This window comes from Rhagoletis zephyria, unplaced genomic scaffold, assembly GCF_001687245.7.
Source record: "Rhagoletis zephyria isolate East Lansing unplaced genomic scaffold, Rhagoletis_zephyria_1.1 Rzeph_scaffold_00422, whole genome shotgun sequence".
Classification (NCBI taxonomy): Eukaryota; Metazoa; Arthropoda; class Insecta; order Diptera; family Tephritidae; genus Rhagoletis; species Rhagoletis zephyria.
The window spans coordinates 40,041-98,589 of NW_016157506.1; the positions used below are offsets into that span (position 1 = coordinate 40,041).

Genomic DNA, 58,549 nt, shown 5'->3' on the forward strand with positions numbered 1-58,549 from the left:
GAAATCTCGGCCAGCCAAGTGAAAAGTGGCAACTATTTCTCTATATCCAGTAAAATAAGTTATCTCGAATTTTGGAAATTTTTGGTAATTTTTGGCAAAACACTCTATTTCTATGTTCCATATCAATATTTCAATCATTAACTAGTTTTTGAGATGTAATTTTAATAAACATTAAATAAAAGTGTACGTTTTCTGCAGGAAAATACATTGATTTTTTTTTAATAAAATCAAAACTTCTAAAATCGCAAAAATATGTGGTTTTATCGGAAGTTCACAGATGTAACGTGGCAACTTAGCTCGTTTTCATATTTTTCGGTCCGAAATTGTAAAATTTTTGTCCATGCCGCGCCACAATTTTTATACAGGTGGGTCAATGTGCCTTGAACAAAATTTATATATATACAAAAAAATTATTTTATTTATTTTTTAATATTAAAAATTTCTATACTTCCAAGCGTTTATAAAAATATATTTACATATATGCACGAACGATTTTTAATATTTTTCATCCCTAAGCAAATCTTCAGTACCGTAAAAAATTCAAACACATCAAAGTACAAGCAATGAAATGTCCAAGCTAGTGGTACTCCACTGTACATGTGTATATGAAAGTATGCATGTATGCGTGTAAAAAATGCCAATTCCAATTCGCAGAAATTGAATAATTTGTGAGGATGGAAGCTGCGAGGGGAAGACGAAAGCAGAACAATCGTGTATATGTATGTACATATGTACATTTATAAATGCATACATACTTACATATTAATTTGGTTGTTTTTTTTGGATGCATGAAAAATTTGGTAGCAGAAATAGGTAATGAAATGAAGTTTACAAATATGTGCTTTATAAATTTAGGTTTAGTTATTAATAAATTAGATATGTAAATGACAATGTGGGGGACAAATATGCACATGAGTAGCGAAGGTGCCACCCATCGAATGGCAACTTCTTACACGATTTTATTAGAAAAGATTTGAAAACTGCATTATTTCCATAAATATAGAAAATATTGAAAAATTTCTCAAATAGTTTCGTCTTAGATTAGCGAGATTTTTACAAATTGCTGGGAAAATCCGACGTTTACAGATTTTTAGTATTTTTTAAAAAAAAGTTCCCAAGTCGAAAATAATTAAAAACTTAATTATTTCCATAAATATCGGAAATAAAAAATAAAATCGTACAGACTTTCGACTTAGCTTAGGGAGATCTCTACAAAAAAATGGAAAATAATTCTTTTCACAGTTTTGTTTTTTTATTCAAAAAATTTCTAAGTCCAAAAGGTTCAAAAACTTCGTTATTTCCATAAATATCGAAAATTTGGAAAAAATTCTCAAATAGTTTCGGCCTAGTTTAGCGAGAGACCTTAAAAAAATCTAAAATGATTTTTTTTTTTAATCCAATACCAATACAGTTTTTTACTTGAAAATATCACAAAAATTGGAAAATGTTATATAATATTCTCGATTTATTTTAACGTTATTTGTACAAATCACTGAAAAGAAATTTTTTTCCCTACAAATTTATTTACAAAAAAGGCTTACACCAAAAAAGTTTTAAAGTTGAAAATCTAACAAAATATCACAAAAATCGTAAAAATTCTATATAACATTTTCGATTTATTTTCACGATATTTGTAGAAATAACCGGAAAAGAGGATTTTTTTGTCAAAAAATGTTTTCACAAAAAACGCAAACACTTATGAGAGTTTTCTATTTGCAATCATTAAAAAAATATCACAAAAATCGGAAAATGTTATATAATATTTTCGATTTAATTGCATGTTACTTGTACAAATTAACGAAAAATTTAATTTTCTTACTAAGACAACTATTTTCACAAAAAATCTAACACTCCAAAATATCACAAAATCATCAATATTCATATTTAATTAACAGTCCAAACGCTCTCGTGAGATTTAGCTCTGTTAATATTCTTCTTTTCTGCTTTGTATTTTGCTTTCGCTGTTAAGTATTCCAAATATTTGTCGCTCTTAAAATGCGCTTCGCCAGTTTAGTTGGCTCGAAAAATGTGGCATTCACAGTTCTTGGACCTTCTCTATAAATATACGTTCTCTGACTACATGAGCTAGTTTAATACAAACTACAATGAGCAGCATTGGAAAGCTGCAAAGCGAATTCTACGGTATTTAAACGGCACCAGAAACTATGGTCTTCTTTACACACAAAACAACAAAGCACTCTACGGCGTGGTCGATGCAGACTGGGGTGCGAACTTGATCGATAGGCGATCGTACAGCGGATACGCGTTCATACTGGCAGGTGCAGCAGTAAGCTGGGAGGCGCGCAAACAGCGCACCGTCGCACTTTCCAGCACCGAAGCCGAGTACATGGCTATGACAGAAGCGACGAAAGAAGCAATGTATCTCCAAGGTATTTTAAAAGACTTGGGTATATGCTGTCAAAATGTTACAATATTCAATGATAGCCAAAGCGCACAAAAACTCATTCAGTGCTTAGGCTACAGCTCGCGCACGAAGCACATCGACGTGCGCCATCATTTCGTTAAAGAATGCTACAAAAGCGGAAAGATCGCGCTTACGTATATGCCGACTGAAGATATGCCAGCGGATGTCTTCACAAAAAGTTTAAACAGCGTTAAGCATTGTAAATGCTCTGCAGCGTTAGGCATGGCAAGTAGTCTCACTACTTCGAGGGGAGGTGTTGGCGCAGCAAAGTAGTTTCGACTACCAACATACATTTTTCAAGACTATTGTACTCATACTATTTTATGCAACCATGAATTGTTCTTTATTAACATTCCACTTTATCATTGATCTTGATTACATTTCGTTCCTTCAGTTAGTCCTTTGTATGCTGCGAACAAGTGAAGTTATTAAAGCGTTAATACACGAAGCTCTAAAACTCTTGTTTTATTCCTGATAGTTTCTAGCGAGGACTAAACACAACATGTTGCATATCAAATGAGACATTTCCCATTTAATTATAGACTCTTCAATTATAACTAATTAGGCTATTAAAAAATGTGATTCTTTATAATATTTTGTTATGTTTTTTGGGAGCGGTATTAAATTCTGCATTTCAAAATTTATTCGGTTGAAAATTCTGTAAAAAAATTTAAAAAGTTCGTTGCAGTTAAAATTATTTCGGGTCAAAATTCTGTATTTAAAATTCTGGAAGAACCAAATGATGTAGAATTAAAACTCCGGAAAGTAAAATTCTAAAACTCTTGTTTTATTCCTGATAGTTTCTAGCGAGGACTAAACACAACATGTTGCATATCAAATGAGACATTTCCCATTTAATTATAGACTCTTCAATTATAACTAATTAGGCTATTAAAAAATGTGATTCTTTATAATATTTTGTTATGTTTTTTGGGAGCGGTATTAAATTCTGCATTTCAAAATTTATTCGGTTGAAAATTCTGTAAAAAAATTTAAAAAGTTCGTTGCAGTTAAAATTATTTCGGGTCAAAATTCTGTATTTAAAATTCTGGAAGAACCAAATGATGTAGAATTAAAACTCCGGAAAGTAAAATTCTGGATTCAAAGTTATTTTCGGCCGAAATTCAGTATTTTTTACAAGTTTTTATTTAACTTCACTTGTATATATGTTAGTATGTCCTGGAATTTCGCAATCAATGGGGCTGTTCAGGATCTTGTGCATATGCTCTGGCATTTGTATATTCGGTGCATTTGTAAATTTAAAAAAATAAAATGCAAACGGTCGCCATGGTAGCAAGCAAACAATTTGCAAATGCAAATCCAAGACTATTTGCACAAGATCCTGAACATTCCTAATATTTCACCAACCGATAACAATGCAGTGAAATGAAATGTCCGCTAGGTGGCGCAGGAGGGAGATATTTGGAAACCAGTATTCACGATCCAATTTGGTTCTTACTCAGAAAGTTTGTTTAAAAATACATGTTTACTATTAACTTATTTAATACTGAAATTAACCCAATTTTATTGTTCTTAAAAAAAAAATTATGGGCAAAAGAAGTTAATATACAATTAAATTTTTAGCAGTTCCTTTTAAGAAAACAAATATGACTTAAGTCTAGTCTTTTTTCATTAATCTTTTGATTTTGCAATGTGCTTTTACAGCTTTTATCTTTTAGGATATATTTCGGCCATTTTGAATTGCCGTGAGTTGAGCTTCATAAACCAACTCGCCTTTTAAATCATTGATAAGTTTATACAACCCTGAATTTCATTTAACAACGATGCCAAGCCTCAACATTGTTTTGTGTTGTAGGGAAAGGGATACTTGTTGACCCTTCGTTGTCTCCAAATATGTATCACGCATGTACTCGGCTTCGGTGCTGGAAAGTGCGACGGTGCGCTGTTTGCGCGCCTCCCAGCTTACTGCTGCACCTGCCAGTATGAACGCGTATCCGCTGTACGATCGCCTATCGATCAAGTTCGCACCCCAGTCTGCATCGACCACGCCGTAGAGTGCTTTGTTGTTTTGTGTGTAAAGAAGACCATAGTTTCTGGTGCCGTTTAAATACCGTAGAATTCGCTTTGCAGCTTTCCAATGCTGCTCATTGTAGTTTGTATTAAACTGGCTCATGTAGTTTACCGCAAAAGCTATGTCTGGTCGAGTGGTAACTGCTAAGTACATGAGGGCACCTATTAGCCTTTGGTAGGGGTACCTTGCCATGACTTCTTCATCGATTTCAGTTGGTTTTTCAATTTTAAAATTTGTCTCCAGGGGTGTTTTTGCTGGTTTGCATTCGGTCATTTTGAAACGTTCCAGTACAGTTTGAATATAACCCTTCTGCATCATAAAAACTTTGTGAGACCCCAGGTTTTGCTGGACCAATATCTTTCATCTCGAAAGATTCGCTTAACGCTTTTTTCACGCTTTTTGTCCACGTCCTGTCGTTTGACGCTAGTAATAAGTCATCTACATATATTGTGACTAGTAATATCTGTTTACCTTTTTGTTTGGTGAAAAGGCATGGATCTTGCGTCGAAGCCTTCAAACCAAGCTGCTTTAATTTAGTTGTTAAGCGGTTGTACCACATAAGGCCCGACNATCTGTTTACCTTTTTGTTTGGTGAAAAGGCGTGGATCTTGCGTCGAAGCCTTCAAACCAAGCTGCTTTAATTTAGTTGTTAAGCGGTTGTACCACATAAGGTCCGACTTCGAAGTCCATATAACGCTTTCTTCAGCAGGCATACGGGGTTCTGCTTCTGCAACGCCGCTAACCACTCGTTAGTAGTTTTTTCGGCGTTTATATTATGCATTGTTACGCCATAACAGCCCACTGGCTCACCTGTTTTTATTTTGTTTAAAACATCCACTAGCATTTCTGGAGCTTCCATGTATACAGCTTCTTCGAGCTCTCCATTGAGATACGCAGTGACAACGTCCATTTGGTGGATTTCCAAGTCCATTTCAGCTGCCAAAGCTGCAAGCAAACGGATTGTCGTAGAGCGTGCTACCGGTGAATAGGTATCGTGGAAATCCTCCCTTTGTCGCTGAGCGTAGCCCTTGGCCACGAGACGCGCTTTTTTCTTACCATTTTCTTTGGTTCGAAATACCAAGCGGCTTCCGACTACTTTGCGTTGGTGTGGCTTTTCGACGATGTCCCAGGTTAGGTTTGAAATTAATGCCAAATACTCGTCTTCAATAGCCTTCTTCCATTCTTCTGCATCACTGCTAGCACTTGCCTCGGACCAACTTGATGGGGTTTCTTCTATGGTAACACACGCCACTTCATTTGTTTCTAACTCATAGTCTTCATATTCGGTGTCACAATTACTTTCTACAGTCTTAACATTTTTATCTGAATGGTAAATCTTTTTCGGTCTTCCTCGCAAACCCGTCTTTAACTTTTTCGGACGACCTTTACCGCGCTTGGTGTTCGTTTCACCAATTTCATTGTCGCATGTTTCACCTTCGCTCGTTAAATTGTCACTTTCTTGTGGGGATACCGGTATTTTATTCGGGTTTGTTTCGATTTCGATTTTATCACTTTCTAGTTCAAATATCTCTTCGTATTCGTCTTTAAATCCGGGTTCATCTATAAACTTCACGTCACGACTAATTATTATATCTCTTTTGTCTTTAGACCATAAACGATACGCTTTAGATTCGGATGAATATCCGACAAACACACATTGTTCCGATCGAGACTCGAATTTGCCTTTCGATTGTTTGTTCAACACATAGGCTTTTGAGCCAAACACTCTCATGTGAATCACGGTTGGAGTTTTGCCTGTCCACGTTTTGTGGGGGACTTCTCCCGTAGATTTTGTAACACACCGATTTCGGATATAGCACGAAGTATTTATTGCTTCAGCCCAGAACGAAGGAGGAACACCAGCTTGCTTCATTAGGCACCTAGCCATCTCTACAAGTGTCCTATTTTTTCGCTCAGCTATTCCGTTTTGGTGTGGAGTGTACGGTGTCGTTAAACGTCGTTTTATGCCGTGTTCTTGTAGATATAAGTCGAACTCTCGATTGCAATACTCGCGCCCGTTATCTGTTTGCAAAGCTTTTATCTTTTTGCATGTGAATGTCTCTGCCGCGTTTTTAAACCTTTTGAAAGCTTCTAACACATCTGACTTTTGTTTAATAAAGTAAATTTCGCACCAACGTGATTTATCGTCAATAAACGTTACGAAATATCTTTTACCACCGTTTGAGGTGCACCGCATCGGACCACAAACGTCGCTATAGACTATTTCTAGTAAATCTCCGGTACGATTGTCGGTAATTTTAGGAAAAACCGCACGTGTTAGCTTTTCACTTGCACACACTTCACAAGACGATAATTTATCTTTTAAGTTTATTTTCAGTCCATGCACATCACCGTTTTTTGACATTTCCTTTAAATCACGTTCGTTCAGATGGCCCATTCGGCAGTGCCACAGATTTATTTCACTTTTGGCTTGCGACACAAATGCACTGTTTTTATGGTATTTCATAAAGTACAAATTACCACTACGTTCTGCACGAAATGGCATTTTCCACAAAATCCGTTTCCTGCTTATAATGTAATTTAGGGCTGCCATAATCCTGAACCCATCGACCAGGACACTTATTCTCTATAAATACAGTTTCTTTGATTCTGGCGTTGCATTATTTTGAAACATTTTCTGATATTATAAGCAATGTAGTTTTGTGGCAAATCCGTAGAACTGAAGGATTGATGATGATGAAACTCTCAACTTCTGAATTTTTTTAATCATAAAAGAACAAATTTCTCTTGACGGTGACGTAACTTGGAAAAATGGTCTTGAGGGCTTGCCTTACCATCATTAGCAAATTTCCACTTATCCTACAATGCGCTCCATGATCATTTTTGCCATTTTGTATATGCATAACCTAAAGATAATTTAGGTAGGCTGTCTGAAGTGAAGCCATTCTAAAAGACTTACCCAATAAAGACTGCATGCTTCCTAGAAGGGGGTTTCCTATTTACAATTTACGCGAATGTACTTAAGTATATGTTTATATTATTTAGCATTACAAATAGAATTCAATAAGCATTTTAAGACTCAATAACACTTTTTTGATCTGAACCTTAAATATTTAAATAGAAGTATGATTTTTATGAACTAAAAACTGCTTTAAAAGAACTTCTTCAAAAGGCCTTCAGAAGGACGTCCTACAAAAGCCCTTCTGGTAGCTCTTCTTTGAGTAGCGAAAGCAAAAGCCCTNCGAAATGGCATTTTCCACAAAATCCGTTTCCTGCTTATAATGTAATTTAGGGCTGCCATAATCCTGAACCCATCGACCAGGACACTTATTCTCTATAAATACAGTTTCTTTGATTCTGGCGTTGCATTATTTTGAAACATTTTCTGATATTATAAGCAATGTAGTTTTGTGGCAAATCCGTTGAACTGAAGGATTGATGATGATGAAACTCTCAACTTCTGAATTTTTTTAATCATAAAAGAACAAATTTCTCTTGACGGTGACGTAACTTGGAAAAATGGTCTTGAGGGCTTGCCTTACCATCATTAGCAAATTTCCACTTATCCTACAATGCGCTCCATGATCATTTTTGCCATTTTGTATATGCATAACCTAAAGATAATTTAGGTAGGCTGTCTGAAGTGAAGCCATTCTAAAAGACTTACCCAATAAAGACTGCATGCTTCCTAGAAGGGGGTTTCCTATTTACAATTTACGCGAATGTACTTAAGTATATGTTTATATTATTTAGCATTACAAATAGAATTCAATAAGCATTTTAAGACTCAATAACACTTTTTTGATCTGAACCTTAAATATTTAAATAGAAGTATGATTTTTATGAACTAAAAACTGCTTTAAAAGAACTTCTTCAAAAGGCCTTCAGAAGGACGTCCTACAAAAGCCCTTCTGGTAGCTCTTCTTTGAGTAGCGAAAGCAAAAGCCCTTCAATTTGTGCCACTCCGTACCAAAAAGGAAGGAGAAAGGAATGACTTTCAAAAAGGCTTTTTGGAAGAGATTTTAACTCCTGAAATTATCTACTGCGTAGTATGTGGGACCCCTCAGTCGTGTACCTGTTCAGGAACTTGCACTCTTTTGGTTTTTACCTGAAAAATCAAAATTAGTTTTCAACCAAATAAACTAAACAGAAAGATGGTAAACCACCAGATATTGTTCAACATGTTAGAAAAAATGTTTCATTATCGATTTGCGACTACTAATGACAGAAGCTTAACCTCTTTTTTCAAGCAAAAATCTGCTAAAAATTAGATGGGTGTCTTCATTGACCTTCATTAAATAACCAGGACAATTTTAGTGTACACCAGGACATCAGGACAATTTGTTTAAATCTGGACAAATCCTGGAAAACCAGGACGTCTGGCAGCCCTACAGTAGCGGCCCAACTCGTGTCTCTAATGCAGAGCTGGAGTATATGGTCCTGCCCTAGGACATCGCAATGTTAATTGGACCACATTTTCATATGCATTTTGGTTAATTTTGGATACTCCTTGAACCTTAGGGATACCCTTTACGTGAGTGCATGGAGTACCTAGTCGCGTTTTTGCATTGTAGCTTAAGTAGGGATAAATCGATACAAGTAAATCCAAGTACATACTCGATATTTTTCTCAATTTACGAAGTATTTTTGTACTCGATACTTTTTACTGCGATCCAAGTAGGTTTCGAAAAAAAAGTACTCGTATCGGAAGCGCAAAACTTATTATGCTTCAGAACCTTCGTTGAAAAGCAACCCATTAGAGGAATTCGAAGATATGCGCAATAAATTTCCGTAGCTATATAAGCACGCCCGTCTATTCAGTGTTGCCGTTGTGCGACTAAAGGGGCAATTTGACCCTTTTTGAGCGCCAATACCCTTGAACCCGACTTTTTGAAAATTTGGATTTTTTGACCCTTTTCCAAAATTATGTGCGATCTTTGCCCCTTTTCAGATACTTTTTTTTTAGGAAATGTTAACATAACCATGCTATTAAAAAATATTTCCTCCTGTAAGTACGTAAAAATGCATCACTTAAAACTTTTAAGGGAAATGTAACTCTTCTCGATTTATGTGTATGTTTGCAACCTTGTTTTGTGAAAAGCTTGTCCCACTATTCTCTTATTAAATTTAACAATTAATTTACTTTAATTTTACTAGTAAAGAAAAGCACAAATAATACGGTGACCCTTTTTTCGTCAATGAACCCCTTTTTTCGACTTTCTGAAAATTTTCAACGTCAACACTGCGTCTATACATGGTTGTTGGGTCATCTGTCCCTTGCGGGAGGCTTTTCTCAAAAACAGAAACAACTATATTAAAATATCGAAACCAGTGTTGCCACTTTGTGAGTAATTCCTCAAAACGTGAGGAATTTCGGGTGCCCTTGAGTATTTTTTGAGGAATTTTCTCTCGATATATTTGCAGATAACAAATGCAGCCATGTTTTACTCAAGAGAGTTGTTAAATCGCTCTTAAAATTTTTTAACAAAAAGCTTTCCGAAGTTTTATAAAGAGCAAAATACACCACATAAGTGGCTTGTCAAATATTCTTCAAACCTGCTTTTCCCATTTCGCCATACACCATGCAAACATAACTCGTTCAGGCAAAGAATTTTAATTTTCTTCCGGTTCACAATGTAAAAAGGTTTGGTTCTCTTCGATTTTTCTCTCTCACGTCCTCAGTCCGTTGCGAATGAAGCGATTTTATCATACACAGCGGAAGCGTTTTCATCAAATGTCAACATGGCGGCCAGAAAACAAAAAAAAATTTAATTTTTGTTCACATTTTCCTCAAACTTGTCACACCTTCAAACACCCCCATACACAACATAAATAGCTTTAAGGAAAGCGATATTACGCTTGGTTTGTCAAGCCGCTCGTGTGGTGTTTTCCGCTTTAAGCACATCTGCATTTGCTGCTAAATATTCAAAATGTTATCGATAATTTTTTTCATTCCATCGTTATATTTTCAACTTATTTTAAACTTGCAAAATCTTGGTAACGAATGGAGAGAACACGCATTGCTCGATCATAAGTATATTCATATTGATTCCTCGTTAGATCCAGAAAATTATAGGAATAGTTTTTTAATTAAAAGATTCTTCAGGTTCATATAAGTTTCCCAATAAAAAAAAATTATATCTGCATTACTAATATACCCTTTTCTAATGCTTCAGTAGAACGTATATTTAGTAGTGTAAAAATGTGTAGGACTGACTTAAGGACCAGATTGAGCACTGATATAGTTGCAGCAATATTATATACAAACCAAGGTATAAAAAATAACGGTGATATAGTATCTTACTTCGGTGATACTTTTTTTGAACCGCAAGAACAAATATACCAATTGAATTGGAGAATGTAATTAATTTTTGTACTAAGTACCTGTAAATAGTATACAGTACACAATATTCATATCTGTAATAAGAAAATTTTGAGTAATTTGTTCGGATTTTGAGGATTTTTCGTTTGTTTTTGAGGAATTTGGTAATTTTTTTGTGGCAACACTGCTCGAAACCGCCTTTCAGGACAACACTTGGAAAAGTTGATGTTTTTGGGAAATATAACATAAAAGGAGTTATTTTGTTAAACTCATTTTATATGAAAAAACTTTATCTATTAATCTTGTAAAAATGTATTCTATTGTTTTTTGATATCAAATACTAGTAATTGTTGTCTTAAATTTTTTTCTGAAAAATTATTAAAAGATAAATAGTCTTGTAAAAATTAATATTTTTGTGAAAAAACAATACAATTACTTTGAAAAATATGCAAAATCGTAGTCTATGTACAAGTACTCGATACCTTTCCGATACTGAGTAGGTATCGATACCTTGTTTGATACATGTACAAGTACTTATTTGAGTAATACCTTGATGGTATCGATTTATCTCTAAGCTTAAGACACGTACAAACATATACATTTGACCCGTCGCTTGAATTCTATGCGTTGACATATTTACGCATGTGGACTCTACCATGAACGAAAGACACAACATCACGCGGGAAGGAAAGAAAGAAGAAAGATATTTTCTAGCTGCTGGAATCTCGCCGCCANGATAAGGGAAAATTTGCCTAAACAAAGAATAGAGGTCCACATACCTACAACTTTGGCGTTGCGTACGCACGTTAAAAGAATGCTTTCTACAATGAAGCTTGGCAGAGAATGCTTTGGCCACTGAATTAACATATTACCGACAGATAAATTAATAATTCATATCAATAATTGCATGAAAAATGATATTTTTTGCCTTCATTTTATTAAAAGGCAAAAATATTTCACATCATTTTATTTATTTGCAACAGCTGACGACCGACGCACGCGAACTTTCTGCTTTCTGTTGGCGTTAGCGTTGCTAAATTTTGGCTATGTACACGGCTGCATTGAAATTCAACGCCAACGCATCGCCAAAGTTGTAGGTATGTGGACCTGCCTCTATTCTTTGTTTACGCAAATTTTCTTAATCTACAGATACATATATTTACACACATACATATGTATATGGCCCAAATCGCCGAAAACGAAACCAAGGGGAACAATTTTTTTTTTTAAGTTTCGCAGATTTTGGATTATATCTGGGTCATACATATTCTAAGGTATCGGACAACATCAATATTAACGCGAATCTCCTTCTCTAAAACATGAAAATTCACTTATTCTTGAGACACCTTTAAATAAACGAAAATTAAAAAAGCAAAACATGAAACTAAAGGGTAGTTTATATTTAAGGTCCACCACTTTTTTGCATTATACTTGCCTCTCTTCGCTTGCCTTGTATTATTTTGAAGTTAATAAAAAAAGTATTCGAAAAAAAACAGCGATTAGTTTTCTATATGAAAATCAAGTCGGCAGTATTTTTTAATGTAATGTAACAGTCCAAAATATTAAAAAGTTTTTTTGCGCGGAATCCACCAAGCTAAAACAAGGAAAAATATAGTTTTCTTCGAGCATTTTCGGCCTTATTTCACAATAAAATAAAATAGTTCCATATACTCTTCATTACCAATATGTTATCGGTGGAAAGCTATTTGTAACGTAACAGTCTTTCGAACTAATTGAATTTTTAGGTAACCTTTTTTCCTATTTAGTTAAAGATATGGCTCATTTTACAAGCAACATTGGAAGCTATTCAACGTGTTATTGTCCCATAGTTAAAACTGCTATTTTATCTAACTTATATAAACTGAGAAGATAAGAATTACGTAGAAAGATAAAAAACTCGAGAATTATATTATTTCAAAAAGGAACGAACTCAAAAGAAGCGAAATAAGAAGCTGAAAGAAGAAGAAGATTTTCCGATTAAATAATAAAAAATCTATTGGAATTATTTCGGCTATTTTTCTAGTACTACTATTATTCTATAAAATGCCGAGTCCTCGAATCTAACATTTGAAGGGTAAGAATAGTACTAAATGGCATAGAGCAAACAATATAAGCCGTTTTTCGTGAAATTAAACGCGAAAAACCCAACATCTTGGCGCACTTCTAAGATCGAGTTCGAGTTCTACGCAGAAAATTACTTCGGAAACGACCTACAGCTGCACAGCAGCAGAAACTTTTAAATCTGTATTCATAATTATCATGTTCTTAATTTTTTTGAATTACTTGTCATATCGCAAAACTACTGAATTCATGCTACTTATTGCATAAAACACACTAAAAGCGATTTAAATACCTAATTATAATCTTATCGCTACACGTACATATATCGCACAGGTAACGTAACAGTCTTTTTCTGTAACGTACCAGTCCGACTATTTTTTACAAATATTGACCTCAAAATTAATTTTATCAGTTCAATTAATACGTAGTTCTTGAATTCCATCCTGAAGCTAGGAAACTGTGTACCAAATTTTGAAAACATTATATTAGGAGAGCAGACTTTTTCAATAATATAAAGCAACTTTAAAAAGTACTTCCAAAAATTGTAATGCAACAGTCCACTGTTGAAACATTCATAACTCCTAAACCACAGGAGTTACAATATATGTTTGTATGTATTAAATAATGCCACATACTTCTGCTTTCAGATGCAAAAATAAAAATTATCCGAAAATTGTATTCTCGCGAGTTTCAGCGGTATTTAAAAATCAGTGTGAGCCAAAATGTAATGTAACAGTCCGCGTTTTGGGCCATATATGTCCTTGAAAAACAATCCACGAATACACCAAGGATTATATTTCGTTTAGATGTACAGCATAACTGCTACAAGTAGCAAACTACTTTGGGGGTGTTTAAAAGTGCTTAGTTGTTTTTTGTTTCTGCGGCACCAACGATTATACTATCCTCTTTATTTATTTTTCGCTGTAAAGACAAAATAAATGCATATATAATACATAAGTACATATATAAATATGCATGTTATGTATGTACATATTTATGTATACAACTTTAAAAAAGATTGTACTAAATAATCTATGCTTATGTTTATAAATAAATTTTATTTTTTTTTGCACCCGTAGCAGGACCGATATAAATTAATAACTAGCGACTCCTTGCAAGTTTCCGTGTTTTTTTCTTTTAAATAATGTATTATAGAATAAGGATTGATATTCAATGTAAACGATTAAAAAATCTGATCTAGAAGTAATAAATATTTCCATTTGTTTATACAAATTTTTTATAAAAATTAAAAAATGTATACAAAATAATGACTATTTGAAAAATTGAAATAATTAGGCTAAAGCGTGTCTAATTAACTATTATCGTGGAAAAAATCAGCAAGATACATGCTATGAATCAGTGGATAATAAATTATTACTGAATTTATCAAAAAAAAGTTAACAATAACTCTTGTAAAAATTCGAATTTTGCAAAATTGCTCAAATTATATTTTTTATGGTTGTTAACCGAATAAAGTGATTTTTGCGAAAAAATCTTAACCATCCAATTTTGGGTGGCCCACTTGAGAGATTTTCACTCAACAAGGACCTGTTTGAAAGGTCTAATTCAATTAACTAAAACAAAAAGTATCTATATATATAATACGCGAAGGCAGTTTTTGTGCAGCATAAAAGATCTGCACCATTCGTTCGATTTTCAAAAATGGGGTGTCAACTTAAAGTGCTTGGCCTGTAGATGTGCAAACTGGTTTTATTTTTTCGAAAGGAGTTGCCACCTGTTAAATAATTAAACTCAAGTTATTTACTAATCAATGCCATCAGATCGCACCGTCCGTTCGATTTTCAAGTGATTCAAATAATAATTTTCAAATAATAATTTTCAGTTAATTGAAATATGTATAACAATGCCAGGTGACAGATTTTAGTTTGAAAATACTTTTAAAGGGGTTGCCACCTATTTGAAAGTCGGTTTTTGTTTTACTCATACGAAAGATACATAAATGAAATATCGAAATATTAGTGTCAAACCAAAGAGTTTTAAGAAAACTATAGGCTGATAATATTTTTAATTAGAGTTGCAATCTATTTTTTTGAAGGTCATCATATCTGCACCGTTATTTCGAATTTCCAAAATGAGAAGTCAAATTAAATAACTGGGATTCTACATAGATGTGCACAGGTTTTATTTTTTGAAGTTACAGGGAGATTTTAATTTTGATGAAATGAAAACCGATACCATGCGAGACCTCTCATCACTGAGAGATGGTTTAGATTAACCATTAGGGATATTTTTAGAGGTTTTTGAATAGGATTTCACCTGTTTAAAAAATTTAATTAAATGTTGGTAAAAGTACCATTGTCAAAAAAAAGAATGTTAAATATTTAGTTTGAACTTTTGGAATGTTCAAAGTGGGTTGCCACGTGTTTAAAAAGTAACATTCAAATTATTCAATAAGTTGGATGAATTATTAAAAGATGGGTTTCGATCGAGATGGGTTTGAAAAAGCTTTATTTCAAGCCTTTATTTAGGAGGGTTGCCCTGTGTTCGAACAATCAAATTCAAATTAGTTGATCAGTTTATTGAAATACATGTGTACCAAAATGTCAAACGATAGAGATTTTAGTTTGAGAATACTTTTGAAAAGGCATTTCCAAAATGAGAGGTCAAATTAAAGACCTTAGCCTGTAGATGAGTGATAAATTTTTATTTTTATTTTTTTAATTAGGAACTGTTTTCACCGGTATAGGGTGATTCGAAACGAAACAGAAACGGCTGCACGGTTTTAGATAAAATATGACACTCGGATCTCCTATAACTCTGACTAACACTCGGAATAATTTTTAAGTTTTTGAAATTAAATTTTGAGCGTTTTAACGCCATGCGGGTTCACAAGTTTAGCATATCTTGGAAATAATCTCATTGAGAAAATAATTTGAAACAAGTAAAGTATAAGTTCGAGCGAAACAAAACTTTGTAAACCCGGCGCACGTATTAAATATCGGTTTTCACCTTTCTAGGCAAGGCAAGGGTCTTTTCGCGATTTCAAACATTTTCGATAATACCGATAAGTGATAAGTGCACGATGCTACGCCCATTTTGTAAAAATCTATAATAATATTATCTCTTGTTAAAATATTGCTGTAGGTATTAACTTTGCGTAAATTACAGAAATATCAGACTTCAAATAACTATACCGAGTTTAGTAGATGGTGATAAATTGATTATAGAGATGCATTTATATAGTCATAAGTAAGTAGGTGTAAGGCACATTTTCCAAAAAAAAAATTGATAATCTCATTTACTGCTAAGAGGTTATAAAAAACTTCGTTATTGAGTGAAGTAGATTCGGTATTTACTGATATATTGCAGTTTTTGTTTCTATAAACTACCTTTATATGGGAGGTGGGCCTGATTTCAAAAATTTTGTTATTTTATTTCAAAATTCTACTTCACATTCCAAATTTCAACAATTTGGATCCAGTATTTACGAACATATCTCAGTTTTAGCATTTTTCGAAAATACAGTTATAAGAAAGGTGGCCGTGCTTACCTTTCGATTTCGCTCATTTCCAATTGGTAGGATTGTTTAAAACACCATCATAAATTAAATCTAAAAAGTTCTCATCGATCCGGTACCTGGAAAAAAGTTACTCGGGGTCAAAGTTCACAAAAACGGGGTTTTCCCGATTTTCAGCAAAGCGATAAGTTTATCATAAAATTAGTTTAGACAAAAATTGTAGATAAGATAATTAGCTATAAAAAATGTCTATATACTTTTTTTCCTAAGAGCCACAGTTTCCGAGATATAACGATTCAAAAAGTTGGAAGAGTTGTAATCGGCATAATATGTATAAGTACAACAAAGGTGGCGTGGAAACGTGTGCATATTATGACGATTACAACTCTTCCAACTTTTTGAATCGTCATATGTCGGAAACGGTGGCTCTTAGGACAAAAAGTATTTAGACATGTTTTATATATAACTATCTGATATAGAATTTTTGTCTAAACTAATTTTATGATAAACTACCGCTTACCGCTAACTTACCCTTTGACCCCGAGTAACTTTTTTTCCAGGTATCGGATCGATGAGGACTTTCTAGATTTCATTTATGATGGTGTTTTGAACAATCCTACCAATTTTCAGCTGGGTGGGAATTTTTGTAACGTCACTCCTATTTCTGGTCTAATTTGACCGGACTAAATGTAGATGCTAAAGATTATTAGTAAAACAAAGTGTGAGTACCGGTCCGTAAGGTCTTGAAACTAGACGAATGTTTTAGAGAATTTTATGTAGTTCTCGAATATATAATTTGATATTTTCGCGCGACTTTGCAAATATATGTAATTTTTGATTTCCTTAATTTTTGATTTTCAGCTTCTTTTTGCATAATTTCGCCAAAAGAAGTTTTCGATCAATGAAAAAATCTCTCCAAGCATTGGAGAAAAGCGAGTATTTACACCTAAGTCATTTTATAGTATAACCTTTGTTTTCTGAGAGTGGAAAACAGGAAACAAAAATTAACCCAAAATTCTATCACATTGATGACTGGGCCCACATTTTTTGTGAGTTTTGAACGTTATAGTGATCCAATCTTCCCCATATTTTATCTTTAGGTATTTCTTTTCATCGAAATCGAATGAAATTTAATGTTTCCGCCCACAAGAGTAGAAGGCGGGACAATTATTCCATCTTTACCAAAATTTCATAATTCCCTATTTCTAAGTAAAACTAGAGCACGTGTCAAGTTTCAGTGAAATCGGTGCAGGTTTACTATTAATTCCACCTGTCTCCATATAGTCGAAACACTGTGCGGCTGTAGTAATTCCGAGCAGCAGGATCGCTTGGTATCGTGCGAGAGAGATGTCCAAAAACACACCGGTGCAGTATTGCTTCCCTTCGAAGGCTTTTCTAATACAAGAAACAATTGTATTAACCTGTTCTACAGAGCCATTTTTTCACGGAAGCCAAATTGATGTAGTGGTTTTGGTTACTTGTTAGTGAAGGTTGCATTGTTTTAAATTAATTAATTATTAATAATTGCTAATTCTGCCGGCTCGAGGTCAAATTGTTTTAGGAAATTTTTTGAATTAAAACACAGGATTTTAATTTTTTCCGATATATTTCGGTTACGCTTCGGTAACCGTCCTCAGGGCAAATTAATTTACACGTCTGCACTGCTTGACGTGGAGTTTGGTTAGACAATTGTTTAATAAATTTCTCATAATAGGAGCTTGCACAATTTGAAAAAAAATTTATGATTTGATTTCAATTTATTCGTCAGTGTCTTCAGATGTCATTGTCAAACATGTATGAGCGACATAGTATGAATTGGCACTTGCATAATGTGACAAATGACGCTATGTTTTATAGTTCAACATTTGCAGGCCTTTAGTCTATATCTATCTCGATTCATTTAGTTTGTTACAAATTACATTTTTAAAAATTTTGTTTATTTAAGATATTTTTATTCGATAACAAAATATTTATTTTTAAATATTTTATATCAATTCTACTACATGAAATATTCCAACGCCGCGGGGTTTTCCCCAAAAGTTAATTTCCCTTTGTATTCTCGGACCACCCAGGCAGGATAAATGGGAGTTTAAGAAATAATATATGTATTTAAAATATCATAAAAAAGTTGAAACACCGTATATTTCGTTAAATTGGGATTTTGTCAAAAAAATTATCGAAACGTGGTTGGAAGTTACTTTTCCGTACATGAAACACTTCCTTGTTGGCTTTATCACCAAACCCGCACTCTTTGGGCGCAGAAAACAATTGTCATCCCACGGATGATTCCAGGCGTTTCGACAACGGATTCATCTACTCGAATGGATCTTAGCAGCAAGCCAGATGAACTAAATTTAGACGTAATGTAATGTAAATGAGGCAAATTGTGGAATTGGGAGTGACTTGTAAACACAAAAGTTCTACACGAGATGGAAGTACTTTACCCATAGGATGGTGTTCAGTAACATCAAGTTGCGTTGTCGGAGCATACTTCTTTGAAGAAATCACTCGAAATTTACGGTCACTGAAGACTTTTATTTAAAAATAGAAAAAATTTTGATTTTCAGAACCACACCGGAAAAAATTTCATCTCAACTTTGTCTAGTTTCTGTAAGATGGGACTTTCTTACAATTCTTCGTTGCTGCAACGTATCCAATTTGCATAGATGGGCCGCCAACTGGCGGAAATAAAACTTGGAAATTTAATTCCCTTTCGAATTTCTAAATTTGGGTGAACTCCGCTATTTTACATAGTACTTACATACATGTGTTTGCATATAAATATACGTACGCTTATATCACGAAATCGTGTTACGCAATTACTGCTGTCATATGATACAAGCATATTTTCGCAAGCACACTGTAAGTAAACAAAGTTGTTATAGTTTTTGGCTTTGTTTATGTCAGCTAGCGGTAAGCGGTTTCAAATAACTTCATTGTATAATACTTCTTTATAAAAGTTTAATTCGAATTGGCTAAATTTACTTCGCTTGTGTCGATTTCAAAAGAATTGAAAACAAAAAAAATATTGCCAACAATCAATCAAAATCAGCAAAATAAATCAGTGGTTATTAGTGTGTTGTCTGGTAATGCGCTTATCAATTCCCTTCATACGTTGAATTGTTGGGAATGAGCAGATAAGCAAAACCTACATATAGCTCAGCTATGGATGGATACCCGTGTAACATCCGCTCGTATTGGTTCTTGCTATAAGTTGCTCATTTCAGCCGATTTGATTGTCTCACACATGTCTGATACTTTTTTATTTTGATTTTTCTTTGACAGCAGTTTTCCGTGCGAGTTCAATAAATTCAATAAACGCTTTTCAGCATTTTTGCCCTTTTTTCTAAAACCGTATGCAAACACACGTAAAAAACAATACACTCATATGAATGTGCACTGAGTTTTAGGTATAAAAGCTTCACTTTCGTTTTTGTCATCGCTACAGTTCGATTCGACTGCTCTTAGCATACGACACATCCGGACTCATAAAAACATACAAGCATGAATCCTTTACGCATCTTCTGTTTAGTGGTGGTCCTGCTATCTACGGCGACGGCCCATCGCAACAGCAATTCAATTCGCAATAGCCTGCAGCCCAGCGAGTGGCTTTCTCCTCGGGAGTTGGAGGACTTGCCAGCTATAAATGATATTACCTTCGAAAAACTGAAGGAAATGCCTGCTATGGACGCTGCAGAATTATTGAATAAGATTTGTGAGTTTTGGTGTGAAATACAACCTTTAAATGGAATCATTTAATATTCTTTTCCTTTTTAGATCACTTGTCAATGCTAAGCCGCAATGTTGAGCCAAGTTATGCACCCAGCCCCGATGATATTCCTGCCTACACATTCACGCCAACCGGTCAGCGTGTCAACTTCAAATTGAACAAGTTGGTGTCCGTTGCCAAGCAGCAACCTCATTTCGGCGAACAGGAGGTCACAATTTTCATCACCGGTCTGCCCCAACAAAAACTGCGTGACGCCGAGCGTGCTAACCAAAGGCTCATACAAGCCTATTTGCAAATGTACAATGGACAAATCCAGGTACAAATCAACCACGGCGATGAGTTTGAGCAGGCTGTTTCGTCAAGCGAGGAAACTACCAGCCAACAGCGCAGACCCACTGGCAATCTAGTAGTCATCGACTTAGGTGCTGTCATCAGGAACTTCGAAGAATTGGCTCTGCTAGACATCAACAGAGTTGGTGCTAACATCGGTAATACCTTGGTCCAACTCACGTCGCAAGCTGATGTGCCCCAGGAAGTTATCAGCATCGTTGCACAAGGCATTGGTGCCCACGTAGCCGGTGCAGCTGCACGTCAGTATACCCGTCAAACAGGCAACAAGCTGCGACGCATCACCGCAATGGATCCCTCAAAGATCTATGCACGCAAACCCAATACACTAGTCGGTTTGACACGCGGCAGTGCTGACTTCGTCGACGCTATCCACACCTCCGCTTACGGCATGGGTACAGTTTCACGTGCTGGCGATGTTGACTTCTACCCCAATGGCCCTTCAGTCACCATGCCCGGTACTGATGATATCATTGAATCTTCTCTGCGCGCTACTCGTTACTTCGCCGAGTCAGTGCGTCCAGGCAATGAACGTAATTTCCCAGCTGTCGCCGCTGAGTCGTTACAACAGTACAAAAACAACAATGGTGATGGTCGACGCGCCTACATGGGAATTGCTGCCGATTACGATCTGGAAGGCGACTATATTTTGCAGGTAAATGCCAAAAGCCCATTCGGAAAAAGCACCCCTGCTCAGAGGCAGAACACTTATCATGGAATCCACCCGGTTGCCAGTCGCACCAGTTCAAACGATTATTAGAAGATATTCAAGATGACCAAAGCCACTGACTCAGCTTTAAATATGCATACCTACATTGCATTTGATTTAATTAAAAAAATGTTCACTTTTATATTTGCTTTTTACTCTAAAGAGTAAACCTGATTTGTAAATAAAAACCATTTGGTATTAAAAAATAATTTCCGTGATATCAATATCCCATTGAAATAGTTGAATCTTTCAAAAACTAAATTAATATGGATCCTGGGGAAATCGTAAAGTTTCATTGGATTAGTGTATATAAAAAACACACACTGACTTCTATTTACTCCAAGCAGCATTTTTATATACATAAGTAAAATAATACAGGCAACTTACGAGGTGTCGAGTTTAAGTTTTCCTTCCATATCTACAAAGCTTGGCGGGTAAGGCCAGGACCGTAAAGAGAAAATCCAGGCCCGGTATTAAATATGAGCCGCGTCCCTTCCTTCCCTACAACAAAATTTTAAATGTTTAAATGGATTTCCAACGTTATCACTTCATACTTGTATAGTGCTTTTGAAAAATACGAAGTTGTCGTCCCTTTATTCACGCAGTATGTGGAGTATGATTTTTTTTTTTTTAGAAAAACTTCGTCTAAATGTTTTTGGTATACTGTTGTACAGGCCAAGTATATTCGTAAACTAGTTTTTATTGTTTTAGTCAAAATGCTTTCTTTTAAGCTCAAATAGGCTGTAAATTAATTGAAATTAAATTTTTTTCGAATTTCGAATATTCCGTAACCACTCGATGACTCGATTTGAAATTCGGTGGTAAAATTCGATTATGTACTCGAGGGAGTTGTCCGGTGAATCAATTACTGAAAACGATGATTAATCGAGTTACTTAAAATATGATAACTCAAACAAAAAATTTATTTTTCTCGTTAAGAGAGTTTGTTTTGGAAAATGTTTAACTTCTTTTGATAAGCTTTTATTATGTTTCCCCTGTGTCTAATAAAATCTTGCAACACATTGTTAACCATCTTCTCGATGATCTAGAGACTTGAGACTTAAAACCCAGCTCATAAATAATCCTCTGGGTGGCTTAGAAGTCGCAGTAGGCGATATATTTGCAAACCCCATATTTATGGCAAGACTTGTTTAATTTTTAGAATGTATATACATAAGGGTTGTGCAAAAATGCATGTNAGACATTTAGAAAACCCGTATTTATGAACCAATATGGTTTATATTTGGAATAAATATACATTACCTAAATAAATAGGAATAACTCCACAAAATGTTTGTACAATAGGTGGCGCAGTAGGCGATATATTTGCAAACCCCATATTTATGGCAAGACTGTTTAATTTTTAGAATGTATATACATAAGGGTTGTGCAAAAATGCATGTAGAAAAAGTAACGTTGGAACTTTTATGCTCTCACCCCTTAAGATTGTTCTATACTGAAAAAAATATACCCCAATTTTTTTTTATTTTGAAATCAAAAAATATTTAGAGGTCGCTCAAAGCGCCTAGGGTTTTCCATGTATTTTATATGGGGAAAAACAACTTTTCGTAGAAATGGTATAGAATTCTTAAAAATCAATATTTTTCTATCTGCTTATCTGCAGGAGATTCCCAGTAATAATACCTAATTGTTTATTTAACCATATTTTCTTTGCAACTGTAATTTATAGGTCCGCCAAAAACCCCTAAAAACGCAATGGGGGACCAACAATAAATCCTTAGTATAAAAAAATGGTTAAATAAACAATTGGGTATTGTTACTGAAAGTCTCCTGAAGAGAACCAGAGATTTCCGATCGAAAAATATAGATTTGGAAGAATTTTATCCTTTTTCAACGAAAAGTTGTTATTTCCCCATATAAAAATACATGGAAAACTTTGAGCGCGTTGAGCGACCTCTAAATATTTTTTGATTTCAAAATAAAAAATATGGGTATACCTTTGTCGATATAGAACAATCCTAGGGGATGAGAGCATTACAATTCCGACTTTACTGTTTTTGGACCACCCTAATGAACATATATTACCTAAATGGCAAGAAATAACTCGACACATTTTTTTAACGACTAATAAAGGATTGTCTTTAAAAACCATTTTTTTTAATTTCTTGTTTATAATGTGTATAGTGTATAGAAAAAAAAGTATTTCATTTAATTTTTGGGAAATGAAATGTTATATTCAACATATTTATCAAGGGAATTCTATTTAATTATATGTAAGGACTACTTTAAAAATTTGGGTACTCATTTTGCTCACAAAGCAAATTACTCAAATATTTTAGTTTTTAGTTAATCAAAATCTTGATTACTCGAGTAGCACTAGGTCATATGCATTTGCACGAATGTATGTATGTATACTTATACAACGAAGAAAACATACATCCGACCCCGCACTCTCTAGTCGCGCTTTGACAAGGCCTATGTATCGACTCACGACTGGTGATGCTTGTAACTAGATTCGACGCCGAAAACCTACTGGAACTCTACTGCAATATATACAGACGGGACAAAATTACACCAAACCGCAGGATGTGTTCTATACTCACAAAAAATATCTCCATAACTGAGCTTTTGATAATTTCAGCGTACTTGAGCTGAACTTACAGCTATGAAGGAGGCCGTACAGGACTGGTTTTGCATGCAGAAATTTCTGCAACGCCGTCAAAAAACGTAGTAGAGCATAAGAATACTCTTAATGAACTGCCAACTATGTATAGTGCCATAAGATATTATGGGGTCGAAGAAGTATGTATGTACATGTACATTACTTATGAAAAAGGAGGACATTTTCAACGCTGTCTAGCTAAAATATTTCTGTGGCTGTCCTGAAAAACAAAATTTTTTACATACATAGGGAGGTTAGGTTAGGATGGCTGTTAGATTAACTGTCCTTTATGTTGCCATTACCCTAGGGAGAGGCAAAGGAGTGGTTGAACGGCGACGTCTAAAGGTATGTGGAAGAAACACGTGCCCAAAATGTTTAAAGCTTACAGTCCTCAAAACAGGATCTTGTGCTTACCTTATCTCATGAATACCGAAAAATTACCGAAAATAACTCCCGCCAGTAATATGAGACGTGAATTGTTCAGTTTTCATAGTTCCCTTGACCAACGAGAGTTAACCCCCGGCCAGAAGGCTCTAGCCACTTTGTCTTCCAAGTTTTTGGAGCAGCGTTCGATAAGCTGAATAAAAGTTAAACTGTCTACAATTAAACCACATGTAGCCAATGAAATCTCCACCAATTCCTTACTCGTTGAAAATTCCTCAAGGGTGCCTGCGATATCACTGTGGCCTGGAATCCAAACAAGAATGATAGCGAGGAAACCTGATGCGATCGAGAATCATAGAGACAATAAGCCACCCTCCGCGATAGGCGTCAGGGCTTGTCTACTTTGCCCATTTCTCTATGTTGGGATTTCAAGAAAGTTTGCTGTCAAGGATCTAGCCCATCTACTTCAGCTTGTCAGAGAGCTTTAGCGGAAAACCGACCATCGAAAAAGGTTGAAAAGTTATGATTTTATGTATAGTAAAAAGAAGAAAGTCTATTTTGTTGCGTTTACACATAAGCCACAGGCACGCGTAGGGACGAACAAAGCCTTTTCATTGTGTTAAGCCTAAAATAGGCTGACTTCCAAAACGTCAATTGCTTTGCATACGTACAAAGTATAACGTTCAATAACGCAGAACTACAAAATGTTGACGATGTATACTTTTCCAAAACGCATCCCAAAATTTATCGAAACGCATCGCTAGCGCAATCAGCGCATCAGAAACAAAGTTGATGCTTCGTTTGTTATTGGTTACCATTGGTGTTTTAAAAATGGAAAATTCATAAAAATTGTTCATTGGTATATTGAGTATTTAAAATATGCAATGTATATGGTTGCACTGTGTCGCAAATTTGCATATACAAACAGTTTGAATACCGCAGTATAACAGTTTCCAAACATTGTATTGATACGTTTTGGAAACCAGCCATACATACATACATACGTAGGCATACATATTTATATATTCTGTATACGTGTTTGTACTTTTCCATACAAAACGTTTTTAATGTTTTATCAAAAGTATTTTATTTTACAATTTATTGATTATAAATTATTTAATTTATATATATGTATGTATAGTTAGAATAAAATCAAAGAGAAGTGAGAATATTCGTTGTGAGTTAAAATAAAATCAAAAACAAAATTCTACTTAATAATTTGTTTACAATAAATTGTCAACATTTAACTAAATACGTACAAACAATTTTATCTTAAGCTTAAAGTTATTCTTAAACTACTAAGGAAAACGAAACAATAATCACAAAAATGTATTAAAACTATAAAAATATCTTCACAAATTCATAGAAAAACAGTTTTGGTAAATGAAATGAGGACGAGTTTTGTCAGGAAAGCCACTCTCCAATTAAGATATTTTTGAATGAGTATTTGTATTGCATTTAATCGCCGGTTGCATATTTGCATTTTTTCTGGTGTTCATATGTATATAAAATAACATTCACATACATATGTATGTGTACATACATATACATGTTGATTTTAATATTACTTAGCCGCCTACTAACTACTCCTTACAACCGAGACCAGCCGCCCAGCTGCACATACCACCCACTGGATCGTAGCTCAGCCCCTTCGGACAAGTGTACTCCCAACCGACAACACCGCCAGTCTCGAACTTGGCACAGGAAATGAATTTCCGACAAGAGAGTGGATGCGGGAAATTACCTTGATCCAGACACTCGATTATGCCACGTCCATGTAAAATCACCTTTAACTGAAATCAAGTGAAGTATTCGTTTTGCCTTCATATGATATACATACATAAATATCTAGATGTCGCGGTCACTCACCTGTTGCCCTTTCGTATTTCCCACGACGCGCTCGTTCTCATCGTCATAGTAGTCGTAGTCGACCACCTGTCTTTGGCTGCTGCGGCTTGGCGTTTTTGCCGGCTGATTGCCGTTTAACCTGTCGTAAGTGTCTGCGGCTGCATACTTGTTGGGCCGTCTACGATTGACGAATCCATCTTTCACTGCCTGTCCTCGCTGCGATACCTTTACTTCTGGCGGCGTTTGTGGTGTACTGGGCGTGTACTTTTGTGGCCTTCGCTTGACACCGACGGACTTTCCTGAAATGCAGAAATTAATTGCAATCTTCGATATTAATTTCCGCAGGTAAATTAGAATAACTTAATTAAAATTTTACTAACGTTTTGGCGCAGTAAATTCAGTGGTAGCGGCAACAGTGCCCATGCGTCGTGTGATGGACTCCACATAAGTGTGGTTTGGTTCAACAGGTGAATTCGACTTGGTTGTATGCGATGACTTCAAAGGTGATGCCTTGATGCCGCTCGTCAGCTCACGTCTAGGCACCTGTTCTTCATTGTCGTCGGTGTTTTGTACAAACTGATTGAAATGGTTTGTATGGATGCTCGATTTGGCCACTTGATCACCGACATCGTCGACTTCAAATCCATCCACAAAGAGTGTTGTGGTGAGTGGATCAGATGAAGAAATTGTGCTGGTAGAAATGACTGTGCCATCAGTGACAGTGGGATTGGCGGCGAGCGAAAAGCGGCGCTTAAAAAGTGGGTTCTGGGTGCGAGGCTGTTCGGTGGCTAGAAATGGAAAATGTACAATTAAATAAATATTTATTATAAATATTTGATTTTTGTTAAAAAAGTCTTAAGATGTATGACGTTTTTTTTTGTTTAGCCCCTGGACCTTTTCAAACACCAATGGTTTTGATAAAAAAAATTGTTCGACCACAAAATGTATTTTTCGGTAGGTATACTGAAATTTGGATATATGCTTATGCAATATATATAGAGATACTTACTTACACATAAGAGTAAATGGTACATTATGTAAAAGTAAACAGTCTCCAGAATATGATTTTTAGTTTTTCTTTGCAGTAGTATTAAATTCTATATTTTTGTTCGTTTTGAATTCTATTTGCAAAAGTTCCTCTAAAAATTATATAGAGATACTTACTTACACATATGAGTAAATGGTACATTATGTAAAAGTAAACAGTCTCCAGAATATGTTTTTTAATTTTTCTTTGCAGTAGTATTAAATTCTATATTTTTGTTCGTTTTGAATTCTATTTGCAAAGGTTCCTCTAAAAATTATGTAAAGTTAAATTTCTAATCTGAGATATTTCTTAGCTTAGGGTCCGTTTTCACAAAATTATCTGCACAGCTGTAGCTTTTTAAAACACTTTTTCTCAGACAGATCAACATTAAGAATTTGCACAATAGATCTAAGGTCGCAGTGCACATCCTCTAACATTAAGAATTTCTGAAATTTTCGGATCTTGACATTAATACAAGAGATTGTGTAGTAACACAAGTAATTGTTAAGCAAAAAATACAACCGACTTCAATGATCATATACAAATTTTACTGCTAATTTCTTCATGATCCAATGATCGGAACTATATCAAATTAGTATGGGATCACCCTAGAGGTACCACCTTTCCGGTTCACCAAAGTTATCCGGTAACATATAAAAAATAACCCTTCGATGAATTGACAACCTTCCTGCTTATTTTAAGTCGATGAAAAAAGAAATATAACGCTGTCCAAAAGTTCATTAGCCACTAAAAAGCTACAAAAAGCTGTACAATATTTTTAATTACGGATAGAAAGAGCCCACGCCACGGGTTGGCAGATAAACAGTAAAGATAAAGTCCCTTAGATGGTTTTAAATTTAATTTTAAAATGGCCTAGTCCATGTTTGGGCCTCGGAGTGTACGTACGTCTAAAACACTGGAAGCGTGCGTTCCGTTTATCACAACAGGATCGATTTGGTTTCACGTTTTTCAATCTGGAGACAGGTGCGTAGCTTGATGAATATTTTTATTCTTGAACCCAGTACTGCATACTATAATGATTCGGGCCCCGGCGTAGTCGATTAGACTCCACACACCACCAAAAAGCCAACATGGCAGCTGTAGTGGTGGCCGCTGTGGTGTAGTGGCTAGCAGTGCGCGCTACCACTCCACAGGGCCGGGGTTCAAGTTCTGGTCAAAGAAATATCGCAAAGAAATATAGAAAAAAAAGTAAGTGCGGCTGGGCCACACTAAGGTTATATTTTTTATCTTTTTTCTATCTATATCCCTACCTCTACCCCNAAAATATAGAAAAAAAAGTAAGTGCGGCTGGGCCACACTGGAGAAGTGAAAGTTACGTAACATATAATTTTTGTCTCATAACCAATATCCATGCATACTTATGTACGTACATATGTATGTACATACATCTGCTTTTGCTTAAGGTTATATTTTTTATCTTTTTTCTATCTATATCCCTACCTCTACCCCTGTTCGTTCTAATAACATTTCTGTTATTCTGTTTTCCTTTATCATTTTTATCTTTATACTCTATCGATAACAAAATCGATAGTAATATCCAACATAATATCAATCACAAAACCGACAAAAACTGTCGATAACAAAATCGATGACAAATTCGGCAAAAATTTCGATAGCAAAATCGATAATAATATTAGTATAAAATCGACGAAATTATCGATAACAAAATCTATAAATAATCGATAACGAAAACGATAACAAAAATCGATTAGAAAATCGATAAAAATATCGATAACAAAATATACAAAAATATCGTTAACAAAATCGGTAAAAATATCGATAACAAAATCGATAAAAGTATCGATAAACAATCGACAATAACGGTACCGATAACAAATGCGATAAAAATATCGAAAACAAAACCAATAACAATATCGATAACAAAATCGTTAAAAATATCGATTACAAAATCGGTAAAAATATCGATTATTATATCGAAAAGTTCCGATAATATCGACAGAAAAATCTACATAAAAATCGATACAAAACAGATAAACATATATATTATTATATCGATATGTCACAAAATCGATAAATATCGAAAACAAAGTCGATAAATATCGATAACAAAATTTATAAATATCTATAACAAAATCGATACATTTCGATAACAAACTCGATAAATATCGATAACAAAGTCGATAAAAAATATCACTACCAAAATAGTTAAAAATATCGATTAAAAATTCGAACAAATCGATAAAAATATCGACTATTATATCGATAAGTTCCGAAAATATCGATAGCAAAGTTGATAATAATATCGATAAAAATTTCGATAACAATCGATGAAGATGTCGATAAAAAAACCGATAACAATATCGCTTATTTTATCGAGAAGTCTCGAAAATCCCGAAAGTCTCTAAAATCCCAAAATAGTTCCCAGATTGAGTATCTGTGTCTCTCTCTATATCCTTTCCTCTTTAATTACTTTTATTTTAATCTTTTTTCCCTATCTGCATCTTTACTTTTATCGGTATCCTCATCCTCATCTTTGTTTTTATTTTTATGTTTATCATTTTCTTCATCTACATATTCCCCTTCACCTTTGTCCTTATACATATAAGTATAGTGTTTAAATTTACCTTGGTCTTCATTTTTGCCTTTATCTTTACCCATATTTGTTTTTGTTTTTATTTTTACCTTTGCAATTATCCTTTTCTTTATCTATGTACGTACTCACCTTTACTTTCATTCTTGTATTGGTCTTTTTCTAGGTGTTATTCTTTAACCTTTTATTAGGAAATTTTTGATAAATTAATACCATATGCATACACACAAGGAGCACTTGTTTCAGCCCCAACCATTTCCGTTGCACCATTTCCGTTGCATCATTTCCGTTGCATCATTTCCGTTGCATCATTTCCGTGTGCAATTTCTGTTGAATTTGCCAATTTACTACCAACAAACCAACCGCCGCTAAAGAAATTTCACTTCAAAAAGGTTTTTTCTTAACAGCGGTCACCCCTCGGCGGTCGCCCGGAATTCAATTATATTATATGGGCAAATCTAAAAAGCAGGTAACCTTTGTGTTAAGTATTTAGCTTTATTTTCACTGTTGTAAACTATATCAAGCTGGTTGCTTTTGGATATAATTCATTGACGTATACTTGAAGCCTCAAACAAAATTTGGATCAATTTGCTGCATAACTTTTGAATTATAAGTGTTTAAATAAAAAAAATAATAAAAACAAGCGAATTTTTATGGTAAGTAATTTTTAAGAGGAGCACAATTAATTATGTCACAACTTTTAAAGCACACCATATTCTGATTTGAAGTTTAATGGGTATTTAGCATTTAGAAAAGTGTGCATTCAAAAATTACGAAGTAGCAAGTAACTCAATGTCTGTACCTCCACATTTCACAAAATTTTCAAAATCTTCGGTTTATCGTGTATAGTTTTTTAAGCATTTAATTTTAAGAATTTTTTAAGCATGTATTGTGTTCCACAAACAATTGCGAATAATTTTGTACCTTAGCTAAAGGTGTGCTTTCAGAATAAACCAACTTTTAAAGATAAACTATTCTGCAATCTTAAGCGTAATTTTTATTCCAAAAACATCTTAATTGAAGCCACATTTGGAAAATACGTCGAAACGATCTAAATATTTTTATAACTACTAGTCCTTATAACGTTACATATACCTGAAAAATGCTTCAAACAATTTTTCTCTAGAAGTGTGTAAAACTCTGATTTAGTACTTTTAATTATGCTCCTTCTTTTAGTCAGAATATTTCGAGCGTGGCATCAAATCAAAGTTATTTCGACAAAGGTTCTGATATTTGCTTTTACTTAATTGGAGTCTTCTAAATTCAATGGCGTCCCCAGTTTTGCTCGATTGGCTCCACTGTTGGATATAGCGGTAATTGAAACTTTGCTTAAATTTGAACTATTTTCTAAAAAAACTTCCTCAGTTTTAAAAATATTTTACTAAAATTTTGCACATGGTTGTATTTTAATATTTCCTTTACTACCTCTTAAAATCATCGAAATCGGTTCACTCTAACATCTAGCTCCCATACAACTGAATGTTCAGAGACGTTGTTTTGCGATATAACTCCTCCAATTAAGCAGGTAAAAATTTAGTATAGGTTCAATTTAACATATAGCACGCATACAATTTATTATTCATTTATGAAGTTAAAGTTATAGCGCAAAAACACATATCTGAGTAATCGGTTGTTTGTCCAACATTTTAGCAAAATAAATTCAAAACTGAGGGAGCTATTTATAAAATAGTTCAAATTTAATCAAATATTCAAGTACCGTTATCTCGAAAACCGAAGCAAATCTGGTAAAATGGGGCCCGCCATTGAATTTAGAACGTCTCAATTAAGTGAGCTCAACTTTCAAAATCTTTGCTCAAAATTTACAACTTGAACAGCGTAATTTGAACCCAGCTTATTCTTTTGTTTTCTATTTCATGTTTATTCCTCGTCTAACTTTTGAAACACTTGATGAAAATGAACTACACTTATATTTATCGATTTATTAAGAGATTACGAACAAAATGATATATAAAACATAGGCTCACAAATTTAAAATTTTTTTTTTGTGCAGAGTGTACCTACTTTTTAGATTTGCCCATATAGTTTATGTGCCTACGAGTTAATTTAAATTGAGCTGAACTACAAAGTTGTGATCAACCATCGTCCCATTTATCAAAAGAAGGAAAGTCAATTGAGTTCTCAGAAATGGCGAAATATCTATGGGTTACTCATTTGGAACTCACATTTCTCGAATGTTACCAACAAGGCTAAGACTTCATGTTAAGACTTGGTGAACAACACCCAAACTAACGTATTGGTCTTTAAATACGGCATTAACGGTTTTTACATATGCGGCACTGGCCTGGTGGACAAAAGCTAAGTAATTAAACGCGGGTGCCACCTTGAGCAAGCAAGCTGCACCAACTGGTGTGCGCGGCCATCACAGGAGCTGTGCGAACCTGCCCAAAGAATGCCCTTGGTGCCATTAAAGGTATTCCCAATTTGTCTTTTCTGACTTAAAAAAAGGTATGCTGGAGCGCCTACGGCTGCCCAATGCTATCAGCATGAAAAGTGGAGATCTTCGGGATCATTTGGAGGTTTTCAAGCAATTCCTGTATGATCGCGCTATCAAGACCACGGACGTCATACTACCGAAGTTATCCTTCTACAAACCTTGAAAAGTCAGAATTTTTGAAAGGGACTGCTGTGAAGAGATAATAACTATAACTGATGAAGGGTCACAAGTATGGATACCGACAGAGCGAAGACGGTAGCACAGGGGCAGGCGCACTTGGACCAAGATTCCAGAAAAGTCTGCCAATATTCCAGGCGGAAGTCTCCGCAATCGAGGTCTGTGTTCGCGAAGGTCTTCGTAGACCTTAGGAATAAATAATATGTCGGGTAGTCAGGCAGTGTTAAAGGCCCTAGACTCTTTTAAAATGGCATCAAGGCTGTAAAACACATTTGAACCAGCTGGGAGCCCAAAATAGCGTAACTATGTGGTAAATTCCAGGACATGAAGGGATTGAAGGCAACGAAAGGGCTGACTGTCTTGCAAAGCGTGGTCCCCAAATGCGCTTACGTGCCCCGAGCCTTTCTGCGGTACATATAAAGGATATACTGCAGCGCTACTTTGAAGCTGGGAAGAACCTCAGATTGCGGGCTACTGGAGGAAGTTAAAGGGAACGAGACAATTCAAGCGACCCATAACTCCATCCAGGAGGAACTCCGAAAGTCTCCTTGAACTTGAGCAGGAGGGTGTTAGAACTCAAACTGGCTACCTGACAGGACACTGCAAATTAAGGTACTATTTGAATAAAATGAGGCTTTCTGTAGAGACTAACTGCAGGTTTTGTGAGCTGGTGGAGGAAACCTCAGAACATATTCTATATGACTGCCCACGTATCACGAATAGCAGACTGATACACCTTGGGGACCGATTTTCTTCGTCATCCAAAATTTGGAACATGAAACCCTAAGGTTGGAGTGATTAAAACTAGGGTTTACCACAATAGATCGTTTTTAGGTCGCAGTGAAAGTATTCCCGACGTAATAATAATAATAATTAAGATACATACATTTGTACAAGGCTTTACAATAAAAAGAATTGTTATACGGAGTTAATTTATTTTTATTGTATTAGCTATGTTGCCGCCGTATCATCCATTGCCCGATAACTTACCACCAGTGTTGGCAAAATGTTAATCTGATTAACGACTAAAATTAACGATTAAAATGTTTATCGTGATTGACGATTAAAATTAATTAATCGTAACCAACTGTACGATTAATGATTAAATTTTTATAATCGTTAATCGCTTGCTGCGATTACGATTAATTAATTTTGATCATTAATCGTTATTCCAATTAAAAAGAAAATCTGATTAAGTTGTCTAGTTTGTCCGAATTTGAAACCAAACACCAGTTATAGTAATTAGTTTGTGTTTTACGCTTATAAAATGCACATAATATAAAAAAAAAATTAAATTATTATTATTAGTAATAAATAAACTGGGAATTTTTACAACCAGCGCACATATGCAGAGGGATATTAAAACCTAGTTTGTAAAACGTCTGTTGGTATAGATCTTAATACAAATGAGCACCAAATTGCTTAGATTGATGAGGAAACCCGACTTAGCCAGACCCGATTAACTGGCTTTGTGTGCACGGGAAAATTCCACCATAAATTAAATTATCACCAAACCTACTTAACCAAATTAAGGGTTAATGTTTAAAAATTAATTTTTTTTAATCGCGGTTACGATTAACCGTTTAATCCGATTAAAAATATTCATGACTAACTGTAATCGGATTAAATTTAATCGAATTAACTAATTGAGTAAAAAATCAATCGATTAGTGCCAACACTGCTTACCACACATCGTTCGAGAAAATAAAATCGCACTCACCGAGAAAAAAACGGGTTTGAAAAAGGAGAGAAACCTACGCCTTTCATAATTAATCAAATAAAACGTGAATTAATAGACTGCTAGTAAAAACAAGGACTTTTCTTTCTTTTTCCCCACAACAATACTTTAAACAAGTAAGAAAGTCTAAGTTCGGGCAGAGCCGAACATTAAATACCCGGCGCAAGTATTAAATACATGTTTTTCGCCTTTCCGAAAGCTACCCCTACATGGTAAGCCGGGGTGTATCAATTTTGAGTAAATTAGCGTCTTTAAATTTCGAAATATTGCAATTTCAAGCATTTATGAAATTTACCGTTATATGAAAAGCGGCCGTAATTTTAGTCCGATTTCAATAATTTTCAACGTTTTGCTTTTATTTGGCAAGGACAATAAAAATACCGAGTTTGGTACAAATTGATAGAACGGTTACCGATATAAATATATGTGGTCATAAGTGGGCGGTGCCACGCCCATTTTCCAAAATTTAACCATAAACGTATTTCTTGGTAAAGAATTGTTGCGAGCATCAATTTTGAATAAGTTAGCTTTAATATTTACTGATTTATCGAAGATTTCGTATTTCTCTAAATTACCCTTATATGGAATGTGGGCGTGGTTATTGTCCGATTTTAAAAATTTTCACCCATTTGATATGCTGTACCAAGGCGAACAACTGTGCTAAGGTTGGAAGAAATCGGTGCAGCGGTTGCCAAGATATACACATGTAACTATAAGTGGGCGTGGCTACGCCCATTTTTCAAAAATTTATAATATTCTTATTTTTCGTCTAAAAGTTATTATAAATATCAATTTTGAGTGATTAATCTTCAGTAGTTACTAAAATATCACAGTTTTCGTGTTTCTGAAAATTACCGCTATATGGGAGGTAGGCGTGGTTATTGTCCGAAAGAAGTACACGTACCAAGTTTCGTTAAGATATCTTAATTTTTACTCGCGTTATCGTGTGCACAGACGGACGGACAGACGGACGGACGGACGGACAGACAGACAGTCACCGCTTAATCGATTTCTCTTTTCATCCTGATCATTTAGGTATACATTTGTCTATATCTATCTCGATTCGTTTTGCCTGTTACAAACAACCGTTATGTGAACAAAGTTATAATACCCTTGTGCACAAGTGCGCTCGGGTGTAAAAATTTAAACATAAATCATTAATTGGGGCTGAGCTCGCCTGCAAGTATACGCGTGGATTCATACACGTGAGCGTTTCTTGCAGAACGACATAACGGCATCGGCCGGTATTGGCATATAAAGCATAGTTCACTCAATATCGGTACGCATGAAATTGGTTATATCTGTTTAACAGGTTTTCAGAAAATAATATTTAATATATTAAAGTAAAGTATTCCGCTATAGATAGATGTTAGCGAAAGTTTCATATTTTGCTTGGATAAATAAATAACAGATAATTTCTTTGATAATGATAAAATTTTTCTGAACACCCGTTCTAGAGACTTGGATAGTCAACTTGTTCCACTAAACTATCTTTAGTTTATGTTTTTTTCATGGTTCGCGCATCTATACTAATTTTGTTTTGAATAAATACCAGGTATTTTTCGATTTGACGTAAATGGGACATATTCGTAAATTGATGACTTCCAGAACTTTTTTCACATCTTTGGCTTCAAACCGATATAAAGTTACCTGTGAATAATTAATTTTCATTAAAACCAACCCAAACTTTACTGAAGGTCTAAAGTAAATGATATAATGGCTTAACACTTTGTGCAAGCGCTCCTTCCAGCATATTCTTGGGGTCATATGACGCATTGTGGAGTCTGATCGAGTTTTAATGAGACTGTTTCGATTCTCTCGTCATTTCATATCGCTTTGACAACTGTGTCAACTTATATAAATCTAGTTTTAAGAGGATATCAACCTGTTTCTTTTTAGCTTACAAAATTTAACTTTGGAGTTAACCGAAGTCAAGTTTTAAACATGTTTTTTAGTCATTATTAAAAAATACCACATTTGGTGTTAACATTGGAGTAAAGTAAACGGGTGCGGTTTTGGTTATAAGATTTATTTAATCTAACAGAATTTTGTATGTTATAACTCAATAAGGTTTAAGTCTTGCCATAGGTTGCATTCGCTGAGCTGTGGATAATTGTTTCCCAATTCTCTCGCGCGATCTTCTGATGAGCCGATATTTTTTTTCTAATTGAGGTAAAGAGCCTTATCCTTAAGCTGGTGCGAAATGGTGTTTTTTTTTTAATGATTAGCTTACTACTTTAGTTTAGGCAGAAGGAATCCATTCATTGATTTTGGGAGGAAAATTTGAAGGTTTTAGTATATATAATTTTAATTTGATTTTTGATCTCGAAAATGTTTGATTTTCAACGAATTTGTTCAAGCAGTTTGTGAGCAGCCACTTCCAACGCGAATAAAACGGTACAATTAAAAGCCAGTACTATGAAATTTCAACCTCATTGTTTAACGATCTGCATTGCAACTTTTTAATACATTCCCACAATTGCTGCACAGGAATTGCAGCAAAAGTTCTTCCATACAAGCTGTCAAATTCAGACACTCGCGGAATACGTATACATTAAAATTTTATCGTTTTAGCAGTGTCGTCGTAAGGCATGTGCGTATGCAAGGTTTGCGGGAAAGAATCAAATAAAGACAGCACAGAAAACTGGGTACTGTGCGATGGGTGTGAACTCTGGTACCACTTTGAGTGCGTAGGTGTTGACGAGAGCGTACAACATCGGAACTGGAACTGCTCCCTTTGTACCGAAGGTGGCGATAGTGCAAACGTTATTTGCACTCCTGCAAATCCATTGTCACATGTGGTCTAGTCGCACTACACTATGGGGTTGAAACTGGATGAACCTGCTCCAACGCCAGTTGTATTTAACTCGTTACCAGCCAACGACGAAACAAACCGATAACATCAGCTCGCGTTGGCAATGTTAGAGGAGAAAAGAGCCGTGGAGGAGCGCTACATCGAAAAAAAGTACCGACTACTTGCTAATATGAACTCGGCAGCCATGTCAAGCTTGCAAATAGAAACGAGCAGCGGCCCAGTGAGTTTTAAAATAGCTGCGCGATAAGCTATAGCAAAAGACTTGCCACCGTTCAGCGGTGACCCCGAGGAGTGGCCTATGTTTGTTAGCATCTTCGACCATAGCACTTCAGCCGCAGGCTTTTCCAATGTCGAAAATATGGTATGACTGCAAAGGTGCCTGAGAGGCAAGGCTCGGGAACTAGTTAAAGACAAGCTGTTCTTACCAGATTGGTTACCGACGTCATCGATATAATAAAAACGTTCTTCGTTCAACAATCCAATGCTGGTAAAGGAGCCAGTCGATAAATTTCCCAATCAGCATAAATTGAGCTGGGAGATGGAGTGGCACTTCACCAACCATTAAATAATTCAGGGGCTGGCTCTATCGAATGGCGGAGGCGGCCTCTACGGTAGCATCACCAGCGTTCTACAAAACCAGCTCAGTCAAGACGCATAGCCAAGGTGAGTGCACTCCGTCGAGAATTCCTCCTCCAAAGAAACAGGATATTTCACAAAGACACAACCGTTCGCAAGGACCAACTTTTCCATGATTAGACACTCAAGCATTCGACAATCAAGTTCATCGCATGTGCAGTTGAACATTGCGCTGCACAGTGTGGAAAATTCCATTGCTTGTCGGAACAGTAGAGGTGGGAAACAGTAAAAAAGTTGGAGCTTGTTATCCATGCCTTAAACCCCATAACAAAGGGTGTTTCTCAAAAAAGAGTTGCGGCATAAATAGCTGCCCTCGAAAGCATCATCCATTACTTCACAGCGAAGGTATCGAAACTCCCGTCGACGACGAAAAGGACCAAGCCCACGTGAACACGCACCGAAGTGCGTGTAGCCAATATCTCCGAATTATGCCCGTAAGCCTGCAAACAGCCAGCAAAACCATTAAGATTTACGCGTTTCTTGACGAAGGGTCTTCCGTGTCTCTCATTGGCGAAGCGGCGTTCGAAAAACTCGATATCAAAGGACCAGTGGACCAGCGAAACTACACGCAACGAAATTGCATCCGTAAGGGCATCAATACAGATCTCAACTCCAAATACCGGCAAATTGTACTGGCTCAACAACGCACACAATATAAAAAATATCGCTCTACCTAAACAAACGATTAACGCAAGCGGACTTCGTGGTAAATATCCGTATCTAAAAGACATACCACTGCAGTCATATTACGACGTTCAGCCAACACTACTTATTGGAGTCAACAACTGGAAGATTACTGTTCCACACAGGATCCTTGAAGGCAGAAGGGACGAACCCATCGCTCCTAAATGTTTACTTGGATGGAGCGTACAAGGTACATCGACCGCATCGAGTTACGTGACTATGCACCCCTGCTACTGTAGATGACAAGAACTGCATGGTACAGTAAAAGACAGCTTTAGCCTAGATTCCGTAAAAATTCCCAAGGTGCAGTCAGCCGAGGACCAGCAAGCGATTGAAATTCTCGACCGGACATGCATGAAGGCGAACGGCCAATTTGAAGTCGGCCTCTTATGGCGCAACGCGCTCAATCCCTTAACTGTCCGAAAGCCAAAATCAAGCCAGATCCAGATTTGAACGACAAAATTTATAAGAAAATTCGTAACCTATTGCAAAAGGGTTATGAGGTGGAGCTATCAGAAGTGGAGATTACCAACCAGAACAAGCACACATGGTTCTTGCCAATTTTCATAGCTCTGAATCCCAATAAGCCAAATAAAATAAGGCTCGTTTGGGACGCAGCTGCGAAATCTCATGGAGTTTGCTTAAACACTTTCTACTTACCGGACCAGATCTTTTGAATCCACTTAACGAGATTCTGCTAGCATCCAGAGTAGGCCAGGTGGCATTCTGCGGGGACATCGCGGAGACAAAGGACGGGCATGCACAACGATTCCTATGGTACAACAAAGCCAGCAACAACGTAAACGTGAACGTAATGCACACAATGACTTTCCGCATAAGTTGTGCGCCATGCATTGCGCACTACATACGTGACAAGAACGCAGAATCATATCGCCAGTAGTATCCCCAATGACTACATCGACAGTAAGGACAGCGAGCAGGAGGCTCTCAAGGTGGAGACTCCGGTTCGCAAGTGTTTAAGCGACTTATGCATTTCCCGCATAAACAAAGAGCAGCGACCACCCACACGCATTTCCATATATTGCGTTTCCCGCATAAACCAAGTGCAGCGAACAAACACACGCACTTGTGTTTAAAAGTAATTCGCTCGTTCTTAATTGGGTCTGCATTTTTTTATGCAATTCTCAAATAGCTCTTCGCTGAACTTAGTGAAGTGATAAGTCGCTGGCATTTTCAGCCATGGTCAATGCTCAACCAGCTTGACTATCACACGATGCTTTAAGCATCACTCTCACCAGTGTTGCCGTTTTAGCCCTTTGGTGGCTAGATTTAGCTACCACATACTTTTTTTGGCCACATAAATTTAAAATTGCCCCTAGCCCTTTTTTTAGCCCTTCGGAGAATTTATTCATACTTGGCATGAAAAAGTTGTATATGCTTAGTTTGATCAAATTTTTTTGTAAGAGATGAATTTTTAAACTAAGAAAGACTGATATATATTCATATATGTATTGTATGTTTCTTACGTTTTTATACATATATACTATAAAAGTGTTAGGGCTGTTAACTTATCTATTAAAGATTTAACTATAGTTTAAAATAGATAAGTTTACGGCCCTCAGGGCCAGTTTTTCAGTGCCAGTTTAAACTCAGATTAAGTAAACTGAGTTAATTTTCGCTCGCTAGATTGAACAGCCGGCTGACATTTGATTGGCTGATCTTAATACGCGTTTAAACTTAGTGTAAACGACGGCCGTACACTGAAAAACTAGCCCTTAATACGCTTAATTTGTTAAATGGATCATCAACATGGACCGTGTATGTTCTTGTGGTGTGCTAGTGCGACTTCAAAAACAATTTGAAAATTTTATGATTGTTGTGAGTGGTGAAATTAGCTCAATTTTCTAAGTAAAAAATATTTTGGCGGAAATTTCTTGCAGTCCAAGGGGGGGTTTGTGGAATATTAAGTTCACGATATTGCAGTTTTGAATTACAAAAAAAACAATATTTAACAAAATGGTAGAAAAATTATGAATTTTCGGCTCTTAGTTATTGCGATCTTTCCTCGACCTCAGTTGTAACGAAATAAATATTGTACCAAGCCAGCATGCTGGTAAGTTATAGGCTTCGAGCCTGATGGTACAATCACTTGATCGAGCCAGCATGCTGGTGTCGTATATTTCCCCTTTTACTTATACAAAAAGGTTTTGGTTGGATAAAATATTCACTTTTTTCCAGAGTTCATTGTTTTTCTATACCATTACTTATTGAAAATGTTTACGTGTATACTTATATATGTATATGTAAGTAAACAATTTTAGCTACCATTTTTAGCCACAACGACTGTTTTTAGCTATTTTTAGCCCTTTTTTTAAAGGAATTTGGCTACCACTAAAAATGATTCGCGGCAACACTGACTCTCACTCCACTCCTGTGGGATTTTTGGTATGGTAGTAAGCTATGGCTTACAAGCCACACTGGGGCTCTGCATGAATGCATCCCTGAATAAAACCCAGCTCATTGCACAGCAGCCTACGGTAGCTAGAGCCTGACTCCTCCAATGGAGTCCCCTAATTGATACATGGTAAAAGGGGCATATCTTGCGCTACCGCAATGGTAATCCCTACCTCCTCTACTACTCTAACTCGATCACAACTCCAATCCTGGTATCCCGCTCTCCCTCAGCTAAACAGCAAGGTTCATCAAACTGGTGGATCCGAAATCCGAAATTGGACGTCGAACTCCACTAACGTCCTTATGCTGCTACTCGATGACGACTTCGCAGCGCAAGCACCAGTCCAATTTGGTGGCACAGAAACGGTGTTAGGTATGTATTGGGTGCCACACACTGACGTTTTCAAATATGTCCTCAGGTTTGCCCGGCTGCGACGTGACGTACTGACGTAGTCCCCACCAATAGAAAGGTTCTATAGTCCTCATTTCAATTTTCGAACACGCTGGGGCTACTGTCGTGTCACACAATCAGCTTAAAAAGACTCCTCCAACATGTATGGTGAGCCAACATAGGATGGGATTAAATGCTGCCTGAGTCACTACACCACCACTGGTGTCAGTGGAAGCAGCTTCACTTGCACTTCAGCGCCATATACTGGTCCGATTTCAAAACAGTGTTACAGTGGCTAAAGATGGACCCGCGTAACTTCGGAAAGGTGCTTGAGAGCTACAACAATACACAATGGCGATGGGTTCCAACAAAGTGGAACATAGAAGATGGGGCGACGAAGGTCAATAGCACGGTGGGAGCTAACAGTGGTTGCAGGGTCCAGAGTTCTTGAAATAGTACGAGAGCGAGTAGCTGCAACAAGCACAGAATTTCGAAGAAACATATATGATAGAGATGAGAAAACACTTACACGTAACTCGAAAAAATGATGCCATAAAACTTAACGTGGAATATTTCTCAGAGTGGCGTCGCTTATAAAGAGCAGTAGGAACCTTTTTTTTGTACTTCCATCGATTGAACGCTGAAAGATTCAACTGGACCAAACCGAAAAAGATTTTTCTACATAGGGTTCTCCAAAAATGTGTTTGGAAATCTCGCTAAATGAGCTATGACAGCTACCACTGATTTTTTTTACTTAGATAGTAATTTTGTTAATATTTGGCAACTCTGGATCACAAATTTTTGTTTTTTTTTTTGGGTTCCACGTATCCAATTCCTTTAAAAATATTTTTAATGTACCGTTAATCAGTTAAAAACAAAAACTGGTTTCACTTAATCACGTATATCTTACGAAGAGATGACGTATGAGTACGGTGACCATTCGTACTCAAGAATGATAGAATACAAGATTGCGCCGATTGAAGCAGAATTCGTGAGAGTAATTTTGGCGTGACGTCATCGTAGAGTTGACAACTGAGAGTGATGTGCTGAATTGTCAGTACCCAATACTTAATACTTACTTCTGTAACCAGTTAGCGACAAAAATGCTTCAAACAAGTAAGAGTTTCTCTGTATTATGGCCTCGAACCGATATATATATGTACATTTCTCCTTTGAATCAGTATTAAAGCTATATTGGCTCCTACATTCGGGTTTTGATAGGCGAGTCTCCCCTGAAACTTTGTTTTCCATATTTTTGGCCTATGTGCGCTTTTATTCGAAACCTAAATGTTTCGGTACCGAATATCGAGAGTATTGGATACTTAAAAGTATTGATTCAGCACATCACTACTGCTGTCATCTCGACTGTGACGTCAGCAAAGCAGCTGATTCTGTCGAATTCACAGAGAGCCGATTAGCGGTGTTGACATTGGCGCCACCTTCTGTATTCTCTCCACCGTGATTCGTATCGATTTTGGCGGGATAGTTCCGATTTTGAGAAAATTTTCCCGCTGAATATTTTTTAAAAGTCGGGACATGTAAGTGTCCCTATTTTTCATATTTGTATCGAATAAAATCCGATTTTCAGTGTCTTCTTTATTCATTTAATAATAGTATCCTTGTACTCTGGCCCAAAAATCATTTTTCGCACAAACGTGGCAGCACTTTCGTTATCACAAAGGACATCGAGTATAAGGTAGCTATAAACATAGCCAGCATCCTTATTTTCTATGATCTTTGGTTATGTTTTATTCTGTCAAACTGGTAGTATCGCTATATTGCATATAATACTAATTCCCTCAAAAAAATTGTGGATATGAAAAATATAAGCTGTAGATACAGTGGCGAAATATAAATAGAGAAGAGACATTTTAGCATTCTTTCGCTATTCCCCTTTCGATTATTTAAACTTTATTATTTTTTTATGAAAGTGTAGCTCGTTATCTAACAAAGACCATGTAAGTCAAAATTTCAAATTTGTACAAAAATTAGCAACATTCGACAAAGTTCTTCAATATTTTAAACTTTTTAGTTAGATTTCTTATGCCGATTTCGTTTCTACCGAAAAATGAAACCTTATCTTTGTCCTCTACGCACAAACACTAAGAAGAGGGCGATGAGAAGGCAACATTTTTTGTAGAAACGATATCGCCATTAAAAATATTATGAGTATACAGTTGTGTAGCCCATTAAATTCAAAGTGAAAATTTTACGTAGCTACCATGATTTTTGGTAATTTTTTGTTTGTGGAAGTTGTTGCTCATTTTCTCCATACAAAAAGTTGTTGGAACTAATTTGGATGGAAGAAAATGCGCGAACAAAAAATTGCCAAAAATCAACGGTATGTCCACGGTACTTCAAACTTGCACTTTATTATACTAAAATTTTATGGGATATAAAACTGCAACTGCATTGTTTTGAATAATTTTAGAAAATCTGATAAAAATTTTATCAACATTTGTTAATATTCGTCGAATATTCGTGATTTACATGTTTTTTTAGATAGCAAGTTTTCATAAAAATAATCAGGGCTATCACGGAATCCATCGTAGAAAATCTACGAATTCAAATGCCCGCTACGAATACGAAAAAATTGCTAAAACTGAATCCGAGTGAACTCGAAAATATCGTTGCCAGCTTCAAATGCTGATTCGAAATCAGTTAGTGCAAAGGAAACAACAGACATTTATGTATGCCATTTTGCTCGCGCTGCCCCATCAGGCGCAATGGCTGAGTGTGAAAAGCACTAGACCGCCAATTGAGAGAGCCTAGTTCGAGTCCGAGTCGTTGGGCAGCGGAGATTTTTTTCTTTTTTTATTTAATTTTGTTTGTTTTTTTAATAAATATTTTTTTTTTAGTTTAGATTTTATTCTTTTAAATAGAAAAATATTTTTTTCTTTAAATTAATTTTTATGATATTAAAGTAATTAGGTTTATTTCCTAATAAATTGTTGCAAACTATTATTTCCTCGATTCATAAAAAATATTAATTCATTAAATAGCGTCTAGCAGATGAATGCGTGTATGTAGATATGTATGTATGTATGTATGGCATTGGTATTTTACGTCTACGTTTACACAAATATATGGAATTATATCAAACTATAACAAATTTGGAGTATAATAAATATTTAATATTAAAAATAATGCAGCTTTCTTCCATTATTTTTAAGATTGAGTGATTTTAAATTTTGTTCCGACAGCATAATCTCGTCGTAGAGTATTTGTACGAATCTTCATTACGAACGGATTCAATGAAGGCTCTCTACGAATTTCGAATTTACGTTCGTAGCCATTAGGATTCTGTGATAGCACTTTCGTAGATTTCACGAAAATCGAAGCTACGATGGATTCTGTGATAGCCCTGAATAAACATTTTTAAACACAAGAAAGTAGCCAAAACTTCCGAATGTGTATTTTCCCTATTTATGTACATTCCCGCCACCGTATATCGTCACTACACACGAATAAAGGCGAAAAAAGACGCGTAAAAAATTTACGAAAAGAGACGCTTAAGGGGAAACTTCGGCGAAGAAAGACGCGAAACCTAGTTTATGACGAAGAAATACTGGCCAAGGACTGTCACTTCAGCATCATTCCCTAACTACTCTTTGGGGAATTTTCATACTGGTACACCCGCAAACATAGTCGACCGCGAAAAGAAGTTTACGGGTCTTTCTTCGCCGTCAAATATTTTAACGCGTCTTTCTTCGCCGTCAACTATGTTAAGAGTCTTTCTTCGCTGACTTTTTTTTATGCGTCTTTTTCGCGGTCAACTTTTGAGCTCGCTCCTTTATTCGTGTCTAGTGACAATATATTGTGTGTAAAAATTTGTGTGATAATTTTTAATTTTTTTTCTCATTGTTTTGTTTTAAATAAAACTGTATTAAAAGATTTTATGATGAAGATGAGGAAATGTATCGCGTTTTGGCCACAAATATCTGGTCACCGTACGGATGAGTAACATCCTGTCCTGGTTCATACAAAATATCTTTGCGCATTTGCATTTGACCACTCATCCCGTTTTTATTTATGCATCGATTTTCTTCATTGATAGCCTTAATATTTTTTTTGTAACAGAACAGGCTTTAACAAAAATAAAAATTGCAATAGAATATGTTGTTTTTTTAAATTTTTTCTCTGTTAAAGTTGGAAAGTTCTTTCATTTTTTCATAAAAAAAACAAAAAAACTCAAAAATGGTTAATTAATTTCTTACAAACTATCAGGCCTATCGAAAAGTGGTGTATATACGGTTTATGGATTTTTAGCTTTCATTTGGCATACTTCATATTAAGATTGTTCAATTACTTCATAAGATGATTACGTCATTAAGTGAAACCACTTTTATTTTTTAGCTGAATAACGGTAAATTACAAATATCCCGAAAACTTATGCATAGGAAAAAAATTAACACGATTTTCGGAATCAGCGAGCAATTCTACATAGGGATTGGATAGTGGCATCCAGTGTACAGTAGTCCGAGATGTTATTTAAAATACCTATATAAAATATAAAATACGTATTTGTATTTTGTATTTAAGTACTTTTTTACAAGAGTATTTTGTATTTATATTTTAAATACCCTTTTAAGCGGTATTCTCAAGAAAAATCCCAAGAAATATTTTTCATTATTTGTGTTTATTGAAAAAGTACTCTTCTTTTGCTGTAAATTTTTTTGAAGAAATAAATATTCGATAATTTTTTCTTGAAAGCTGCAAACTGGTTTAAGATATTTTTAAACAAGAAAATTTCTTTTCCATTTCGTGCGCGTCATTTTATATGATTTTTTTGTTTTTCTTGAGAGCTGCAAACAGTCCTTTATACAGAAAGTAATTTGGAAAAAAGTAAAGTGCTAAAAGTTAGGAAAACGTGTGGGGCATTGGTGAAGTTGTGTATATCGAAAATATTAGAAAAATTCCGAATCAATGATACTTTTTTACAATGTCTTAAGTCTCTAGATTCTGAAGTCGTTTTAAATGAATGTAAAAGAATTAGCTGCAAGTCTTTAGAAAGCATAGCGGTATACAAATAAGTTGACCATTTTAATTTAAAGGATGGAAAAGTATTTTGGGTGCTTTATCAAAGAAAGTAAAATTAGCGATGCAAATGTTTGGGTGGTAGTCGTTAACAAAAGGATAGTAAATGGAGATTTATTGAATCGAAATTTTAGGGGAATTACATATATAGTTTTGTAATATTTTTTATCAATCTAATGCTAACTGCCAACAATTTTTTCATTGTCAAAACGAAAAAGAGAATCAGAATAAGCGAATAAGGATTAAATGCAATATGTGTAGTATGGTGCCATCGAAAATGCTTTTTTGAAAATTTCAAGACCCTGCCCCCTAATTTTATTAGTTTTTATGAGAAATATTATTGCCTATTTTTATTAATTTTTTAAAGGTCTTTTAGAGGTCGCGACCTGTCGATTTAGGCCAGAAAATACGATTTTTGTAGATTTATGAGTTTTTGAATGACTATTTTTGGTTCAATTTCAAAGACCGAATATGGTCTGAGAAGAGAATATATAGGCCTTTAAAATGGTGTATAATAATCTATGTCGGACTTGGCTTGTTGGGATTTATTATCGGGTAAAATAAAAAACCCCATCATCCATAATTTTCCACCATCAAAAATTTCCACAATTTCAAAATATGTAGTACTATCTAAAATTAAATCTATTTTTAAATAAACTGATAGCTGATTTATTTTGGAACGAATTTCCGTCATCCCTTGTCAAGTTTGGTTTGCAGACAAACCGGTTTCATTTTTCGGAGAACGGAAATTCGTTCCAAAATAAATCATCTTACCACCCTCTCGGAAAAATCAACCAACACCAACAAACTGATAGCTCGTTTATTGCAATCACACAAAAATTGTCGAAGTTAGGCGACTTTTCTTAAATACGACCTTGAATTTATATTGTGTATATATCGGACTTTCAGAATTTTTGAGACATATGGCTAAGGAATTCATGAATATTTATTCAAAATGGATATATACAATCGCTCTTTAGCAAAAAAGTGGGTTTTCAAGACATTTTAGGAAAATGGGGTTGACACCGTCCACTTATATCATATATGTGTATCTCAAAAACTACTTGACCGATCTCGATTGTGCTTAGCCTCCCTAGGTTCCGTCTTAAATATTTTTGAAATCGGACAAAACCTACTCCCCCTAAAATATAGTTAGCTTTGAGTTTTTTGAAATTACCGTTACGTTGGTGGAACCCGTGGTTTTTGTTCGATTTTAAAAATATTCAAGGGGGTACTTAACACTAAACACAATGTGTATACCAAATTTGGTCGAGATCGGTCAAGTAGTTTTTGAGATACACATATATGATATAAGTGGGCGATGTCACCCCAATTTTTTTTTTCGAAAGAGCGATTGTATATATCAATTTTGAATAAATATTGATGAATTCCTTAGCCACACTGCTCAAAAAGCTGAAAGTCCGGTACATACAAAATATAAATTCAAGGCCGTATTTAAGAAAAGTCGCCTAACTTCGACAATTTTTATGCGGTTGCAATAAATGAGATATCAGTTTATTTAAAAATAGATTTAATTTTAGAAAGTACTACACATTTTGAAATTGGGGAAATTATCGATGGTCAAAATTTAAAAATTAAGAGAAATATGGGGTTGTTTTATTTTACCAGATAAAAAATCCCAACAAGCCAAGTCCGACAAGAGATTATTATATACCATTTCAAAGGCCTATATATTCTCTTCTCAGAGCATATTCGCTCTTTGAATTCGAAGCAAAAGTAGTTATTCAAAAACTCATAAATCTACAAAATCGTATTTTCTGACCAAAATCGCCAGTGCGCGACCTCTAAATGACTTTTAATAAAAATAGGTAATAATATTTTTCATAAAAACGAATAAAACTAGGGGGTAGGGTCTTGAAATTTCCAAANGGTACTTAACACTAAACACAATGTGTATACCAAATTTGATCGAGATCGGTCAAGTAGTTTTTGAGATACACATATATGATATAAGTGGGCGATGTCACCCCAATTTTTTTTTTCGAAAGAGCGATTGTATATATCAATTTTGAATAAATATTGATGAATTCCTTAGCCACACTGCTCAAAAAGCTGAAAGTCCGGTACATACAAAATATAAATTCAAGGCCGTATTTAAGAAAAGTCGCCTAACTTCGACAATTTTTATGCGGTTGCAATAAATGAGATATCAGTTTATTTAAAAATAGATTTAATTTTAGAAAGTACTACACATTTTGAAATTGGGGAAATTATCGATGGTCAAAATTTAAAAATTAAGAGAAATATGGGGTTGTTTTATTTTACCAGATAAAAAATCCCAACAAGCCAAGTCCGACAAGAGATTATTATATACCATTTCAAAGGCCTATATATTCTCTTCTCAGAGCATATTCGCTCTTTGAATTCGAAGCAAAAGTAGTTATTCAAAAACTCATAAATCTACAAAATCGTATTTTCTGACCAAAATCGCCAGTGCGCGACCTCTAAATGACTTTTAATAAAAATAGGTAATAATATTTTTCATAAAAACGAATAAAACTAGGGGGTAGGGTCTTGAAATTTCCAAAAAAAGCATTTTCGATGGACACCCTAATGTATAGTCAAAATCTAATTTATTTAACAAACAACCTAATTGTGCGACTTATACTTGCAATCGCATAAAACGAATGAAAAGGCTGTTTGTGTAAATTACACAGGCCAACGAAAATCCGTAAGTATAAAGTCTCCATCAGCTCCAGATTTTGAGAAAAACGAGGTCAAAATGTCAAAAACGCGTTTTTTGCAACATCTGAGAAGCTCTAGCAAAGAAATAAAAGGTTAGGCTTGAATTAAAGATAGAACTCTCGACTGGTCACTTATAGTAATTTGTTGAATACCAAAAACTGATTTTGGCGATGTTTGAGTACCTACCGTAATTAAACAAAAGGTGGAAGAATCTTCCACTTAAGCTTAAGTTAAGGCTTGAAGTTTCGACTACAGTCCCTGAAAATTCCATTCCTGGACCTTGACCCTAAGGTCACTTATAGTCATTTATTGAACAGCAAAAACTGATTTTGGCACAGTTTTCTTTCTTTCACTAGCACAATACTCCAGTATTTTGTTATTGTTCAATAAATGACTATAAGTACGGTGACCATATTTATGAGAGCCGAATACGGAACAAAAAATAATCTTGCAAATTTGCTCCACAACAGCTTACAGATCTTAAAGCCTTCTTCAATGATCCTAGATGTATTAGCTCTGAAACAGTATCCTTATATTATCTAATATAACGAATTTGTAGGATAATTTTTTCGAGATTTTTACCCAGTAAAATTTGTAAAAAAAATTCGTTAAATTTTAGTATAACAAAGTGCAAATTTAAAGTCGGTAAGGCTTACTACTAATTTTAGGCAATTTTTTTTTTGTTGACGGTGTTACGCATTTTTTTCATACAAAGTAAGTATGTTCGACCATTTTTTTTTGAAAGAGAAGCAAATGAGCAGCACTTTCCACCTGCACTTTATTATACTAAATTTTAATGATTTACAAAACTTAAAACCAAATTTTTTTTAAAGGTTCTAATTAAAAAAGTTTGAAATTTTAGTGAAACCTTGCAGAATTAATTTTTATAGTTTTTTGTACAAAGTTGGAAATTTGGTATTATATGGTTTTTGTTAGGAAAAGAGCTTTACTTTCATAAAACAAATAATAAACATTAAATAAACTAAGGAAAAATAGCCAAAACTTACTAAAATGTCGAGTCCTAATTTCTATTTTAGACACTGTATGTATTCCTCGATTCGAATCAGCGGCATTCAGATTAGAAAATAATAATTGCTTATGGACAAAATTAGTATCATATATGTACCAGCATCACTTAAAACTCGTTCATAGGCATGCCATTTTAATGTGCTGTTAAGGCGTCGAAACACCGAATACGGGACAAATACAGGACATTAAAAGAAATACAGAACAATTGGCGTCCCGTACAAAATAAATAAATTACCAGGACAATGTAGTAGTCAGTAGTCGATAGCTCTAGCTGCAATTTAAGCCTAAGTAGAAGGTTGTAACAGCTTTTGTTTTTTTCCTAGACCAGAGTGCCCAGATTGGGCGATTTAGCGCCGATTTGGCGATTTTTTTTTGATATTTGCGCGTAAAAATTTTGCAAATAAATTTTTTGTGCATTATCATCTAAATGCGTCGAAACACGTGATAAGTAAGGTTATGGAATTAGATCTTTAATTTTGATGTAGCAACACTTTTTATTGTTATCGATTTTGTTGTAACATATCGAACACTTGCCAATATTAAACCCCCATTTGTGACAACTCCTGCTGAATATAAAAATTGCAACTTCATTTGTGGAAATAGCTGATCTCGCCTTATTATAGCTTTTATTTTATTTTTGGCGCCGAGCGCTTAAAAGCGGATAGTGCGATTAATCAATTAATATTAGGGATGTCAATCCCGGGATCCCGAAATCCCGGTCTTATTTAAGTTCCGAATATCCCGGGATTAGTCGATTTAAATCCCGGGATTGCTGGAAACAATTTTTTTGTTAGCCAATTAAATTTTTATCACAAATATCCCCTCTCAAGGGCAAAACAAGAATTTTTTGCAACCCTTATTGCTATAATTTCTTTAAGATCGCATTTCCATCAAAAGAAGGAATAATTTTGCTTCGCTCAAAATGGAATAGGTGATGCACTCATATATTTATTTTTTACTTAAATGTGTTAACTTTTTTATTATTACTTAAATATACTGATAATATCTTAAATTGATCTCAAACAGTGATTTAAAAAATTTTATATAGTTACATAGGCAGTTACTGCTGTACCAAATACAGTCACTTACAAAAATATTTTGCATAGATTTTTTTTGCAATACAGTAGACGCTCACAAATTAGAACTCTTAGTAATTAGAATTTCCAGAAATTAGAACCAACTTTTTGAATACATTCTAATTTCAGAGCGTATTTTGTTTTTTTGTTGCAAAATAGATATAAAAAGGGGAATCCCCAATTTATTCATGTTACGCTCGGTAGTCGTTGGATTTTCGTCGCTATCTGTACAGTTTTTGTTAGTTTTTGTTTGAAATTCGATTCGCGTGCACGTGTTTCGGCATTGTTTGCTTAAAAGTAAAAGTCGTTCGTTGAAATGCCAAATAAACGTAAGAAAAATACTTTGTCTTTGGAAACCAAAGTGCAGATCTTGGAAAAGCTTGACCAAGGTATTCAAGGGAAGCGGTTAGCCCTAGAATTTGATGTGGCGCCATCTGCAATCACCTATATCAAATCTATGAAATCATCAATTTTAAGCGCTGTTTCTAATACCTATCATAAGGCTAACAAAAAATCATTGCATATCGCTGAATATCCAAAAATGGAAGCAAGTCTTTATAAGTGGTTTTTAAATCAACGCGAAAAAAAGTGTACATTAACTGGGCCAATACTAAAGGAGAAAGCCAAACAAATATTCAAAGTGGAATATCCCGATAAAGATGAAAGTACATTTAGCGCAAGTGATGGATGGTTTAGCAAATTTAAAAAACGACACGGAATACGTTTTTTAAAAATTTGTGGCGAGATTCTCTCTAGTGATGTTGCTTCAGTCACCCCGTTTATTCACAGATTTCGTGCAAAAGTCGATGAGATGGGGCTAATGGAGTCACAAATATATAATGTAGATGAAACCGGATTATTTTACCGTTGTTTACCTGACAAAACATACGTCTCTCTTTTCGAGAAAACCGCCCCCGGGTATAAAATCCAGAAGGAACGAATTTCAGTGTTACTTGGTGTAAATGCTGATGGATCACATAAATTAATGCCATTAGTAATTGGAAAAGCAAAAAAACCAAGAAGTTTCCAAGGATTCAATAATCCACTCCATTACAACTTTTCAAAAAATGCTTGGATGACATCTCGGATTTTTCATGATTGGTTTCACAAGATATTTATTCATGAGGTAAGAAAAAACTTTGTTTTTAGGTTCAGTAATTCCAAAATATTTTCAATTCACAGGTGATTCGTTTCTCTCAGGAAAATAATTTGCCTCCGAAGGCAATTTTGCTAATTGACAACTGCTCTGCTCATGCACCAATTGAGAAACTTCAAAGCGACGATGGAAATATAATTGCATTTTTCTTTCCACCAAATGTAACAGCAACTTTACAACCAATGGATCAGAATCCTATTAAGTTAACCAAGCTAAACTACAGAAGTATGCTTCTTTCTCAATTAATTGCTGAAGGAGGTGACCTCAAGGTTCGCTTGAAATCCTTTTCAATTCGAAATGCAATCATGCTATTAAAGCAAGCTTGGTATGATGTTCCAGAAAGAGTAATAAAAAAGTCCTGGTCAAAGTTGAACAACTGGGACTCTGATCAGTATGAAAGTGATGACGATGATGTGCCACTAGCACAGCTACTGCAAAAAGATCAAGACTGCAATGGAGCTCTTCAGGCAGCTCAAGCACTTTTAACAGAAATAGAGCCAACTAATAACATTAGCATACCAGAAATTGAAATATGGAACAATGATGTGCTTGATGACGACCCTGCACATGATCTCAATAGCGATGATGAGTCTTCAGGTAGCAGCGAATTTGATGACCGGGAGGTCTTACCAGTTGTCTCTACTTCTACAGCCATTGAAAGCGTCAATAATTTAATAAAATGGTGTACTTATAGTGAATCGTTTTCCGCAAAGCACACAAGCAATCTGCTAGCTCTTCGCAATGAGATTGTTATTGCAGAAACAAATAAAAGGAAGAAGCAAACAGCAATAACAGACTACATGCCTGCAAATTAGTTACGAAGTTTTTGATTAATTTTTGGCTGTTTTAATGTATATTTATCGATCTCTTATGTATTTTTGATAAAAAAAAATATATTTACTGTAATTGGAGTTTTTGTTTTTTGGACCTTTTTTTGACTTAGCGCATAAATACATATATGTATATTGGATTGTTACCTTATGTTTTCTCGTTTTTATGAATAAAATTTAGTAAGACAAAATTTCATTGTAGTTTTTTCAATGCAAATTGACTTAAATTTTAAGGTTTTATTGAAATAAAAAAACGTCCAGGAATTAGAATTTTTCAGAAATTAGAATCACCCTAAAAACAAAGTGGTTCTAATTTGTGAGCGTCTACTGTATTCAAAATATTTTTCATGGTATTTTTTTGTTAATTAAAAAAATATATAGCTCATTTTACAACAAAAATCATGTAAATCAAAATTTCACACTTAAGAGAAAGTTGGTTTAAGTTCACCAAATTATCATAAAAATATCAAACTTTTTAATCATAATTAAAAAAAAAATTCTATTATGCAGATTTATAGCCCATTCAATTTAATACAATAAAGTGCAATTTTAAAGTTGCTAAAAACTCCCTTGATTTTTGAATTTTTTTTTAATGACGATGTTGGCCAATTTTCTTCCTTATAACGAATTTTTTCGTGGCAAAAAAAAAATATATATAAAATGTCAACGGGATGTTTTAGCAACTTCAAAATTGCACATACGTATATATTTTTTTAAATTAGCAAAAAAAATACCATGAAAAATATTCTGAATATTGCAAAAAAAAATCTATGCAAAATATTTATGGGAGTGACCGTATATGCATTTGTACTTGTAGTACAAAAACTATGTTATAAATTAATGAGGATATGTACATTAAAGTTGTTCAAAAATGTTTGTGAAAAAATAAGATCGGATTTTTAATGCCGCCACCCCCTAGGATTGTTCCATACCAAAAACAAATATACCCCTATTTTTTTATTTTTAAATAAAAGAATATTTAGGGAGTGTTCACAGCGCTCAAAGTTTTCCATGTATTTTATATNTAAATAAAAGAATATTTAGGGAGTGCTCACAGCGCTCAAAGTTTTCCATGTATTTTATATNAAAGTTGTTCAAAAATGTTTGTGAAAAAATAAGATCGGATTTTTAATGCCGCCACCCCCTAGGATTGTTCCATACCAAAAACAAATATACCCCTATTTTTTTTATTTTTAAATAAAAGAATATTTAGGGAGTGCTCACAGCGCTCAAAGTTTTCCATGTATTTTATATGGGGAAAAACAACTTTTCGTAGAAATGGTGTAAAATTCTTGAAAATCAATATTTTTCGATCGAAAAAACTTTGCTTATCTTCAGGAGATTCCCAGTAATAATGCCCAATTGTTTCTTTAACCATTTTTTCATGGTAACTATATTTGATAGGTCCTCCAAAACCCCTAGAAAATGCAATGGGGGGACCAATAAAAAATCTTTAATATTAAAAAATGGTTAAATAAACAATTGGATATTAATATTGGAAGTCTCCTGAGGAGAACCACAGCTTTCCGTTCGAAAAATATTGATTTTAAAGAATTTTACACCATTTCTACGAAAAGTTGTTTTTTCCCCATATAAAATACATGGAAAACTTTGAACGCTGTGAGCACTCCCTAAATATTTTTTGATTTCAAAATAAAAAAATAGGGGTATATTTGTTTTCGGGATGGAACAATACTAGGGGGTGGCGGCATTAAAATTCCGACTTTATTGTTTTTGGACCACTCTAATGTACATACATACATATATGTTTGTCAAATTTTGTTTGTTTTTTGTTGATTGAAAATACTGATTTATCGCCTTAATAAATATGTAAATGAATTACAATAAATTGTACTTTTTTTTTGTTATATCAATCTGATTTAAAATACTATAATAGGATGATCACAGATGTGTTGCACTTTTACCTAAATTTCGGAACCCGGGATTGTATTTTCAGATCCCGAAAATTGACATCCCTAATTAATATGAGTTATAATAAATTTATTAAATGCGCAGTCCTTTTGGGAAATGTGTTAATACAAATATTTTTTATTTTTTCTGTGTTATTTATTATTACCCTGAAGGCATTATATTCGTTTTTGGCTTTAAAAACAATGTTATAACAAATTCTCATTTTTAAAATAAAAGATTTTTAAGCCGATTTCACGAATTTTATAAAAAAAATTGGCGATTTTTGTAGATTTTTTTTCAGAAATGGCTCTTTTCTTTTTAAACAATCTGGAGACCCTATCCTAGACCTTCTCAAATATTGCAAAAACGCGATTTTTTACACTTTGACCACGTTTTTCTCAAAATCTGAAGCTTAGGGAAACTTTATACTTACAGATTCGTAATCAGCACAAAAAAAGGCTATCAAAAATAGGTTTTTACATTTGTCGCATCAAAATCATCGTTGCCCTGTGTTATTTTTGTGTTTAAAAAATTTTAAATTAAAAAGATAAATAAGTATGTATAAACAAAAGTACTATGTATATTGCATATCTATGTACATTAAGGTGGTCCAAAACATTAAAGCTGGAATTTTAATGACCTCACCTCCTAGGATTCTTCTATACCGAAAAAATATATACACATATTTTTTTATTTTGAAATCAAAATATTTTTATAGGTCGTTCAAAGCATTCAAAGTTTTCCATGTATTGTATTTGGGGAAAAAACTATTTATGGAAATGGTATAGAATTGTTGAAAATCAATATTTTTCTATCGGAAAACTCTAGTTCTCTTCAGAAGCCTTCCAATAATAATACCCAATTTTTTATTTAACCATTTTTCAAAACTAACGATTTTTTATGGGTCCGCCATTGCGTTTTCAGGGGTTTTAAGGGGACCTATAAAATACAGTTGTATTAAAAAATGGTTAAATAAATAAATGGATATTATTACTGGTAGTCTCCTGCAGAGAATAAGAGTTTTCCGATCGAAAAATATTAATTTTCAAGAATTCTATACGATTTCTACGAGAAGTTGTTTTTTTCCCCATACAAAATACATAGAAAACTTTGAGCGCTTAGAGCGACCACTAAATACATTTTGATTTCAAAATAAAAAAAAATATGGGTATAGTTTTTTTGGTAGAGCATTAAAATTCCGACGTTAATTATTCCCACATTAATTTTTGGACCACCCAAATAAACATACTTTTGATTTTTCATCCGAAAGCATTTTATGTATAATAAATAGATACATATAGCGCGGGATTTTTGTTATAACTTAAGTATAAAATGGTAATTAGGTTATAGTTGGATGGGATTTTATCAACCAAGTTATTGGCAACACTGACATGAGATTTCAAAAGTATTTTAAACTGTATTTGTATTTTTAAAACATGTATTTTGTATTTTATATTTAAATACCCTTTGTAAAAGTATTTTGTATTTGTATCTCAAATGGCTTTTATGTAAGGCACTTGATTTTAAATATTATTTAGCAAATATTTTTAACATCTCTGTAGATAATGGTACTCAAATTAGCGCATACCTTCCTATTGGTCAAAACTTCAAAGTCCTATAACTCCTTAAGCAGACTGTATAGTATTAGAATTTTAACCAGAAAACTGGAGCTTATATTATGATATTTATAATAAAAGTCTTGAAACAAGTATTTTTTAAGCAAAAAATAAAACCAACTTCAATTCTCAGATAAATATTTAGGAGTAGCGTTAATTTCTTCATGATCCAAATATCGGATCTAAACAAAATTAGTATAGGACAACCTCTGAGGCGCCACCCTTTCCTTAAAAAGAATTATTGAAATTGGTTTACTTGGTTTTGCGGTAGCATACATAAAGAAAAATATTCCGACGAATTGATAACCTCCTCCTTTTTTAAGTCGGCTAAAAAGTGTTTTTTTTTTCAACTTGAAAGTTGTTGGATATAAAATAACAGTAAATAGTTGACTTTTATTATTTCAGTCAGAGGAAAACAATTGAGTAGTCCACTTTCAAACAGCGTTATGTGATTTTATAATAGAAAGCCATTAATTTGAAAAAACGACTACGACAACAAGTAATATTTAAATTGAATCTTTTATATTATTACCTGAAAATTTTGAAAAATTATAACATAACATAACATGACATAAGATAACATTAACAGTCTATACGACCTAAAGCAGTTTTCTAAGTTCATCAGAAGATGGATACTTTTGAATGTTTATAAATAAGTATGATAACGACTTTTGGAAGCAGAGTTAACATTTGGTGCTATTTTTTCAGAATATAAAAAGATTTTGCACTGTGTTGTTAGTGGACATGAAACTACTTTAAATACAGGTACGTAATCCACTAAAAACTAAAAATCTAAATAATTTTACATAGCGCACTTTGCAAGTGGACTACGCAATTCAATTAAGTAAATTTTTTTTGTCAAAAATAAAAACCTTGTGCAAATAACGAATAAACTGTTAATCCTACTCAGTGAAATTGATATCAATCGATTGGTCTTAACTTATAGAATCCAAAAATATATTTATTGGCACTGGATGTTTCTGAATTAACAAGTGAATTAAAAACTAGTACCAAAACAGATATTGCGCACACTTTAAATGGAAGATAATGCTCAAATCCGTCAGTAAAAAAAAAATTTACAAATTAATGCGAATCGTTACCCACTTTAAGTTTGCACATTATTATACCAAAATAATGGGCTATAAAGCTGAGCATTCGACTTTTTTTTAGTTTAGGCGGTATCCCCGGTAAAATTGCGTTGAGAAATACCCCCAGCTCCGTCAGAATTGGGATCGACCTCACCGGGCCGTTTGATACCAAACGAGATTTCAGACAAGGTTCCATTCATGTGATCTCTTTAATCTGCTGTTGGAGAAGAACTGAACCGCTCAGGCACTATGCATTACAAGGGTTACAATTGTTGGCGTATGCCGACGACATCGAAATTATCGGCAAAAACAAGGAAATTAGATAGAGAAGCAATTCGAATGGGTCTGGTGGTGAACGAGAACAAAACAAAGTATCTTCTGTCATTACACAAACAGTCAGAGCATAAGCGTCTTGGCACCCACGTCACATATTAAAAACAAAAAACGTTTCACACATGCATGAAGGAATGCATATTTCCCAGTAGATAGAAATAGAGATGGGCGCGGGATAGCGGGGCCCACGGTACTGATTTAAAATTGGCCGGGATGGGCGGTATCGGGAAGATCTGTAAAAATATGGCGGCCGCGGGAATGGACCAAAATCCTTTCCCGACACTCCCGATAAAACCGCAACCCCCGCAAATTCACAAAATCTTAATTAAAAACGATGTTTGAAGTATGCACTTTTAATGTTTTATTGAGACGAAAACGAACAGCAAAATAAAACAAAATAATCGGAAGATGCCAGATCTTTCATTATTATTTTTATTATTTAAAATTAATTTGAAAAACCTGAACATTTTTGTCAACCTTCGATCGGTTTGCAAACCGCACCAAACACGTTGAAATCTCAACCGATCGCTTCAATTTGTTGTCCGTTTTTAGCCTGCTTTACAGATAGATATCGGGATTCTCGGGACCCACGGGACCCGCGGAACAATTCTGAAAAACGTCGGGATGGGCGGGTTCGGGACTTAAAAATCGAATTTCGGTATGGGCGGGATCGGGATTAAATATTTAGTCCCGTGCCCATCTCTAGTTGGAAAGTCCATACCTGGTATTGTTACCCAAGGAAAATAAATCGCCGGGAGAGCCCTACTCTTACCGTCCTATGTGCCTACTGAACACACTAGGGAAAGTTCTTGAGAAAATTATCTGCAATAGGTTCACAACGATCGCAGAAGATAAAGGTTTTCTATCGGCCTACCAGTTTGGCTTCAGAAAATCCCGGTCGACCATAAACGCAATTCAATCTGTGTGTGTGTGTGT

General features: G+C 34.7%; 2 protein-coding genes across 2 annotated transcripts; both read left to right on the forward strand.

The window, feature by feature from the left end:
- Positions 1-19,670: 19,670 nt before the first annotated feature.
- On the forward strand, positions 19,671-21,303 carry LOC108359620 (vitellogenin-2-like). Its single transcript, XM_017611554.1, has 2 exons — positions 19,671-19,994; positions 20,057-21,303. The coding sequence occupies exons 1-2, from the start codon at positions 19,784-19,786 to the stop codon at positions 21,115-21,117; spliced, it is 1,272 nt and encodes a 423-aa protein (XP_017467043.1). The 5' UTR covers positions 19,671-19,783; the 3' UTR covers positions 21,118-21,303.
- Positions 21,304-36,808: 15,505 nt separating this feature from the next.
- On the forward strand, positions 36,809-52,650 carry LOC108359617 (jerky protein homolog-like). Its single transcript, XM_017611547.1, has 2 exons — positions 36,809-36,925; positions 51,862-52,650. The coding sequence occupies exons 1-2, from the start codon at positions 36,809-36,811 to the stop codon at positions 52,648-52,650; spliced, it is 906 nt and encodes a 301-aa protein (XP_017467036.1).
- Positions 52,651-58,549: the final 5,899 nt, after the last annotated feature.

Coding starts and splice junctions, on each gene's coding strand:
- LOC108359620 (XM_017611554.1), top strand. CDS start 19,784: ATGAATCCTTTACGCATCTTCTGTTTAGTGGTGGTCCTGCTATCTACG. Junction 19,995..20,056: donor AGAATTATTGAATAAGATTT/GTGAGTTTTGGT, acceptor TTTCCTTTTTAG/ATCACTTGTCAATGCTAAGC.
- LOC108359617 (XM_017611547.1), top strand. CDS start 36,809: ATGTTAGAGGAGAAAAGAGCCGTGGAGGAGCGCTACATCGAAAAAAAG. Junction 36,926..51,861: donor TAGAAACGAGCAGCGGCCCA/GTGAGTTTTAAA, acceptor TTCAATTCACAG/GTGATTCGTTTCTCTCAGGA.